We start from the raw sequence: 72,089 nt of genomic DNA on the forward strand, positions 1-72,089 counted from the left end.
ATAGTTGATTAACAGAACCCACAAACTTAATTACCTTCTATAAGATTCTCAGTTTTGCCAAATGATTTTTTTCTGTAAACTTAACACTGAGAGAGCGAATGATTTCTTCGTCTCAGCCTCAGGTGTTACGGGTAATAATACGTTACTGTGACAGTGTTTACATGTGTCATGTCAATATGTACACCAGCAGCAGTGAGATGTATATTTCAGCCTGATCGGAAAAACAGTCAGTCATACCGGGTTGATAAATCACAAGAGTTTGACATTAAACACACTCACACACACAAAGGAGCTGAGTCTCGACCCCCGCAACCACAATAAGGTGAGTACAGATAATATATATATATATATATATATATATATATATGTATATATATATATATATATATATATATATATATATATATATAAATATATATAAATATATATATAAATATATATAAATATATATATAAATATATATAAATATATATATATATAAATATATATATATATATAAATATATATAGGTAGTAGGTTGGTAGACAGCAACCACCCAGGGAAGTACTACCGTCCTGCCAGATGACTGTGAAACAGAAACCTGTAACTGTTTTGCATGATGGTAGGATTGCTGGTTTCTTTTTCTGTCTCATAAACACGCTAGATAACAGGAATATCTTGCTACTCCTACTTACACTTTGGTCACACTTCACAGACACGCACATGCATATATATAAACATAATCTAGGTTTTTCTCCTTTTTCTAAATAGCTCTTGTTCTTCTTTATTTCTTCTATTGTCCATGGGGAAGTGGAAAAGAGTCTTTCCTCCGTAAGCCATGCGTGTCGTATGAGGCGACTAAAATGCCGGGAGCAATGGGCTAGTAACCCCTTCTCCTGTAGACATTTACTAAAAAAGAGAAGAAGAAAAACTTTATAAAACTGGGATGCTTAAATGTGCGTGGATGTAGTGCGGATGACAAGAAACAGATGATTGCTGATGTTATGAATGAAAAGAAGTTGGATGTCCTGGCCCTAAGCGAAACAAAGCTGAAGGGGGTAGGCGAGTTTCGGTGGGGGGAAATAAATGGGATTAAATCTGGAGTATCTGAGAGAGTTATGGCAAAGGAAGGGGTAGCAGTAATGTTGAAGGATCAGTTATGGAAGGAGAAAAGAGAATATGAATGTGTAAATTCAAGAATTATGTGGATTAAAGTAAAGGGTGGATGCGAAAAGTGGGTCATAATAAGCGTGTATGCACCTGGAGAAGAGAGGAATGTAGAGGAGAGAGAGAGAGATTATGGGAGATGTTAAGTGAATGTATAGGAGCCTTTGAACCAAGTGAGAGAGTAATTGTGGTAGGGGACCTGAATGCTAAAGTAGGAGAAACTTTTAGAGAGGGTGTGGTAGGTAAGTTTGGGGTTCCAGGTGTAAATGATAATGGGAGCCCTTTGATTGAACTTTGTATAGAAAGGGGTTTAGTTATAGGTAATACATATTTTAAGAAAAAGAGGATAAATAAGTATACAAGATATGATGTAGGGCGAAATGACAGTAGTTTGTTGGATTATGTATTGGTAGATAAAAGACTGTTGAGTAGACTTCAGGATGTACATGTTTATAGAGGGGCCACAGATATATCAGATCACTTTCTAGTTGTAGCTACACTAAGAGTAAAAGGTAGATGGGATACAAGGAGAATAGAAGCATCAGGGAAGAGAGAGGTGAAGGTTTATAAACTAAAAGAGGAGGCAGTTAGGGTAAGATATAAACAGCTATTGGAGGACAGATGGGCTAATGAGAGCATAGGCAATGGGGTCGAAGAGGTATGGGGTAGGTTTAAAAATGTAGTGTTAGAGTGTTCAGCAGAAGTTTGTGGTTACAGGAAAGTGGGTGCGGGAGGGAAGAGGAGCGATTGATGTAATGATGATGTAAAGAGAGTAGTAAGGGAGAAAAGTTAGCATATGAGAAGTTTTTACAAAGCAGAAGTGATGCAAGGAGGGAAGAGTATATGGAGAAAAAGAGAGAGGTTAAGAGAGTGGTGAAGCAATGTAAAAAGAGAGCAAATGAGAGAGTGAGATGTTATCAACAAATTTTGTTGAAAATAAGAAAAAGTTTTGGAGTGAGATTAACAAGTTAAGGAAGCCTAGAAAACAAATGGATTTGTCAGTTAAAAATAGGAGAGGAGAGTTATTAAATGGAGAGTTAGAGGTACTGGGAAGATGGAGGGAATATTTTGAGGAATTGTTAAATGTTGATGAAGATAGGGAAGCTGTGATTTCGTGTATAGGGCAAGGAGGAATAACATCTTGTAGGAGTGAGGAAGAGCCAGTTGTGAGTGTGGGGGAAGTTCATGAGGCAGTAGGTAAAATGAAAGGGGGTAAGGCAGCCGTGATTGATGGGATAAAGATAGAAATGTTAAAAGCAGGTGGGGATATAGTTTTGGAGTGGTTGGTTCAATTATTTAATAAATGTATGGAAGAGGGTAAGGTACCTAGGGATTGGCAGAGAGCATGCATAGTTCCTTTGTATAAAGGCAAAGGGGACAAAAGAGAGTGCAAAAATTATAGGGGGATAAGTCTGCTGAGTATACCTGGTAAAGTGTATGGTAGAGTTGTTATTGAAAGAATTAAGAGTAAGACGGAGAATAGGATAGCAGATGAACAAGGAGGCTTTAGGAAAGGTAGGGGGTGTGTGGACCAGGTGTTTACAGTGAAATATATAAGTGAACAGTATTTAGATAAGGCTAAAGAGGTCTTTGTGGCATTTATGGATTTGGAAAAGGCGTATGACAGGGTGGATAGGGGACAATGTGGCAGATGTTGCAGGTGTATGGTGTAGGAGGTAGGTTACTGAAAGCAGTGAAGAGTTTTTACGAGGATAGTGAGGCTCAAGTTAGAGTATGTAGGAAAGAGGGAAATTATTTCCCAGTAAAAGTAGGCCTTAGACAAGGAAGTGTGATGTCACCGTGGTTGTTTAATATATTTATAGATGGGGTTGTAAGAGAAGTAAATGCGAGGGTCTTGGCAAGAGGCGTGGAGTTAAAAGATAAAGAATCACACATAAAGTGGGAGTTGTCACAGTTGCTCTTTGCTGATGACACTGTGCTCTTGGGAGATTCTGAAGAGAAGTTGCAGAGATTGGTGGATGAATTTGGTAGGGTGTGCAAAAGAAGAAAATTAAAAGTGAATACAGGAAAGAGTAAGGTTTTGAGGATAACAAAAAGATTAGGTGATGAAAGATTGGATATCAGATTGGAGGGAGAGAGTATGGAGGAGGTGAATGTATTCAGATATTTGGGAGTGGACGTGTCAGCGGATGGGTCTATGAAAGATGAGGTGAATCATAGAATTGATGAGGGGAAAAGGGTGAGTGGTGCACTTAGGAGTCTGTGGAGACAAAGAACTTTGTCCTTGGAGGCAAAGAGGGGAATGTATGAGAGTATAGTTTTACCAACGCTCTTATATGGGTGTGAAGCATGGGTGATGAATGTTGCAGCGAGAAGAAGGCTGGAGGCAGTGGAGATGTCATGTCTGAGGGCAATGTGTGGTGTGAATATAATGCAGAGAATTCGTAGTTTGGAAGTTAGGAGGAGGTGCGGGATTACCAAAACTGTTGTCCAGAGGGCTGAGGAAGGGTTGTTGAGGTGGTTCGGACATGTAGAGAGAATGGCGCTAAACAGATTGACTTCAAGAGTGTATCAGTCTGTAGTGGAAGGAAGGCGGGGAAGGGGTCGGCCTAGGAAAGGTTGGAGGGAGGGGGGTAAAGGAGGTTTTTTTTGTGCGAGGGGCTTGGACTTCCAGCAGGCATGCGTGAGCGTGTTTGATAGGAGTGAATGGAGACAAACGGTTTTTAATACTTGACGTGCTGTTGGAGTGTGAGCAAAGTAACATTTATGAAGGGGCTCAGGGAAACCGGCAGGCCGGACTTGAGTCCTGGAGATGAGAAGTACAGTGCCTGCACTCTGAAGGAGGGGTGTTAATGTTGCAGTTTAAAAACTGTAGTGTAAAGCACCCTTCTGGCAAGACAGTGATGGAGTGAATGATGGTGAAAGTTTTTCTTTTTCGAGCCACCCTGCCTTGGTGGGAATCGGCCAGTGTGATAATAAATATATATATATATATATATATATATATATATATATATATATATATATATATATATATATATATATATATATATATATATGTCGTGCCGAATATATAAAACTGGTCAATTAGCAAGAACTCATTTAAAATTAAGTTCTTTCTAAAATTTTCTCTTATTCGCTTAAAGATATATTTTTTCATTAATGTTAATGTAAAATTTTTTAATTTTGCTCCAAAAGCATCATAGAAAACTTACCTAACCTTATTATAACAAGAACAATTTCTTTTAGCCTAACCCAACTAAATATATTTTAGATTTGTTTTCAATAATTTAATACTAAACAAATACAGTGATATATATTTTTTCGTTAGGTTCAGAATGATTTTGGCGAAATTGTTGCATACACAAATGTTCGTTTGTCCTATATGGCAAGATGAGCGTTGCTATTTAAGCCAAGATCGCAAGTTCTGCCAAATGGTATAAACCTTGGTAATAAATACCGGCAAGTTGGTTTAGAAAGACACGTAAGCAAACACTATAACATATTTATTAGAAAACGTTTTCTAATAAATATGTTATAGTGTTTGCTTACGTGTCTTTCTATATATATATATATATATATATATATATATATATATATATATATATATATATATATATATATATATATATATATATATATATATATATATATATATAATATATATGATGCTCGGATTAGGACAAGAAGTAACAAGAACGCCTCTCTATCGACCATAATTATATAATTTTTTCAATAAGAAGGTTGCATGCACGGCACTTATTGCACTTGAGATGTTAGCAGTCGTCACTGCAACCCTGGATTGCAAGTATTTAGACCCGTATGTGACGTGTCTGAATCTTGTTATTTTTAAATGACGTTCGCATTAGCATGGTTGGTAGAGCGGTGAGCTGGTGAGATGCTGCCACTGATTACTACACTCCTATATTAATTTAGCTTGGTGGTACCGTCCTAACAGAGCTGTGGGCAGAGAAGCTTCGTTTGGTCCTCACTGGTCTCTGGATTATGCTTCCCCTTCAGTCACCTCTCAACATACTCAGGTGAGAACTTTTGTTTCAAGGAACTGGAGCTATCTTTCCCCCTTCCCTGTGTCAAACCTGATCATCTCTCATTCCTCAGGAATGATATATATATATATATATATATATATATATATATATATATATATATATATATATATATATATATATATATATATATATGTGTGTGTGTGTGTGTGTGTGTGTGTGTGTGTGTGTGTGTGTATGTATATATAGGGAGGTACCACCTCTAGAACTGTCCTAGGGACCCTCATCCTCAAAGAAAAGAATAAACTTGCTTCAGGGAAAACTCTAGGTTCTCCCTGAAGCTGTTTGAGAATTTTCTCGTACCACCCCCTATATTTAATACATATTTTATTTAAAGACAAAATACATTGACAGAACATTCACAAGGATACAATAGAAAGTAAAACAACATAGGTAACTCAGAGCTACATCTCGAATACTTCGCCCAGCTCCCCGGCGATGAGCCGCGTGTCCAGAGTGCTGCAGGCATTTCCTCTCTGGTTCGAAACACTGAGTCTCTGAAAGAGGAACCTGGTCGCCCTGTGGTCTCTGGTTTCTATGATGAGCTTTTCACCCAGCTCTTTGAGGAACTTTAGAGCACACTTGCCCCATGCTCCAAGGGTCTCTGACCCTATTGGGATGAAGTTGTAGCAAGGGGAAAGGTCTTCATATTTGCGGATCTTTTGGGTCTCCCTATGGCTGGCAGCTCCACCCCTTCCACTACAGAGTATGGCAAGTACGTGTCTGCCAATGTGGCGGCACAGGTGTAGTCCCAGGCAATCTGCTTTCCATCCTTCCAAGGTAGCATAGTGGCTCCATCAGGACGGTTTTGACTTCCGTCAGACCTCTGCACTTAGGGTTCCCGTTGAGCTGGGCAACAGGCTGTGGCGAGGCTTCTCTTTATGATATCATTGACCTCCTCATGTCTGGCATACTTCCCTTCTGCTGTGTGACACACGAGACCATGAAGTCCGAATTGATCAGCTGTCGCCCTGCTGCAAATATACCTATGTTCGGTGAGGATAGGGACGGCTAGTCGAAGAGCAACACCAATCCGAATGACCTGTGTGTCTAGTTGAGTGCGCAAGGAGGAACTGGGAACAGCTAACAGGAAATCTCCTGAGTGTGGTGCCTTCACTGCCAGGAGACGAGCTTTGTCCTTTCCTGAAGCACTGGACAGCATTGTGTTGGCGATTTTTTCCATGATCGGTTTGTCCCAGTGGGACTGTTTGTGTTCTTTGGGAGGAGCTGGTCTACTAGAGGAATCTGTAAGGGTGTCCCACCGAATCGCTGCTTCAGTAAACCTTGGGTCTTGAGCTCCTATCACGTCTCTCAAGCGTTCGGGAACTATCTTCTTGACTAATGCACAGGAAGCCAAACACGAAGACAGAAAAGCAGGCAAAGCAACATGCGTTGCTTTGCGCACCCCTATACCTCCCAGTCGCACTGGGAGGGTTGCCTGATCCCATTGCTGATTCTCTAGTGACAGGTTCAGTGCGTTCTTAAAGGTTGACCTCAGGTGTGCGTCATATTCGTCGAGTGTTCGGTTGTCAAAAGAGGGTGCACACCTCAGGAAGGAAGTATATATATATATATATATATATATATATATATATATATATATATATATATATATATATATATATATATATATATATATATATATATATATATATATATATATATATATATATATTGCAATTCAAGAAGCGATAAACCCGCTTGGGTCATCCAGCGCAAGAAGGAGGTGAAGGCTCGATACTCCGTCCTCCCTTGTCACTTCAGAATCCATAAGGTTGCTGACGTTTACCGATCGAGGTGATCTCTCACATTCTTCAAGTCTTGTTTATCTAACTTCCCAGATGGTCGTAAATGTGGACAGCTGGACTCCAAACATATTTACATTATCGCTTTGTGATGTATTCTTTCATGTTTATGTGCAAGGAATTTTTTGAAAGAAAAAAAAAAAACATTTGTCATTATTTTTTATTACACCGGCCATAAGTCGCCTGGTAGAGCGACCCATAAAAGAAACACATTCACCATCACTCATTCAATATCTATCTTGTAATTGTGTGTGTATATATATATATATATATATATATATATATATATATATATATATATATATATATATATATATATATATATAATGAAATCGCGAAAAAGTGATTATTGCTTGAATGAATTTGCTTGGACTTCCTCTTTTCTGCAACACTGCAAGGTCCTGATGATACATTTATTGCAACATGAAAGGTTTAGAGCTATCATTCAACTCCCTCCGTGGTCATTTCTCACACATCCACGTGTATGTGTGTGTGTGTGTGTGTGTGTGTGTGTGTGTGTGTGTGTGTGTGTGTGTGTGTGTGTGTGTGTGTGTGTGTGTGTGTGTGTGTGTGTATGTGTGTGTGTGTGTGTGTGTGTGTGTGTGTGTGTGTGTGTGTGTGTCTGTGTGTGTGCTCAACATGTAAACAGAAACAAATGAAAAGCATCAAAATATTTCAGGTGGTACCATCTGTGCTTCAAGTACGATCACTTGAACCAGCTGCTAACCAGCTATGTAAACGGACGGTTCCAGTACAAGGAAACAGTGGTCCTGGACGAGTCCATTCACGCTGACCACCTCTGGTTAGGTCGTGGACCATCCTCGTATTTCCTGGAGTACGCTGGAGACTTGACTCAGGTTCGTACTAAAAGCCTCATCTTGTACATGGGAAAGCAGACAGCAGACTTTAGAGCACGCGATGGCTGTCTACTGAGTACTACGTTTCGCTTATCAGGAGCTCTTATAAATCTCAAATCCTGGTGACCCAAAGGTTATCTTAATACACCTTTGCACACTTGTCTTTCTTTTACCTCTGTTTCTGTCTAAATATTTGAGGCGATGATAGTGCATTTCTATTGTAAATCTTCAATGTTCATTGGCTTCTCGACTCTACAGAAGTTACTAATGTTTAATAATGATATTCTTTTGCCTCTGTGTCCCATTCTTCAAGGTGTACATTAACTTGTATTTCTGACGATATTGAATGGTTAGGTCGCCTCTTCTTGAGAAAATCCATGAAGTCTTGCTTGCAAGTCCACTTTCCCTGGAGAGAAAAGCTTTGGCAGACTATAAAATTTCTAAATTCGTCTGGTAAAACCTTGGAAGGATCTAAATGTGAAATACTCTACGTTAATTTTGCATTTAAAAGCACCAATCTCAGTTAATTCATGATGATAATGATAAATGATCCTCGTACCTAAGCTTAAACATGCTACTAACCTGGTCAAAACATATTTTATTAATATAATTATTTACGAATAGAGACAATTTGCATTTTCAAAAACAAAACTGTATTAATGTAATTTTCCACGACACAGAAAATGATCTGTTAATAACCACTGATGACTGATAATAAAGATAGGAAAGATACAGCATGATAATACGAATGATTAATGTAAGAATCATGCTTAGTATCAGATTCAAGGGAAAACAACCTAAGACTTAGTTGCGTGCCTCCTTTTCACCTGAATTTCTCTTCAGGTAAACATCTGGAGCAGAGCCATGACTCAGCAAGAGGTGGAGGAGGTCGCTAGGTGTGCGAGGGACTCTCAAGGTGACTACCTTTCTTGGGAAAAAGACTTGCTGCTACAGGGCGTTTCCGGGTATTCTCAGACGCTCAAGCAACTCTGCCGCAACACCATTGACCCCTTTTTTTTCATGTTTCCATTAGTGTCGTTCTCGACAGCTCAGTACCTTTGTTATAGTCTGGGTGCCCACCTTCCCTTGCCCACCACTAGAGAGGAAGTGAATACTCTTCACGCTCTGGTTATGCAAAAATTTCCGAATACTACGGGAGCTCGAGATATTTGGACACCAGTCAATGACCTAGAGCAAGAAGGAGTGTGGAGGTCCACGAATGATCCATACACAGATCTCACTCCATTGTGGTCCAAAGGAGAGCCCAATGGTCTCTTTTATGAAAATTGTGTTTACCTTGGTAAAAATCTGCTAGACGACGTCAACTGTTTTGACGAAACAGCTATTGCAGCATGTAGGTTTGATGATCAAAGAGTGTTTACCTTTCGAGGGACATGCGAGAGAGAGAGTCATAAGAATTCTTTCACACCTTGGCAGGATGAAGATGGTGGTTTAGTGTTCAAGGGCTTTAGTAAAAGTCAGATACTCCTGTTGAACGAGACCTGGTCCTGGGTCGACACTGAACACTCTATAGTCTTAGCTCGGCTATTGCCTACTCAACCATACTTTCCTATGGGGCGTCGCTTGTGGTTCCTCGAAACCGAAAGATGTGGCCAGAAACCTGGAGATGTCCGACAGCTACTCTTGACTACGTGTTCGGAGAATCAGTTTACGTGCGACGACGCCACCTGTATCCCTGTGGAACACCGCTGCGACCACAAGTACGACTGCAGCGACAGCACAGACGAGAACGACTGCCATTTGATTATCTTTCCCGAAGACTATCAACAATTTATGTCCCCCAAACCCAAAGGAATACACAAGGACAGCGTCCCCATCACCGTCAATATTTTTATCGACACGGTGACTATAGACACTGAGGGTATGGCAATGAAGCTGGCCTTTGAAATTGAACTGAGTTGGTCCGACGAAAGGCTTCAGTACCAGAACCTGAAGGAGAGCAAAAGTCTCAACAAGGTGCCACTCTCAACCATCCAGCAGCTGTGGACACCACTGATCCGCTTCATGAACACTAACGGTAATGATTATACTGAAGTTGACTCCTACACTGTTGCTCTCCTCTCAAGGCTCTGCCAGTCTCATACTATGAACAAGACGGCCGCAGCTGAAGGTAAGATATTATGTGATGCTTTAACCATTCATTGTTTGATTGCTTCATACTGACGCGGGCAACTTATAACATTATTTTAAAGTACAGAGAAAATTCTAACACTGTTTTCCCGGGTGTAATAAACAAAATTCTTATATTTCTATAAACTTTTCAGTTTCCAAGTTGGTATGATTAAAATATTGCGTGGAAAATAAGACTGTATTTCAATATATCAATATGTATATCAGTTTTTACCTTATATATACCATGCATATATATATATATATATATATATATATATATATATATATATATATATATATATATATATATATATATATATACATATATATATATATATATATATATATATATATATATATATATATATATATATATATATATATATATATACATATATATATATATATATATATCTTTTTTTAACAAGTCGGCCGTCTCCCACCGAGGCTGGGTGACCCAAAAAAAAGAAAGAAAATCCCCCCCAAAAAATACTTTCATCATCATTCAACACTTTCACCACACTCGCACATTATCACTGTTTTTGCAGAGGTGCTCAGAATACAACAGTTTAGAAGCATATACGTATAAAGATACACAACATATCCCTCCAAACCGCCAATATCCCAAACCCCTCCTTTAAAGTGCAGGCATTGTACTTCCCATTTCCAGGACTCAAGTCCGACTATATGAAAATAACCGGTTTCCCTGAATCCCTTCACTAAATATTACCCTGCTCACACTCCAACAGATCGTCAGGTCCCAAGTACCATTCGTCTCCATTCACTCCTATCTAACACGCTCACGCACGCTTGCTGGAAGTCCAAGCCCCTTGCCCACAAAACCTCCTTTACCCCCTCTCTCCAACTCTTTCGAGGACGACCCCTACCCCGCCTTCCTTCCCCTATAGATTTATATGCTTTCCATGTCATTCTACTTTGATCCATTCTCTCTAAATGACCAAACCACCTCAACAACCCCTCTTCTGCCCTCTGACTAATACTTTTATTAACTCCACACCTTTTCCTAATTTCCACACTCCGAATTTTCTGCATAATATTTACACCACACATTGCCCTTAAACAGGACATCTCCACTGCCTCCAACCGTCTCCTCGCTGCTGCATTTACCACCCAAGCTTCACATCCATATAAGAGTGTTGGTACTACTATACTTTCATACATTCCCTTCTTTTCCTCCATAGATAACATTTTTTGACTCCACATACATATATATATATATATATATATATATATATATATATATATATATATATATATATATATATATATATATATATATATATATATATATATATATATATATATTCAGTTTAGTACATTTTGTTAATGTTGGAATTCCTCTCCATAATATATAATTTCATACACTCCCTTTCATATATAAAGTTTTTCTTTATTTTTCAAACAAATTACAAAAAAAATATGTACTCTAATAAACACAATATATCTTCAAAATTATCTGGGATGACGACTCACCTGTTTAAGACTTTCCAGTAATCTTTAATAATGTTGTCACTAGTGCTCATTGTCATTTAGAACTGATGAAGGCGATTCACCGATACCTTGATTTACCAATAAATGTATTTTTAGGTAAAAACATGATATCTCTCTCTCGTTCTTTACAAACATTTATTAGCATCTCTCCCGTCAAATCTTTAATCCTTTTCCTAACATTCTCTTCCCCCCTCACAGTGGAGGTGTACTCAGGGGCCTGCAACACCCTCAGCCTCCGACGTCGCTACAACCTGCACTTCCTCTGCGACTTTGGCCTCGTGTTCTACCCATTCGACGTGCAGTACTGCGACGCTCATCTCAGGATGGCCTCTGGCTCTGTCAACTACCTCACTTTCCACCCCAACCTCTCCTCCGCCCTCTACACCGGCAGCGACCTCCTCCTCGAGTATGAGGTAACTTGGGCCTCGTCGAGAACCACGAGCCGGGGTTTTTATTTTGCTTGAGAAATTTACATTTTTTTGTAACCTGAACATTTGGGTAATCCAAATATTTGAGTAATCTGGTTTACCCGGTGGCATTTGTCTATAGTGTAGTTAATTTCCATTTTCCCTCTTCTCCCTTATGCCTCCGCTTCCCATTGTGAATTCCTTACCTTTGTAACTAGTTCATCTATCATAACTTTGGGGTCCAGTCCCTGGACCCATTATGTACCTCTGTAATCTTTTGACTATCACCCACAGGATGGGTATGGGGTGCAAAATAAACCTATTAAACTAAACTCTCTTATGCCTCCGCTTCCCCTTATGTCAGTTATCTTTCTATTTATCTCCACTTTCTGTCATTTAATTATTCCACTAAGTTTTCTATGTCTGGGGTTGCTGGTGGGAGAGGTGACTCTGCTACACCAGACCTCCAATAACTTCAGCGAGGTACGGGCTAGGGTCAGGCTGAAACGCCTCTGTGGCTACGCTATACTCAACATCTTCACGCCCTCCCTCATCCTGCTTGTCATCAGCTACGTTACTCTCTTCTTCAATGTCTCCATGTTCGACGTGCGCATGATGTCCGCACTAACAGTTCTCTTGGTCATGGCCACGCTTTTCACTCAGGTATAAAGCTATTTTTTTTTTCTACTGTATGATCCATACAGTTCGGCGTTCGTTTTCGAATAAAATAATAATAATAATAATAATAATTTTTACTGCAATAGTACGTTCTAATTTTTTGTCGTAGTGGAGAATAATAGTGTATGGGTGTAGGAATGGTAGCTTGTTTGGGCGTGAAGATGGTATGATTTGTGTGGATGTAGTAAGTATATTTCGTGTGAGTTTGGGAATAGTTCTTTACATGAAAATGGTCGTTTGTGGGTGTGTTAATGGTAGTTTGTGGATGTTGTAATGGTAGTTTGTGGAAGCTGTAATGTAGTTTGTTGGTGCGGCAATATTGTCTTGTGTTCAGTAATCTATTCATCTCTTCTTTAATGTTCACATCTGCGACAGGCTTCATCGTCACTGCCCAAGACCTCATACATCAAAATGGTTGACGTGTGGCTCTTGGCCTGCATCGGGATCATCTTCTTCGTTGTGGTCTTCCACTCTATCATCGACAACTGTTACAGGACGCTGCAGCAGCAGGACGCTTCTGAGACACTAGACAAGCACTACCAGAAGCTGCAGAAGGAAAATAAAGGAAGACCAAAGGCTGCCTGGACACCCTCCAGCAAGGAGCAGACGAAAGCCAAGCTCAGACGGCTGGTTCTGGCTGCCAGGCTCACCATACCGATCATCTTCACCATTTTTACAACGTTCTATAGTTTGTCTATTATGGACGTATTTGGTTGATATGCCTAAATTTTTCCTCTTATACAGTATCTCCTTGATACGACTTATAGCATTTTTAAACTTTCCATACCACGGGCGGGGTTAGAACCCGCATACAATATCACTACTGCGATATGACACACCCCTATGCTGACTTACCAGTCATAATAACACGATTGTAAACAAGCCCAGTGGCTAACTCATCGGTCTGGAGTTTTATGACTCTCTGATCGCAGGTTCTAACCCCGCCCGTGGCATAGTTTTTTTTCCCAGTCATCTTACTCCACTCTCAGTGTGCTAGAAAATCTGATTGAGTGATGTTTATGTCTCTCAGGACATACTACTGAACCTTACTGCCTGGAGTCTGCCCTACTTACCAGCAAGTCGCGTTGAGCTTTGCCCTTGGATGGTTAATGGGGTTTAAAGCTTTATGTAGTACTACAAGAGGGTCTAGAAGGCTGCACGTAACTTGTTAACCACTAGTCACGAATACTTTAAACCCTGAAATAGCGATTATAATAAATTCTTAGTACTTATACACTAAAAGACATACACCTCATGGTATGTCTGTCTTGGTGTATAAATGCCTTTCACGTTATGTGTCAGTTAGGTATATCTGTATATCATTTATTTACCGTCTAGGATTTTTTGAAGTTGATTCATTTTCACTGTCGTAGTATTATTTTTTTCTTGATTAAATAAACTTGCAATTAATATAAGTATTGATTTTCATTTTCTTCAACTTATGTTTTATTGTCTGTCATACCCATAATTAACCTAATTATATTCATTGATTACCAGACTGGCGGGTACCTTCTGCAGTGACTGGCACCTTCTGCAGTGACTGGCACCTTCTGCAGTGACTGGCACCTTCTGCAGTGACTGGCACCTTCTGCAGTGACTGGCACCTTCTGCAGTGACTTGCACCTTCTGCAGTGACTGGCACCTTCTGCAGTGACTGGCACCTGCAGTGACTGACACCTTCTGCAGTGACTGACACCTTCTGTAGTGACTTGCACCTTCCGCAGTGACTGGCACCTTCTGCAGTGACTGACACCTGCAGTGACTGACACCTTCTGCAGTGACTGACACCTTCTGTAGTGACTTGCACCTTCCGCAGTGACTGGCACCTTCTACAGTGATTGACACCTGCTGTGATGACACCTGCTGTGACTGACACCTTCTACAGTGACTGACACTGTCAACCTTCATAATACAAAGACTATCGGTCGCAAAACTCTTGTTACTGACTGTGACTAATTGACTATAACCCGGGCCATCCTTCCACCAGGCATAAGGGGAATTACCAATAGACCCCTGGTTGCCTTCAAGACCCCTGGTTGCCTTCAAGACCTCTGGCTGCCTTCAAGACCCCTGGTTGCCTTCAAGACCTCTGGCTGCCTTCAAGACCCCTGGGTGCCGTCAAGTCCCCTGGTTGCCTTCAAGACCCCTGGTTGCGCTCAAGACCCCTGGTTGCCTTCAAGACCCCTGGTTGCCCTCAAGACCCCTGGCTGCCCTCAAGACCCCTGGTTGCGCTCAAGACCCCTGGCTGCCTTCAAGACCCCTGGTTGCCCTCAAGACCCCTGGCTGCCTTCAAGACCCCTGGTTGCCCTCAAGACCCCTGGCTGCCTTCAAGACCCCTGGCTGCCCTCAAGACCCCTGGTTGCCTTCAAGACCCCTGGTTGCCCTCAAGAACCCTGGCTGCCTTCAAGACCCCTGGTTGCGCTCAAGACCCCTGGCTGCCTTCAAGACCCCTGGTTGCGCTCAAGACCCCTGGTTGCCTTCAAGACCCCTGGTTGCATTCAAGACCCCTGGTTGCCTTCAAGACCCCTGGTTGCCCTCAAGAGGGAGCTGGACAAGTACATAAAGTTAGTACCCGATCAGCCGGGCTGTGGTTCGTACATTGGACTACGTGCGGCCAGCAGTAACAGCCTTGTTAATCAGGCCCTGATCCACCTGGAGGCCTGGTCAAGGACTGGGCCACAGGGGCGATGACCCCCCGAACACCCTACAGGTAGACCCACGGGGGATAAAATAAACTAACAGGTAAACACAGTTTATTTTAATTATAAAAAACATAGTTATGGTTTACCAGCACAAATAACTTAGTTGAAACAATGTCCTTTATGTTATAAAAAACCTCTTATAACAATGTTCCTCCTCAGGAGGAACAGACCGACATCAACACGCTACTTTTCGGCTGAGAAAACTTCAACTCAATCTGCCTGTTGTTGTTCTTGCAACATTGCATAGCTCCTGATGACGAACGGTGACGTGTGAAAGATTTTGAGTTGAAGATTTCCTTTCCCCTGTGGCTTGTCTTGCGTTAAGACTGCCTGTCTACGATTAATTGCACACACACACACACACAAACACACAAACACACACACACAAACATATATATATATATATATATATATATATATATATATATATATATATATATATATATATATATATACATATATATATATATATATATATATATATATATATATATATATATATATATATATATATATATATATATATATAAATCTTGCTATTTTGGCTTAAATAGCAACGCTCTTCTTGCCGAATAAGGTAAGCGAAAATTGGTGTATGCAATCATTTCGCATAAATCATTGTTAACCTAACGAAAAAATATATTTCACTGTGTTTGTTTATTATTAAATTATTGTAAACTTATCTAAAATATATTTAGTTGAAATAGGTAAAATTAAATTGCGCTTGTTATAATATGGTTAGGAAGTTTTCTAAGGTTCTTTTGGTACAAAATTATTATTTTTTACATTAACATACATAAAAATATATATATCTTTAAATGTACATAAGAAAATTTTAGAAAGGACTTAATTTTAGTTTTTGCTAATTGATCCCCTCACGGAAGGTTCCTTGATGTTGGTGTTGGGCTCTTGATCTAGGGAATTGAATCTGTGCTCTAGTTCTCTGAATTAAACCTGAATATCTTCCACATTCCCCACAGGTGCTATATAATCCTACGAGCTTAGCGCTTCCCCTTGATTATAATAATAATAATAATGGTAATTCATCAATTTTACCTATCCGGCAAGACATATATATATTACTACAGAGGGTATATACACCGTGTACATATACCGAGAGTTTAATTTCTAGTTTAGGCACTTAAGTGTTGGTGAACAGGCAACTTGCAGCCTTAATGACCCTCGTGTAGTGGACAGGCTTTAAACTCTAGTAACTGCCTATATTATGATGCATTAAAGAAAATATTAATTTCAAGCACAAATAAAACTATCTTTCACACAGAAAAGTACACATTCGTTATGGTTGCTCACTGGTGATTATAGTCACAGCAACAGTTCATAAAAGTAACAAACTGTGTATCGAATACCGGCGACCGAATTAGCAAATATTGTATGCCCTGTAGCTACAGTAAGTCGGTACAGCCGTCAACCTGCAGTTTCAAACCCGTCAGTTCGATCCCCAGTATTAATTCAGCAAGGAACAAAAAAGGCACAATACTGTGACTAGAACAACACACAAATAATGCGCACATGCGAGAGAGGAGCTTAATTAACGAGCTTCTAGTAAAACTTCCAGTACCTGCCTTACCTCTACTGCTACTAATACTACTACTCCTCCCACCTCTCTAGTCCCGTCCCTACTACCTGGCTTATATATACTGCCTCCTTCTCTCCTTTCTGACACATGTATCAGTATGTTGGTTATAACTATGGCCATAATTTTTAAAGGGGTGGACCGGTAAGCCAGTGGAAGGCCTCGGTCAGATGAACAAAAGCTCCAACGGCGGGTCATCATCTGCCTAAGACACGTGTCAGGAAACACTTGTCCTGTTTCCTGACGTACCTTACCTAACCTAACCTCTCCATTCTGTTAATGTGACTTTGTTAATGATCCAAGTCATACCGTAACGTCTCCGTAAGCTCCTCTCTCCTATGTGCGATTTATTTATGTATTATTCCTTCAGTATGCAGAGCGAGTTAATTTCCCAGCAAGAGATCTGTACCTCGTGTCATAATGTTTATCTGTACTTGATGTAATAATTATTTATACTTTCAGTCACTCCACAGCTACCAAAACAACTGTAATAAATCCGGATTAATATATCCAGCTTCATACATCCGCACAGTGTCGTGGGTCACTACTGTGTGGTCATCACTTGCTTTTGTTTTACATTGGTCGTGTCTTATAACTTGCGTCGGGGTCAATGTTCTAATTTCTTCTATCATAAAATAACACCAAGGGTAAACACTGCTGCAACTACTACGTTCTTCTACCATTACAGTTACTACTACTATTAGCTAACTCCTTGAGTAGCTTTAAATATAGGTTGTACGAACATGTGATTTTAAAAGTGTTGGATTGCAGAAAGATCTGTCTGGCATGCACCATTACCTACTGCAACACTCCTCCTCTATTCTTGTATATTTCTACCTTTACTATTATTACTACTGCTGCTGCTGCTGCTACTACTACTACTACTACTACTACTACTACTGCTACTACTACTACTACTACTACTACAGTCTGGAGCTCAGTTTGAAGTAGTCATGGATGTAATCCACTCCACGATGTTGGCGTAGTTTGCGTCCATCCACTTGATGTTGTTGTTGACGGTCTCGAGAGCTTGCTTCATGTCTCTAGCTAATGGCCCCAGGTTACCCTCATGTTCCTCTTTGAACGCCTCCATCTGTAAAGATCATGTGTCCCACACGGTTTTAGCGCTCCACACAAATACAAACATTTAAATATAATAATCAGTCTATCCAGTAACTTCATTGTGTACCTCAAATCCATCACATAAAGGCTGTAGAGGAGATCTACGATATTTTCCTTCATAAAATAACTAGAACCACCTTCAGGGGCAGGGGTTCTTGAGGCTGATGAAGAACTTTTAATCCAAGGAATTAGAGCTATTCTCTCCTTGGAACAAAAGATCATAATCCTCGAATAGACAGGTCAAAAAATAATAAAAAAGGTAAATATATATACATAATTAACGTTGTAAACAAACGCAAAATCAATTCTAAAGATTTCTTTCAGGTGCTTGGTGTAAATGACTGCTTGGTGTAAATGACTGCTTGGTGTAAATGACTGCTTGGTGTAAATGACTGCTTGGTGTAAATGACTGCTTGGTGTAAATGACTGCTTGGTGTAAATGACTGCCTGGTGTAAATGACTGCTTGGTGTAAATGACTGCCTGGTGTAAATGACTGTCTGGTGTAAATGACTGCCTGGTGTAAGTGACTGCTTGGTGTAAATGACTGCTTGGTGTAAATGACTGCTTGGTGTAAATGACTGCTTGGTGTAAATGACTGCTTGGTGTAAATGACTGCTTGGTGTAAATGAATGCTTGGTGTAAATGACTGCTTGGTGTAAATGACTGCTTGGTGTAAATGACTGCTTGGTGTAAATGACTGCTTGGTGTAAATGACTGCTTGGTGTAAATGACTGCTTGGTGTAAATGACTGCTTGGTGTAAATGACTGCTTGGTGTAAATGACTGCTTGGTGTAAATGACTGTCTGGTGTAAATGACTGCTTGGTGTAAATGACTGCTTGGTGTAAATGACTGTCTGGTGTAAATGACTGCTTGGTGTAAATAACTGCTTGGTGTAAATGACTGCTTGGTGTAAATGACTGCTTGGTGTAAATGACTGTCTGGTGTAAATGACTGCTTGGTGTAAATGAATGCTTGGTGTAAATGACTGCTTGGTGTAAATGACTGCTTGGTGTAAATGACTGCTTGGTGTAAATGACTGCTTGGTGTAAATGACTGCTTGGTGTAAATGACTGCCTGGTGTAAATAACTGCCTGATGTAAATGACTGCCTGGTGTAAATGACTGCCTGGTGTAAATGACTGCCTGGTGTAAATGACTGATGTAATTGACTGCTTGGTGTAAATGACTGTCTCGTGTAAATGACTGCTTGGTGTAAATGACTGCCTGGTGTAAATGACTGCTTGGTGTAAATGACTGCCTGGTGTAAATGACTGCTTGGTGTAAATGACTGTCTGGTGTAAATGACTGCCTGGTGTAAATGACTCGTGTAAATGACTGCCTGATGTAAATGACTGCCTGGTGTAAATGACTGCCTGGTGTAAATGACTGCTTGGTGTAAATGACTGCCTGGTGTAAATGACTGCCTGATGTAAATGACTGCCTGGTGTAAATGACTGCCTGGTGTAAATGACTGCTTGGTGTAAATGACTGCTTGGTGTAAATGACTGCTTGGTGTAAATGACTGCTTGGTGTAAATGACTGCTTGGTGTAAATGACTGGTGTAAATGACTGCCTGGTGTAAATGACTGCCTGGTGTAAATGACTGCTTGGTGTAAATGACTGCTTGGTGTAAATGACTGCTTGGTGTAAATGACTGCTTGGTGTAAATGACTGCTTGGTGTAAATAACTGTCTGGTGTAAATGACTGCTTGGTGTAAATGACTGCTTGGTGTAAATTACTGTCTGGTGTAAATGACTGCTTGGTGTAAATGACTGCCTGGTGTAAATGACTGCTTGGTGTAAATGACTGCTTGGTGTAAATGACTGCTTGGTGTAAATGACTGCTTGGTGTAAATGACTGCCTGGTGTAAATGACTGCCTGGTGTAAATGACTGCTTGGTGTAAATGACTGGTGTAAATGACTGCTTGGTGTAAATGACTGCCTGGTGTAAATGACTGGTGTAAATGACTGCCTGGTGTAAATGACTGCTTGGTGTAAATGATGACTGCTTGGTGTAAATGACTGCCTGGTGTAAATGACTGCTTGGTGTAAATGACTGCTTGGTGTAAATGACTTGGTGTAAATCTGGTGTAAATGACTGACTTGGTGTAAATGACTGCTTGGTGTAAATGACTGCTTGGTGTAAATGACTGCTTGGTGTAAATGACTGCCTGGTGTAAATGACTGCCTGGTGTAAATGACTGCTTGGTGTAAATGACTGCTGCTTGGTGTAAATGACTGACTGCTTGGTGTAAATGACTGCTTGGTGTAAATGACTGCTTGGTGTAAATGACTGCTTGGTGTAAATGACTGCTTGGTGTAAATGACTGCTTGGTGTAAATGACTGCTGACTGCTTGGTGTAAATGACTGCCTGGTGTAAATGACTGCCTTGGTGTAAATGACTGCTTGTAAATGTGTAAATGACTCCTTTGTGTAAATGACTGCCTGGTGTAAATGACTGCTTGGTGTAAATGACTGCTTGGTGTAAATGACTGCTTGGTGTAAATGACTGCTTGGTGTAAATGATTGCTTGGTGTAAATGACTGCCTGGTGTAAATGACTGCTTTGTGTAAATGACTGCTTGGTGTAAATGACTGCTTGGTGTAAATGACTGCTTGGTGTAAATGACTGCCTGGTGTAAATGACTGCTTGGTGTAAATGACTGCTTGGTGTAAATGACTGCATGGTGTAAATGACTGCCTGGTGTAAATGACTGCTTGGTGTAAATGACTGATTGGTGTAAATGACTGCTTGGTGTAAATGACTGCTTGGTGTAAATGACTGCTTGGTGTAAATGACTGCTTGGTGTAATGACTGCTGACTGCTTGGTGTAAATGACTGCTTGGTGTAAATGACTTGGTGTAAATGCCTAGTGTAAATGACTGCTTGGTGTAAATGACTGCTTGGTGTAAATGACTGCTTGGTGTAAATGACTGCTTGGTGTAAATGACTGCTTGGTGTAAATGACTGCTTGGTGTAAATGACTGCTTGGTGTAAATGACTGCTTGGTGTAAATGACTGCTTGGTGTAAATGACTGCTTGGTGTAAATGACTGCTTGGTGTAAATGACTGCTTGGTGTAAATGACTGCTTGGTGTAAATGACTGCTTGGTGTAAATGACTGCTTGGTGTAAATGACTGCTTGGTGTAAATGACTGCTTGGTGTAAATGACTGCTTGGTGTAAATGACTGCTTGGTGTAAATGACTGCCTGGTGTAAATGACTGCTTGGTGTAAATGACTGCCTGGTGTAAATGACTGCTTGGTGTAAATGACTGCTTGGTGTAAATGACTGCTTGGTGTAAACTGCCTGTGGTGTAAATGACTGCTTGGTGTAAATGACTGCTTGGTGTAAATGACTGCTTGGTGTAAATGACTGCTTGGTGTAAATGACTGCTTGGTGTAAATGACTGCTTGGTGTAAATGACTGCTTGGTGTAAATGACTGCTTGGTGTAAATGACTGCTTGGTGTAAATGACTGCTGTGTAAATGACTGCTTGGTGTAAATGACTGCTTGGTGTAAATGACTGCTTGGTGTAAATGACTGCGTGGTGTAAATGACTGCTGGTGTAAATGACTGCTTGGTGTAAATGACTGCTGGTGTAAATGATGCTTGGTGCAAATGACTGCTTGGTGTAAATGACTGCTTGGTGTAAATGACTGCTTGGTGTAAATGACTGCTTGGTGTAAATGACTGCTTGGTGTAAATGACTGCTGGTGTAAATGACTGCTTGGTGTAAATGACTGCTTGGTGTAAATGACTGCTTGGTGTAAATGACTGCTGGTGTAAATGACTGCCTGGTGTAAATGACTGCTGGTGTAAATGACTGCTTGGTGTAAATGACTGCTTGGTGTAAATGACTGCTTGGTGTAAATGACTGCTTGGTGTAAATGACTGCTTGGTGTAAATGACTGCTTGGTGTAAATGACTGCTGGTGTAAATGACTGCTGGTGTAAATGACTGCTTGGTGTAAATGACTGCTTGGTGTAAATGACTGCTTGTGTAAATGACTGCTTGGTGTAAATGACTGCTTGGTGTAAATGACTGCTTGGTGTAAATGACTGCTTGGTGTAAATGACTGCGTGGTGTAAAGGACTGCGTGGTGTAAATGACTGCTGTGTAAATGACTGCCTGGTGTAAATGACTGCTTGGTGTAAATGACTGCTTTGGTGTAAATGACTGCTTGGTGTAAATGACTGCTTGGTGTAAATGACTGCTTGGTGTAAATGACTGCTTGGTGTAAATGACTGCTTGGTGTAAATGACTGCTTGGTGTAAATGACTGCTTGGTGTAAATGACTGTCTGGTGTAAATGACTGCTTGGTGTAAATGACTGCTTGGTGTAAATGACTGTCTGGTGTAAATGACTGCTTGGTGTAAGTGACTGCTTGGTGTAAATGACTGCTTGGTGTAAATGACTGCTTGGTGTAAATGACTGTCTGGTGTAAATGACTGCTTGGTGTAAATGAATGCTTGGTGTAAATGAATGCTTGGTGTAAATGACTGCTTGGTGTAAATGACTGCTTGGTGTAAATGACTGCTTGGTGTAAATGACTGCTTGGTGTAAATGACTGCCTGGTGTAAATGACTGCTTGGTGTAAATGACTGCTTGGTGTAAATGACTGCTTGGTGTAAATGACTGCTTGGTGTAAATGACTGCTTGGTGTAAATGACTGCCTGGTGTAAATGACTGCTTGGTGTAAATGACTGCTTGGTGTAAATGACTGCTTGGTGTAAATGTAAATGACTGCCTGGTGTAAATGACTGCTTGGTGTAAATGACTGCTTGGTGTAAATGACTGCTTGGTGTAAATGACTGCTTGGTGTAAATGACTGCTTGGTGTAAATGACTGCTTGGTGTAAATGACTGCCTGGTGTAAATGACTGCCTGGTGTAAATGACTGCTTGGTGTAAATGACTGCTTGGTGTAAATGACTGCTTGGTGTAAATGACTGCCTGGTGTAAATGACTGCTTGGTGTAAATGACTGCTTGGTGTAAATGACTGCCTGGTGTAAATGACTGCATGGTGTAAATGACTGCCTGGTGTAAATGACTGTCTGGTGTAAATGACTGCCTGGTGTAAATGACTGCTTGGTGTAAATGACTGTCTGGTGTAAATGACTTCCTGGTGTAAATGACTGCTTGGTGCAAATGACTGGTGTAAATGACTGCCTGGTGTAAATGACTGCCTGGTGTAAATGACTGCCTAGTGTAAATGATTGCCTAGTGTAAATGATTGCCTGGTGTAAATGACTGCCTGGTGCAAATGACTGCTTGGTGTAAATGATTGCCTCGTGTAAATGACTGCTTGGTGTAAATGACTGTCTGGTGTAAATGACTGCTTGGTGTAAATGACTGTCTGGTGTAAATGACTGCCTGGTGTAAATGACTGGTGTAAATGACTGCCTGAAGTAAATGACTGCCTGGTGTAAATGACTGCCTGGTGTAAATGACTGCTTGGTGTAAATGACTGCCTGGTGTAAATGACTGCCTGATGTAAATGACTGCCTGGTGTAAATGACTGCCTGGTGTAAATGACTGCTTGGTGTAAATGACTGGTGTGAATGACTGCCTGGTGTAAATGACTGCTTGGTGTAAATGACTGCTTGGTGTAAATGACTGCTTGGTGTAAATGACTGCTTGGTGTAAATGACTGCTTGGTGTAAATGACTGCCTGGTGTAAATGACTGCCTGGTGTAAATGACTGCTTGGTGTAAATGACTGCTTGGTGTAAATGACTGCCTGGTGTAAATGACTGCTTGGTGTAAATGACTGCCTGGTGTAAATGACTGCTTGGTGTAAATGACTGCTTGGTGTAAATGACTGGTGTAAATGACTGCCTGGTGTAAATGACTGCTTGGTGTAAATGACTGGTGTGAATGACTGCCTGGTGTAAATGACTGCTTGGTGTAAATGACTGGTGTAAATGACTGCCTGGTGTAAATGACTGCCTAATGTAAATGATTGCCTGTTTTAAATGACTGTCCGGTGTAAATGACAATGAGAAAACATTAATGAGCCTTTTATCACAACAATATAAAATAATAATAATAATAATAATAATAATAATAATAATAATAATAATAATAATAATAATAATAATAATAATAACAGTAGTGTGTGTGCTGACCTCCCGCAGGGTGGTAGTGGTCTTGAAGGTGCCGGTGGTTCGCGTCATCACACTACTGCTCATTCCATATAGTTTCCTGCAAGTACAGACAAAATAGGTGGCTATAGTAGGCAAGTGGATATATTAAACAAGTGGATATATTAAACAAGTGGATATATTAAACAAGTGGATATATTAAACAAGTGGATATATTAAACAAGTGGATGTATTAAACAAGTGGATATATTAAGAAATAAGATACATCATTTAAGCAGAATCCACTTTCTTCCATATATGTACTCTCAAAAGCCTTTCAATATTTGTTTTTTTTTAATTTCGATTCATTTTATGAAGTAAACTGTATGACTCTTTCGGGTTTAGTGCTTCGTGCTCGAAACCCAAAAATACATATATGCAATACAAAATTTTATTCAAGAAATGTCTGTTTCTTTTATTTTTTTAAGTATTCTATCTTCAGTAGTCTTCGTCTCAAGGTATATACACCTGAAAGTGTATCCTTATTTTAGGTTCGGTAGGCCGGTAGGCCTACTGGACATCCCAAGTGTGGTTCAGGAGGCCTAGTAGACCTGCCTAGTACGGATCAGTAGTTTACTACAGCCATCCCTTGTATTGTAATTTTTATACTCTTTATTGGAATGGTTGCCTTGATATCGGTGAAGGGCTCTTGATCCAATGTACCTTGATGCCGGTGAAGGGCTCTTGATCCAATGTACCTTGATGCCGATGAAGGGCTCTTGATCCAAGGTACCTTGATGTCTGTGAAGGGCTCTTGATCCAAGGTACCTTGATGCCGATGAAGGTCTCTTGATCCAATGTACCTTGATGCCGATGAAGGGCTCTTAGTCCAAGGTACCTTGTTACCGATGAAGGGCTCTTAATCCAAGGTACCTTGATGCCGATGAAGGGCTCTTAGTCCAAGGTACCTTGTGACCGGTGAAGGGCTCTTGATCCAAGGTATCTGATAGTGGTGAAGGGCTCTTAATCCAAGGTACCTTGATGCTGGTGAAGGGCTCTTGATCCAAGGTACCTTGATGCTAGTGAAGGTCTCTTGCACCAAGGTACCTTGATGCCGGCGAAGGGCTCTTAGTCCAAGGTACCCTGATACCGATGAAGGGCTCTTGATCCAAGGTACCTTGATGCCAGTGAAGGACTTTTGATCCAAGATACCTTGATGCCGGTGAAGAGCTCTTGATTCCCCTGAACTGCATTATTCCCACCGTTCTCTGATCAACCATGATTTCTTCCCATTCTCCAGACGCTGTGTGGCCCTACGGGTTTAGATATTCTACATGAAAATTACGTTCTCACCTATCCCGGATTTGTTGCCAATTGTTTCTGAGGTAGTTCCAGGCCAGGTGACGACCCATGTCATTGTTGGCGACTGCTGTGAAGGCCCTATAAATCTCACTCTCTCTGACACCTCCTGCCCCGCTGAACGCCGTCTCCAGATACCTGAAAGAGGAAGGGGGTTAAAAACAACTCGTAACCTCTTGTAGCTGAGCTTGAGGAAGTTCCTCTGTGCTCAACACAGTGTTGTGTAGGTCTAACCTCTCTGACAATGTTGTGTAGGTCTGACCTCTCTGACAGTGTTGTTTAGGTCTGACCTCTCTGTCTGACAGTGTTGTGTACGCCTGACCTCTCTATATGACAATGTTGGGTAGGTCTGACCTCTCTGACAGTGTTGTTTAGGTCTGACCTCTCTGTCTGACAGTGTTGTGTACGTCTGACCTCTCTATATGACAATGTTGGGTAGGTCTGACCTCTCTGACAGTGTTGTTTAGGTCTGACCTCTCTGTCTGACAGTGTTGTGTACGTCTGACCTCTCTATATGACAATGTTGGGTAGGTCTGACCTCTCTGACAGTGTTGTTTAGGTCTGACCTCTCTGTATGACAGTGTTATATAGATCTGACCTCTCTGTATGGCATGTTGTGTAGGTCTGACCTCCCTGTCTGACAGTGTTGTGAAGGTCAACAGCAACTCTAGTCCAAGTGACATGATACTTGTCACTCTTGTTATGCATGCTATAATATTTATCATTTATCTCATACAATCTATTTCTTACTCATTTTCGTAGGTCAAAAACAACTCTGTAAATCAGTCCGGTGCTTACCTATTCTTCTGCCCACTCGCTCTAATAAACAGTTACCCTACTTATTTTGCTTGTTTTCCTGATCACCATGCATCAACATTCGCCCTGTTCACTCCTTTTGCTTCAACTACCATTAACCCCTTATGTCATTCATCTTCTTCCCACGTTTCACAACTTTTATCCACTTTGTACATGTCTCCTTCCCGTGACTTGCAAACTCTCACGTCTTGCCCTTTTCCTTTCCACGACTTACACCTTTCCTTTCCACGACTTACACCTTTCCTTCCATTATCCTACTCCTCTCTTGCACTCTCCTTCCCAAGATCTGAGCCTTCCCTAACACAGTCACTCAGTAGATAACGAGCAGAGGTCAGACTCACCGAGTGAGGAGCCAGATCTTCTTGGTACATCCCAGTGCTCCAAGGAGCTTCTGCTTCTCTGATCCGACGCTGGAGGCCAAGTACTGAGCCCAGGTGAAGTTCCACTCACTCTGGCCTCCTGCAGCCACGGCGGTGCAGTACACTGTGCTCCTCAGGTTGGGAGAGATGATACTGTAAGGGAAACACATCTCCGTCAGGAAGGTCACTAATGAAACTGAAGGTTGTGTTGCCAACACTTGTGAAGAAAAGACACACTTGGCAGAGAAAGCTTTTGTTGGGACAATGTTTCGCTTGATGTAGAGCTTTTTTCAAGTAGAGATCTCAACAGAGCAAAATGCTGGCCCAATAAAAGCTTGTTCTGGAAAGCGCGTCTTTTCTTCAAGGTCCTCATTAGTCTTGTTAAACTTACGGGAAACCTTTCAAGGGGCTCTTGATACGAATAATTAAAGCTACCCTCTGTTTACCTGGATCGACTCAACTTACTTCTTATTACGCAGGCGCTGTTTGACACATATCTACTCCATAATTATAATAATATCTCTTGAAAACAAGATAATTCCTTAAAGATCATTCAGCGCCTGGAAAAATGAAAAATAATCAGATTGGATTTAGTTGAAGCTTAGCTCCAGTTTCCTGGAACACCTTCACCAAGGTATCTACTTGAAGGATAGCAACGTGTGATGACTCTGGGGGTTTAATACATGACAGAAAATTAGTCACCTCTGGTTGGCGGGGTTGAACATCCAGTTATGGAAGAGTGTGACTGAGTTCTCCACGCAATGACTATACTCCAGCCTGCACGCCCACTGCACCGCCAACACACGCTTGTACTGTTCCAGGTGTGGGTCTTGTAAGTCGTCCCAGAAGCCCACTGACTGGTACAGAGGCACTACCAAGTCAAGTAGATATTTCTGTAGTCCAGGAGGAAATAATTACACAAATACAGATTGCGGCATAAGTTTCAAATGCAGTTAAATATCATCGTTCATAACTTGAAGTTGCTCCAAGGAGGCAGGCACAAGTTATCATATGGAAATTGATATCCCATTTTCTTCAATGAAAATGGGTAACTGACAGCTACACACTCCAAAAGGAATCAAAATTTTCCACTAAAATACACCAGTTGTAAAAATGTAAGCACACTCAGACGAGTCCTCTAGGTATCACGCGGAAATCAAGATTCCTTATTCAGTACAGTTGGCAAAGTAGAACAAGGATGGTAGTGAAAGATGTAAATTATGCTTACCCTCAGAGCTCCGTAATCAGCAGTGTGTGTGAACATGTCGTGGAGGTACTGCAAGTTGTCAAGAGCAGAGGCCCAGGGCACGTAGTCTGTTTCCTGGCTCAAGTATTTCAACACTCGGAGAGCTGTAGCGTAGGATAACTCACCTGAGGTGGAGTAATAATCATAGTGAGGACAGATTATTTTATACAAGCTTTCTAGTCTCTAAAGAAAATATAGAAGTATGTTAGCTATGATTCCCTCTACACCTGTTGATCTTAGTCACTTAGCAATAAACAAGTACTTGGGTCGCATCCTGGGGAAGAGGACCAGAGACCCCCAGTGGTAATTAGTTACACTGAATAGTTTTCTTGGGTTATCCCGGGTTAGTAACCTATGGTTAATAATCCGAATAGTCTTCACAGGGTGTCTGATTCTTACTCTTTGCTTTGTGTCACCCATACTTATCATTGACTTAACGTTTTCTTTGGTGTGTGACCATTCTCTGTTGTGAGCACTGACTCCTGTAATACACGTTACTACAAGATGTATGGACGGAGATGAGAAGAAAAGGTTTTTAGATTATTAACCCCTAAAGTTAGCCACCCAGGATAACCCAGTATAGTCAGTGCGTCATCACGCACTGTCTTATTTCCACTATGGTCCTTTAATCTTCGCCCCCAGGATGAGACCCACAACATTCGGCTATCACAACTGGGTATATACATGTATATTATATTTCACAGACTTATTAATGCAGGGAACTCACCAGCTCGAGCAAGGTCCATGGCATCGTCGATAATCTGGGCACGATTCCGAACGTGAATGACGTGATGGTTGGTCAGGAGCTGCTCAGCTATGAGGTTCCAGTTGGCATGGTCGTAGTTAACTCTGTAGTAGCCAGTCTGCTGCAGGTTGAAGACGACCCAGTGGCTGGCCTCGGGCAGGTAGGAGAGCACGACCGGCGCTCCAGAGTCGTTCATCCAGGTGAGTGGTTGAGTAAGTTCAAAGTCTGGGTTATCTCCACTGGTGTAAGTGATGGGGATCCACCAGTTGTCACCAGAGCTTTCGTTCTCTCTCCTTCCCAGCAGGAAACGCTTCTGCGGGTATTAGATCCCCTCAAGGAAGGTTCCGTGATGTTGGTGAGGGGCTCTTGATTTAGGGAATTGGATCTGTGCTCCAGTTCCCCGAATTAAGCCTGAATGCCTTCCACATCCCTCCCCCAGGCGCTGTATAATCCTCCGGGTTTAGCGCTTCCCCCTTGATTATAATAATAATAATAATATAATAATAATTAGATCCAGTCTGGGATTAATCCGAGGGCTTTCTAATTTTTTGTGGTTAAATATATGTGTTCATTTATGTAACCTGATTTAACCTGTAACAAAAATAATCCAACCAAATATATCCTGACCTAACTTAGCTTATCCTAAGTTAAAATAGAATTTGTATGTTTACAGGAACTTTTAGGAAACTAACATGGGGAACCTAGTAAGGAAATCAACGCAATAAACTGAGGTCTGAGTCAGTTGTTGCTTTTATTCTGTGGTTAATTAGTTTAATAACTTCTCTATGCACCCCTATACCCATTCAGTGGACGGTAGTCACCCCATACCCATCCTGAGGACGGTAATAACCCCATTACCCATCCTGTGGACGGTAATAACCCCATTACCCATCCTGTGGACGGTAGTAACCCCATAACCATTCTGTGAACGGCAGTCACCCCATTACCCATCTTGTGGATAGTATTCACCCCATACTCATCCTGTGGACGGTAGTCGCCCCATTACCCATCCTATGGTCAGTAGTTACCCTATACCCATCCTATGGACGGTAGTCACCTAATACCCATCCTGAGGACGGTAGTCACCCCATACCCACCCTGTTATTCTTACATAACTACATCGTTTTTGCTTTGTAATCTTGATTCAGTGAGACTCTTATTTTCTCACTTATGTTACTTCATGTTAAACAGTTTTAAGGTAAAAAAATAAATTATATCTGTTGATTTAAAAAATGAGAATGTGAGGTATGGAAGATGCCGCGCTCCTCCCTTCAATGAATGTGGCTGACCTGACTAGGTTAAGGCATTGGCTTAACCCGATGGGAAAATTGGACCTGCCTCGCATGGGCCAGTAGGCCTGTTGTAGTGTTCCTTCTTTCTTATGTTCTTATGTTAAGTCCCAGAACAGGATAAGTTATTAATGCGTCTGAGAAATGAGAGGTAATCGTGTACCTGTGTGATGGTGGCCGAGGTGCCGTCTCCGCTCCTCACTACATGTAACACAGGGTAGCCCATCTTCAGCGTCCATGTATCCATTATCATCTTCACCGTCATCCACTCCGGCAGCGTCCTGTCGCGGTGGGCGGCGGCCGTCAAGAAATCCCAGAGGTCGTCTTGGTCAGCGTTGCCGAACTGGCTGCAATGAACCATCGAGGAGCTGGTCATTGGTCGTCCTCCAGAGCCTATGATCCACCTCTAAATTTCAGTCTACTTGTTGTCTCGACCCAAATCGCGTACTAGCAACAATAGTAAAGAATGAGACACGCTACAGAACAAGCTTTTATTGCGACAGGTTTGCTGTATTGTCCCTATAAAAGCTTGTTGTATAACGCGTATCTTATCTTCACCTGTTGTCTGTTGTTACTGTTGTCTTTTATACAGTATACACAAAGACCACCCAAGCGTCTCAGAAAAATGGAAATATACTGTAAACCAAACCAAAACCAAGCAAAGGAAGAAAAAAAAGAATACATTTGAATAAATTCATGAAAAGAAGAGGGAGAATGAACAGAAGACAAATAAAAGGGGAAACTAGGAGGAGAAGGAGGAACAGAAGGAAGGAAAATAGGGTCAAAAGAAGGAACCGAAAGAAGACAAAGATTGGAAGATAATAATAATGTTATTGCATCCACAGAAGGATCTAAACCACTATAGGTGACAGAGGTGCTAAAGACTTACAGAGCACTGAGGTAGTTCTTGAGGCCGCTCCTGAAGGTGGCCTCCGTCAGGAAGTGGCTCATCATGCGAATAATGGAGGAACCTGTTAGTGTGACACAGGGGATCAAGCACAATGTAGTCACCAGTCAGCAGGCAACCATGGATCACTGTCAAATGCTTTACATAGGTTACTGTGAGACAAGAGAAACCAGCTTTCCTGAGCTCACTACCAAAATATGTTAATGAGTTCAGTGTTATTGAAACATAGTCATAAATTATGATGAATTCAGTTAATGAAGAGTTAGTCTATCTCTTGGACATGTGTATAGATAATAAATCAAGAAGTTCTATGTTGTCTTAAGCTGATATTATTTAGAAATAAAATCTCATATTTTTCATGCCTTCATTGTTCTCTATTCAAAAATGCAGTTATACAAAACTTCGTGACAATTTACAATAAAATTGTTCTTTGCATAATTTTCGTTGTAAGAACTCCAAAATATCAAGTATTAATTTAAAGGCGTCTTAAAATACTCAACAGAGTTGAGTAGCAGTCATTACAACTAACAAAATATTTCTCAGACAACAGTTTCTTTTTCACAATTTATATATATATATATATATATATATATATATATATATATATATATATATATATATATATATATATATATATATATATATATATATATATGTCGTGCCGAATAGGCAGAACTTGCGATCTTGGCTTAAATAGCAACGCTCATAATGTCATATAGGACAAGTGAAAATTTATGTATGCAATAATTTCGCCAAAATCATTCTGAACCTAACGAAAAAAATATATTTGATTATGTTTCTTTAGTATTAAATTATTGTAAACGTATTTAAAATATATTTAGTTGGGTTAGACTAAAATAAATTGCGCTTGTTATAATAAGGTTAGGTAAGTTTTCTAAGATTCTTTTGGTGCAAAATTAAAAATTTTTACATTAACATTAATGAAAAAAATACATCTCTAAAAGTATAAGAGAAAATTTCAGAAAGGACTTAATTTTAAACGAGTTCTTGCTAATTGACCAGTTTTACATATTCGGCACGACATATATATATATATATATATATATATATATATATATATATATATATATATATATATATATATATATATATATATATATATATATATATATATATATAGATATATATATATATATCTTTCTTCTTTCAACACACCGGCCGTATCCCACCGAGGCGGGGTGGCCCAAAAGGAAAAACGAAAGTTTCTCCTTTTATATTTAGTAATATATACAGGAGAAGAGGTTACTAGCCCCTTGCCCCCGGCATTTTAGTCGCCTCTTACAACACGCATGGCTTACGGAGGAAGAATTCTGTTCCACTTCCCCATGGAGATAAGAGGAAATAAACAAGAATAAGAACTAGAAAGAAAATAGAAGAAAACCCACAGGGGTGTGTATATATATGCTTGTACATATAGTGTACATGCTTGTACATGTATGTGTAGTGTTTACCTGGAGTTTACCTGGAGAGAGTTCCGGGGGTCAACGCCCCCGCGGCCCGATCTGTGACCAGGCCTCCTGGTGGATCAGAGCCTGATCAACCAGGCTGTTGCTGCTGGCTGCACGCAAACCAACGTACGAGCCACAGCCCGGCTGGTCAGGAACCGACTTTAGGTGCTTGTCCAGTGCCAGCTTGAAGACTGCCAGGGGTCTGTTGGTAATCCCCCTTATGTATGCTGGGAGGCAGTTGAACAGTCTCGGGTCCCTGACACTTATTGTATGGTCTCTTAAGTGACCTAAGTGTACGCAGAAGTAAAGAAGTAACAAGACGTACCTGAAATCTTGCATGTTAATGAGACAGAAAAAAGGACACCAGCAATCCTACCATCATGTAAAACAATTACAGGCTTCTGTTTTACACTCACTTGGCAGGACGGTAGTACCTACCTGGGCGATTGCTGTCTACCAACCTACTACCTAGGATATATATATATATATATATATATATATATATATATATATATATATATATATATATATATATATGTCGTGCCGAATATGTAAAACTGGTCAATTAGCAAGAACTCATTTAAAATTAAGTCCTTTCTAAAATTTTCTCTTATACGTTTAAAGATATATTTTCTTCATTAATGTTCATGTAAAAAATTATAATTTTGCACCAAAAAGAACTTAGAAAACTTACCTAACCTTATTATAACAAGAACAATTTATTTTAGCCTAACCCAACTAAATATATTTTAGATTTGTTTACAATAATTTAATACTAAACAAACACAGTGAAATATATTTTTTTCGTTAGGTTCAGAATGATTTTGGCGAAATTATTGCATACACAAATTTTCACTTGCCCTATATGGCAAGATGAACGTTGCTATTTAAGCCAAGATCGCAAGTTCTGCCTATTCGGCACGATATATATATATATATATATATATATATATATATATATATATATATATATATATATATATATATATATATATATATATATATATATATATACATATATATATATATATAGATATATATATATATATATATATATATATATATATATATATATATATATATATATATATATATATATATATATAAAGAATAAGAAGAAGAAAATTGTCAAAGTGGGAAGTCTGAATGTGCGTGGATGTTGTGCAAATGATAAGAAAGAGATGATTGTGGATGTTATGAATGAGAAGAAACTGGATGTCCTGGCTTTAAGTGAAACAAAGCTGAAGGGGGTGGGAGAGTTTCAATGGAGAGGAATAAATGGGATTAGGTCAGGGGTTTCAAATAGAGTTAGAGCTAAAGAAGGAGTAGCAATAATGTTGAAGGATAAGCTATGGCAGGAAAAGAGGGACTATAAATGTATTAATTCAAGGATTATGTGGAGTAAAATAAAGATTGGATGTGAAAAGTGGGTTATAATAAGCGTGTATGCACCTGGAGAAGAGAGAAGTGTAGAGGAGAGAGAGAGATTCTGGGAAATGTTGAGTGAATGCGTGGGGAGTTTTGAATCAAGTGTGAGAGTAATGGTGGTTGGGGATTTCAATACTAAAGTGGGTAAAAATGTTATGGAGGGAGTAGTAGGTAATTTTGGGGTGCCAGGGGTAAATGTAAATGGGGAGCCTTTAATTGAGCTATGTGTAGAAAGAAATTTGGTAATAAGTAATACATATTTTATGAAAAAGAGGATAAATAAATATACAAGGTATGATGTAGCACGTAATGAAAGTAGTTTGTTAGATTATGTATTGGTGGATAAAAGGTTGATGGGTAGGCTCCAGGATGTACATGTTTATAGAGGGGCAACTGATATATCGGATCATTATTTAGTTGTAGCTACAGTTAGAGTAAGAGGTAGATGGGAAAAGAGGAAGGTGGCAACAACAAGTAAGAGGGAGGTGAAAGTGTATAAACTAAGGGAGGAGGAAGTTAGGGCGAGATATAAGCGACTATTGGCAGAAAGGTGGGCTAGTGCAAAGATGAGTAGTGGGGGGGTTGAAGAGGGTTGGAATAGTTTTAAAAATGCAGTATTAGAATGTGGGGCAGAAGTTTGTGGTTATAGGAGGGTGGGGGCAGGAGGAAAGAGGAGTGATTGGTGGAATGATGAAGTAAAGGGTGTGATAAAAGAGAAAAAGGTAGCTTACGAGAGGTTTTTACAAAGCAGAAGTGTTATAAGAAGAGCAGAGTATATGGAGAGTAAAAGAAAGGTGAAGAGAGTGGTGAGAGAGTGCAAAAAGAGAGCAGATGAAAGAGTGGGAGAGGCACTGTCAAGAAATGTTAATGAAAATAAGAAAAAATTTTGGAGTGAGTTAAACAAGTTAAGAAAGCCTAGGGAAAGTATGGATTTGTCCGTTAAAAACAGAGTAGGGGAGTTAGTAGATGGGGAGAGGGAGGTATTAGGTAGATGGCGAGAATATTTTGAGGAACTTTTAAATGTTAAGGAAGAAAGGGAGGCGGTAATTTCATGCACTGGCCAGGGAGGTATACCATCTTTTAGGAGTGAAGAAGAGCAGACTGTAAGTGTGGTGAAGGTACGTGAGGCATTACGTAGAATGAAAGGGGGTAAAGCAGCTGGAACTGATGGGATCATGACAGAAATGTTAAAAGCAGGGGGGGATATAGTGTTGGAGTGGTTGGTACTTTTGTTTAATAAATGTATGAAAGAGGGGAAGGTACCTAGGGATTGGCGGAGAGCATGTATAGTCCCTTTATATAAAGGGAAAGGGGACAAAAGAGATTGTAAAAATTATAGAGGAATAAGTTTACTGAGTATACCAGGAAAAGTATACGGTAGGGTTATAATTGAAAGAAATAGAGGTAAGACAGAATGTAGAATTGCGGACGAACAAGGAGGTTTCAGAGTGGGTAGGGGATGTGTAGATCAAGTGTTTACATTGAAGCATATATGTGAACAGTATTTAGATAAAGGTAGGGAAGTTTTTATTGCATTTATGGATTTAGAAAAGGCATATGATAGAGTGGATAGAGGAGCAATGTGGCAGATGTTGCAAGTATATGGAATAGGTGGTAAGTTACTAAATGCTGTAAAGAGCTTTTATGAGGATAGTGAGGCTCAGGTTAGGGTGTGTAGAAAAGAGGGAGAATACTTCCCGGTAAAAGTAGGTCTTAGACAGGGATGTGTAATGTCACCATGGTTGTTTAATATATTTATAGATGGGGTTGTAAAAGAAGTAAATGCTAGGGTGTTCGGGAGAGGGGTGGGATTAAATTATGGGGAATCAAATTCAAAATTGGAATTGACACAGTTACTTTTTGCTGATGATACTGTGCTTATGGGAGATTCTAAAGAAAAATTGCAAAGGTTAGTGGATGAGTTTGAGAATGTGTGTAAAGGTAGAAAGTTGAAAGTGAACATAGAAAAGAGTAAGGTGATGAGGGTATCAAATGATTTAGATAAAGAAAAATTGGATATCAAATTGGGGAGGAGGAGTATGGAAGAAGTGAATGTTTTCAGATACTTGGGATTTGACGTGTCGGCGGATGGATTTATGAAGGATGAGGTTAATCATAGAATTGATGAGGGAAAAAAGGTGAGTGGTGCGTTGAGGTATATGTGGAGTCAAAAAACGTTATCTATGGAGGCAAAGAAGGGAATGTATGAAAGTATAGTAGTACCAACACTCTTATATGGATGTGAAGCTTGGGTGGTAAATGCAGCAGCGAGGAGACGGTTGGAGGCAGTGGAGATGTCCTGTCTAAGGGCAATGTGTGGTGTAAATATTATGCAGAAAATTCGGAGTGTGGAAATTAGGAGAAGGTGTGGAGTTAATAAAAGCATTAGTCAGAGGGCAGAAGAGGGGTTGTTGAGGTGGTTTGGTCATTTAGAGAGAATGGATCAAAGTAGAATGACATGGAAAGCATATAAATCTATAGGGGAAGGAAAGAGGGGTAGGGGTCGTCCTCGAAAGGGTTGGAAAGAGGGGGTAAAGGAGGTTTTGTGGGTGAGGGGCTTGGACTTCCAGCAAGCGTGCATGAGCGTGTTAGATAGGAGTGAATGGAGACGAATGATACTTGGGACCTGACGATCTGTTGGAGTGTGAGCAGGGTAATATTTAGTGAAGGGATTCAGGGAAACCGGTTATTTTCATATAGTCGGACTTGAGTCCTGGAAATGGGAAGTACAATGCCTGCACTTTAAAGGAGGGGTTTGGGATATTGGCAGTTTGGAGGGATATGTTGTGTATCTCTATACGTATATGCTTCTAAACTGTTATATTCTGAGCACCTCTGCAAAAGCAGTGATAATGTGTGAGTGTGGTGAAAGTGTTGAATGATGATGAAAGTATTTTCTTTTTGGGGATTTTCTTTCTTTTTTGGGTCACCCTGCCTCGGTGGGAGACGACCGACTTGTTGAAAAAAAAATACATATATATATAAATATATATATATATAAAATATATATATATATATATATATATATATATATATATATATATATATATATATATATATATATATATATATATATATATATATATATATATATATATATATATATATATGTCCTGCCGAAAATGTAAAACTGGTCATTTAGCAAGAACTCATTTAAAATTAAGTCCTTTCTAAAATTTTCTCTTATATGATTAAAGATATATTTTTTTCATTAATGCTAATGTAAAAATTTTTAATTTTGCTCCAAAAGAATCTTAGAAAACTTACCTAACCTTATTATAACAAGAACAATTTATTTTAGCCTAACCCAACCAAATATATTTTAGATTTGTTTACAATAATTTAATACTAAACAAACACAGTGAAATATATTTTTTTTCGTTAGGTTCAGAATGATTTGGCGAAATTATTGCATACAAAAATTTTCGCTTGTCCTATATGGCAAGATGAGCGTTGCTATTTAAGCCAAGATCGCAAGTTCTGCCTATTCGGCACGACACACACACACACACACACACACACACACACATATATATATAGTATATATATATATATATATATATATATATATATATATATATATATATATATATATATATATATATATATATATATATATATATATATATATATATATATATATATATATGTCGTGCCGAATAGGCAGAACTTGCGATCTTGGCTTAAATAGCAACGCTCGTCTTGCCATATAGGACAAGTGAAAATTTGTGTATGCAATAATTTCGCCAAAATCATTCTGAACCTAACGAAAAAAATATATTTCATTGTGTTTGTTTAGTATTAAATTATTGTAAACAAATCTAAAATATATTTAGTTGGGTTAGGCTAAAATAAATTGCGCTTGTTATAATAAGGTTAGGTAAGTTTTCTAAGTTACTTTTGGCGCAAAATTATAAATTTTTACATCAACATTAATGAAAAAAATATATCTTTAAACGCATAAGAGAAAATTTTATAAAGAACTTAATTTTAAATGAGTTCTTGCTAATTGACCAGTTTTACATATTCGGCACGACATATATATATATATATATATATATATATATATATATATATATATATATATATATATATATATATATATATATATATATATATGTGTGTGTGTGTGTGTGTGTGTGTGTGTGTGTCGTGCCGAATATGTAAAACTGGTCAATTAGCAAGAACTCATTTAAAATTAAGTTCTTTATAAAATTTTCTCTTATGCGTTTAAAGATATATTTTTTTCATTAATGTTGATGTAAAAATTTATAATTTTGCGCCAAAAGTAACTTAGAAAACTTACCTAACCTTATTATAACAAGCGCAATTTATTTTAGCCTAACGCAACTAAATATATTTTAGATTTGTTTACAGTAATTTAATACTAAACAAACACAGTGAAATATATTTTTTTGGTTAGGTTCAAAATGATTTTGGCGAAATTATTGCATACACAAATTTTCACTTGTCCTATATGGCAAGATGAGCGTTGCTATTTAAGCCAAGATCGCAAGTTCTGCCTATTCGGCACGACATATATATATATATATATATATATATATATATATATATATATATATATATATATATATATATATATATATATATATATATATATATATATATATATACATGTCGTGCCGAATATGTAAAACTGGTCAATTAGCAAGAACTCATTTAAAATTAAGTCCTTTCTGAAATTTTCTCTTATACGTTTAAAGATATATTTTTTTCATTAATGTTAATGTAAAAATTTATAATTTTGCACCAAAAGGAACTTAGAAAACTTACCTAACCTTATTATAACAAGAGCAATTTATTTTAGCCTAACCCAACTAAATATATTTTAGATTTGTTTACAGTAATTTAATACTAAACAAGCACAGTGAAATATATTTTTTTCGATAGGTTCAGAATGAGTTTGGCGAAATTATTGCATACGCAAATTTTCACTTGTGCTATATGGCAAGATGAGCGTTGCTATTTAAGCCAAGATGGCAAGTTCTGCTTATTCGGCACGACATATATATATAGATGTATATATATATATATATATATATATATATATATATATATATATATATATATATATGTGTGTGTGTGTGTGTGTGTGTGTGTGTGTGTGTGTGTGTGTGTGTGTGTGTGTGTGTGTGTGTGTGTGTGTGTGTGTGTGTGTGTGTGTGTGTGTGTGTGTGTGTGTGTGTGTGTGTGTGTGTGTATATTACCCACCCTTGCCATAAGTGACGCGGTCAAAGATCTGGTTTATGTCGTCAGGATGCTCGACGGGGAGGTGGATAGGGTGAGAGTTCTCCAAACAGTCTATATTGAAGGAGCTCTGTACTTCCTCGAAGATAAACTGGTCCTTCGCCCTCCAAGCTGGCTCAGCCTGCAAGTAAACAAGGAGCCTGAAGCCTACCGCTGCCACAGTGATTGGCTCTCAAATAATAATAATAATATTAATATATTAATTAATATGACCACTCAACCAACCTGATCGACAGCAATATACATCGCAAATGAAGCGAAACCTTCGTTGAGCCACAGTTGAGTCCACCACTTAGGGGTGACGAGGTTGCCAAACCACTGGTGAGCCAACTCATGGGCCACTATGAACCCGGTATTCTGCAGGTTGCGCGCAGACGATATTCCTTCTTTGAACAGCAATGAAGGCTCCCTTGAAAGACACCAGAGAACAAAATTACCAGAAGAGAAGGAGCGACATACAAATTAGGACAGCAACAGAGATTTTGAGAGTACGAACCCGTAGAGAACGAGGCCCCAGTTCTCCATCCCACCGACGGGCTCAGGCACAGCGATGGAGTCCAGCTTGGGCAGAGGGAAGGCGACATCGAAGTAACGCTCGAAGAAGGTCAGTATCGTTTCTCCTATCTTCAGGGCGTAGTGGGCGTGGTCGAGAACTTCTTCGCGAGTCCATACTGATGTTAATGATAGTTGTAATAGTATCCCTGAGATGTGTATAAACACAGACAACCTAACACCCAAATGCTTTCAGTCTGAAGACTGAACAATCATCTAGGCTCAAAACTTCGACCCACTGAACATGGAGCGAATTCGTTACCACTGCATCAGAGGCATTTCAAGAATTTGCAGTCTATCGGACTGTGATAGCTCCACACCGTTGCCACAGATCACGCTTTACACACTCTTTAATGGCCCCTTGAACAGTCGTGACTAAGTAGTAACGTGTTGGTTGTTTGTCTAGTGGGTTAAAGGATCGAGCCAAGAAGATTCAGTCACTTTGCAAACAACATATAAACAGTTATCTCGAAGATAAATTAGAAAAAAAAATGTAATGCTTTAAAGTCCCTCACTGCTAAGAGACACTAATAATGCAGATCATAAACTTCAGCCATCACACAACACAGTCCTCGAACACCTAGACAACTTACCCCTAAAGATGATGTTATTGTGGTTGGAAGATTCGATGTATTTGAAGTCGGAGACGGAGAAGGCGACCAGATATGTTGACATGGGTACGCTGGGAGGGTAGTGGTCCCATACCCACCCTGGCTGTCCCTCCCTGTCAGGCAAAACGAACAAGGTGAGATGAAGGTATTTTTTGTCTTCGGGGTACTTTTTATGTTGAAGATTGAGACACTTATGCAACATATGGGGATCTTTATTCAGGAATAAAGATTCCCATATGTTGCATAAGTGTCTCAGTCTTCAACTTGTCGGTTTTTCAAACCATTCATCACTACTTTTTATGTGATTTCAAAGTGGGACGAAGGTTTTCTCATTGTCTTCAAAGTGACGCAGATAACTTTTAGTGTCTTTACAAGTGTAGCTGCTGGCATGGCCGACGCGGCAGGTTGTGTAGCGGGCTAGCTGCGGGATTTTCAAGGATAGCTCCTGGTCAAAGAGGATGACCAGGTCCCTACTTAACAGAACTCAGTGTGAATGCTTTGAGAAGATACCAGAGCAGCGAACGGACATCCCAGTGCATCGTTTCAGCGTAAATAGTTGAAGTGTTGTGCAGTTTTAGAGGGTTTGGTGTTGTTGAGTCGGGACCAGTCAGCGCCTCTCCCCCTCTCCGCTGGGGGGGAGGGGGAGGGCGTGTGTAGTAAACAGTGACCCTCTCATAACGCCTCACCCCCCTGCGCGTCTCCCCCGCCTCACCCACCCAACCCCAGCGCCACCCCATCTGTAGAGGGTACTTCTTCCCTAACCCACGATGTCAGCGATGGCACTGCAGGGAGTGCCGGGCTCACAGGAACTTCCACTATAGGGACAGCATCGTGGAGTTCGACCGCGAGGCAGCTGCCAGGTGTGCCACAGGCAGTGTGTACTCAGTTCCTCAAGCTTCAACATCCGTGCACACGAGGGCCTGGGATCTTCAATCAACTTGGCGTCCACCAGGACGCTGACATGTCCCTAGGACAGCTCTCCATCGGGCTGCTAACGGAGTCACTGGCTTCTTGGACCTCTTGGGGAGGGTCGATGGTGCTCGTGCAAGCAGCAGATCCCTGGACAACTTGCTGCTGTTTGCAATGGCTGTCTACCGAGGAGAGACAGGCACCTAGCAACATCTGTTGTTGGGGCAATGGATGAATTCCCTGCTATGTTTGTTAACTGCTCATTACTCTGTAATTTGTCTATGATTGTAATCATGTCATAACGTGTTTATCATTCATTACCTTTGAAACTTGTCATGATTGTGACCAGCTCTACCTGGAGCTCATTACCTTTGTAAATTCTCATGATTAATATGTTTATGATTCATTACCCTTGCAATTATTCATGAGTGTGACCAGCTCAACCTGGAGCTCATTACCTTTGTAATTTGGTCATGATTATGACCTTGATGATAATTACCTTATTACCTTGATGATAATTACCTTATTACCTTTGTAACTTGCTCAGCTATCAAAACTTTGGAGTCCAGTCCCTGGACCAATTATGTACCTCTGTAATCTTTTAACTACCGCCCACAGGATGGGTATGGGGTGCATAATAAACATATTAAACTAAACTAACAAGTATTTTCAGAGCGTTCACAATGAGATGAGGATATAGGCTAAGAGTACAAGCTTACTTAAATAAGGTAAAGGGCTCCTACATGGAGTATTGCGCTACTTACATGGAGTATTATACTAATAACATGGGTTATTGGGCTACTTACATGGAGTATTAGACTAATAACATGGGTTATTGGGCTACTTACATGCAGTATTGGGTTACATGGAGTTTTGGACAACTTGCATGGGATGTAGACTTTACGTGAGTACGTAAGTTTCAGAGTGACTTGCATTGGAGTACAGAATTACTTACATAGATTATATAATTACTTACATGGGGTAGGTTTCCAGTAGAGGCATGTTGGAGAGAGAGGTCATGTGTTCCTCCCTGGCAAGGAAGACCTCGAAGCTCGTCCTCAGACCTGGCTCGTCGAAGCAGGGAAAGGCTCGGCGGGCCGCCGTAGGTTGGAACATTGTTGTTGCTACCCATCTATAGGGAGATATTTTTTTTATTCATCAGAATTAGGTACATTAATAGTGTGCTGTTAGTCTAAGACAGTTGCGTAGTGGAAACACCAGCTGTGTGCCACTACCCTACCTTGCTTAACTTAGCGTACAACAGTGAAACGTACAGAGAGAAACGTCTTAATACAAGCTTATCCCGAAACCTGTACCTTCTCACTTGCCCTACTTACCTATCCGTACCATCAACATGCTGGTAGCGTGACTTGTAGAATCCATTAAGCTGAGTGTTGAGGTGGGCTAGGTAAGCCATGGATAAGACGTACTTCTTGCCCACCTCCAGAGGTTCTGCCAAGGTAGCTATGTAGAACTGACGCTCCTGGTCATAGGTGTGATGGGTGATGATGGGTTCTCGTCTCAGCGGGTCGTCACTTGACATTACCTGAAAGGACAGGTGAAAGTGAGTTTGTGTATGTGTGTGTGTGTTTACATTCTCTTCAGGACAAATGCTACTGAACAATAAGACAGAGAGAGACAGAGGTAGATAGATGAATAGATAGACATATAGATAGATAAACAGGGAGAGAGAAAAAAAATAGTGAGAGAAAAATAGAGACATACGGAAAATTTTCACAAGCTGATGTTAGTTAATTTGTGTAAATGGAAAGACAACTATATATAATAATATGTACCTTTGGATTCTTGAAATTTTCTCATTAATTTATTTAAAACTGTAAATTCATTTACAAACAGATTCTTACATACGCAGTGTATATACAGCGAAAGGAGTATATCTGTACATATACACCGAGAGGTTTTTTTTTTTATGTCAGTGTATATACGCCGAGAACTGAGAATATTTCATTAATGTACACTGAAAGTTTATTTTAATCCCTAGTGCAGAGGTCTAAGTATTCTTGATGTTAGTGTACAGATGAATTGTGGCTACAACATCCCTTTGTTAACATCTAAACTACCCTGAAGCTACCTTGAAACTCACCCTTACAGTATCATTCTTGGTGATGATGTTGTTGATGTGGAGGGTGATGTTAGAGGTAGCCTCGAGCACCACCATCTCCACCTCCACGTAGCCCCTGATGCTGAAATCACCATTCACGAACGGCTGAAGCTTCAATAAGTACCTCAACGGTTTCAGGGCCTTGGGAAGTCGTACGTCTGGCCTCCTCTTGGCTGTTGGGTCTGTTTCTGACCCTTCTCTGGCGAGAGTGACTTCTTGTGGGATCTTGGCTCCATCCGTACGTAAATTTTTGTCCGCGTGCGTGTCTGTTCTTATCGGAGAGTCTCCGTCTGAATGTTGGTACGTTGTGGCTGCACCTGCCGTGCCTGTTGGCGCTCGGGATGCAGTTATAGCAGGAGACTCAGGCTGAGGCACAGAGGCGCTGGGTAGAACTTTCTCCACGGACGAAGTATCAGGCTTAGCACCGGTTATAGGCATAGGCAAATTATGGGTGGGCTGTGAGCAGGAAATAATGTCAAGTTAAATCGTTGAACTAAATGCCAATATGAATATTATTATTATTATTATTATTATTATTATTATTATTATTATTATTATTATTATTATTATTATTATTTATTATTATTATTATTATTATTATTATTATTATTATTATTATTATTATTATTATTATTATTATTATTATAGTCAAGGGGGAATGAAATGTAATCAGATTATTCATGAGGAAGGAAAGAGCACCTAAAGTGTACTTACAGTAAGAGAGAGACCAGTTCGAGCGGAGTGCATAGCGCTGCTCCTGACAGCAGGAACGAAGTAGTAAACGAGGAGAGCTGTAGCCACCGTGGCGCTGACGAAGAGGATCACCAGCAGCACTCCCACAGCCTTAGTGACGTAACAGCCTCCCTTCCTGCCGAAGGTGAGGCTGGTGGCGGCCTGCTCCCGGGGATCAGGAGTGACGTCTCTGTTGGTGTTGTTGGTGCCCATCCTGCTGACGGAGGATCTCTGCTAGCCTACTACTTGGGGAGAATTCGATCCTCAGTCGAACGAAATCTTTCTGTGAATGGGGATTCTAATTATTTCCCCCTCTATATCTCATGTATAAATATATATATATATATATATATATATATATATATATATATATATATATATATATATATATATATATATATATATATATATATATATATATATAAGATTGGATGTGAAAAGTGGGTTATAGTAAGCGTGTATGCACCTGGAGAAGAGAGAAGTGTAGAGGAGAGAGAGAGATTCTGGGAAATGTTGAGTGAATGCGTGGGGAGTTTTGAATCAAGTGTGAGAGTAATGGTGGTTGGGGATTTCAATGCTAAAGTGGGTAAAAATGTTATGGAGGGAGTAGTAGGTAAATTTGGGGTGCCAGGGGTAAATGTAAATGGGGAGCCTTTAATTGAGCTATGTGTAGAAAGAAATTTGGTAATAAGTAATACATATTTTATGAAAAAGAGGATAAATAAATATACAAGGTATGATGTAGCACGTAATGAAAGTAGTTTGTTAGATTATGTATTGGTGGATAAAAGGTTGATGGGTAGGCTCCAGGATGTACATGTTTATAGAGGGGCAACTGATATATCAGATCATTATTTAGTTGTAGCTACAGTTAGAGTAAGAGGTAGATGGGAAAAGAGGAAGGTGGCAACAACAAGTAAGAGGGAGGTGAAAGTGTATAAACTAAGGGAGGAGGAAGTTCGGGTGAGATATAAGCGACTATTGGCAGAAAGGTGGGCTAGTGCAAAGATGAGTAGTGGGGGGGTTGAAGAGGGTTGGAATAGTTTTAAAAATGCAGTATTAGAATGTGGGGCAGAAGTTTGTGGTTATAGGAGGGTGGGGGCAGGAGGAAAGAGGAGTGATTGGTGGAATGATGAAGTAAAGGGTGTGATAAAAGAGAAAAAGGTAGCTTATGAGAGGTTTTTACAAAGCAGAAGTGTTATAAGAAGAGCAGAGTATATGGAGAGTAAAAGAAAGGTGAAGAGAGTGGTGAGAGAGTGCAAAAGGAGAGCAGATGAAAGAGTGGGAGAGGCACTGTCAAGAAATTTTAATGAAAATAAGAAAAAATTTTGGAGTGAGTTAAACAAGTTAAGAAAGCCTAGGGAAAGTATGGATTTGTCCGTTAAAACAGAGTAGGGGAGTTAGTAGATGGGGAGAGGGAGGTATTAGGTAGATGGCGAGAATATTTTGAGGAACTTTTAAATGTTGAGGAAGAAACAGAGGCAGTAATTTTCATGCACTGGTCAGGGAGGTATACCATCTTTTAGGAGTGAAGAAGAGCAGAATGTAAGTGTGGGGGAGGTACGTGAGGCATTACGTAAAATGAAAGGGGGTAAAGCAACTGGAACTGATGGGATCATGACAGAAATGTTAAAAGCAGGGGGGGATATAGTGTTGGAGTGGTTGGTACTTTTGTTTAATAAATGTATGAAAGAAGGGAAGGTACCTAGGGATTGGCGGAGAGCATGTATAGTCCCTTTATATAAAGGGAAAGGGGACAAAAGAGACTGTAAAAATTATAGAGGAATAAGCTTACTGAGTATACCAGGAAAAGTGTACGGTAGGGTTATAATTGAAAGAATTAGAGGTAAGACAGAATGTAGGATTGCGGATGAGCAAGGAGGTTTCAGAGTGGGTAGGGGATGTGTAGATCAGGTGTTTACATTGAAGCATATATGTGAACAGTATTTAGATAAAGATAGGGAAGTTTTTATTGCATTTATGGATTTAGAAAAGGCATATGATAGAGTGGATAGAGGAGCAATGTGGCAGATGTTGCAAGTATATGGAATAGGTGGTAAGTTATTAAATGCTGTGAAGAGTTTATGAGGATAGTGAGGCTCAGGTTAGGGTGTGTAGAAGAGAGGGAGACTACTTCCCGGTAAAAGTAGGTCTTAGACAGGGATGTGTAATGTCACCATGGTTGTTTAATATATTTATAGATGGGGTTGTAAAGGAAGTAAATGCTAGGGTGTTCGGGAGAGGGGTGGGATTAAATTATGGGGAATCAAATTCAAAATGGGAATTGACACAGTTACTTTTTGCTGATGATACTGTGCTTATGGGAGATTCTAAAGAAAAATTGCAAAGGTTAGTGGATGAGTTTGGGAATGTGTGTAAAGGTAGAAAGTTGAAAGTGAACATAGAAAAGAGTAAGGTGATGAGGGTGTCAAATGATTTAGATAAAGAAAAATTGGATATCAAATTGGGGAGGAGGAGTATGGAAGAAGTGAATGTTTTCAGATACTTGGGATTTGACGTGTCGGCGGATGGATTTATGAAGGATGAGGTTAATCATAGAACTGATGAGGGGAAAAAGGTGAGTGGTGCATTGAGTTATATGTGGAGTCAAAAAACGTTATCTATGGAGGCAAAGAAGGGAATGTATGAAAGTATAGTAGTACCAACACTCTTATATGGGTGTGAAGTTTGGGTGGTAAATGCAGCAGCGAGGAGACGGTTGGAGGCAGTGGAGATGTCCTGTTTAAGGGCAATGTGTGGTGTAAATATTATGCAGAAAATTCGGAGTGTGGAAATTAGGAGAAGGTGTGGAGTTAATAAAAGTATTAGTCAGAGGGCAGAAGAGGGGTTGTTGAGGTGGTTTGGTCATTTAGAGAGAATGGATCAAAGTAGAATGACATGGAAAGCATATAAATCTATAGGGGAAGGAAGGCGGGGTAGGGGTCGTCCTCGAAAGGGTTGGAGAGAGGGGGTAAAGGAGGTTTTGTGGGCAAGGGGCTTGGACTTCCAGCAAGCGTGCGTGAGCGTGTTAGATAGGAGTGAATGGAGACGAATGGTACTTGGGACCTGACGATCTGTTGGAGTGTGAGCAGGGTAATATTTAGTGAAGGGATTCAGGGAAACCGGTTATTTTCATATAGTCGGACTTGAGTCCTGGAAATGGGAAGTACAATGCCTGCACTTTAAAGGAGGGGTTTGGGATATTGGCAGTTTGGAGGGATATGTTGTGTATCTTTATATGTGTATGCTTCTAAACTGTTGTATTTTGAGCACCTCTGCAAAAACAGTGATAATGTGCGAGTGTGGTGAAAGTGTTGAATGATGATGAAAGTATTTTCTTTTTGGGGATTTTCTTTCTTTTTTGGGTCACCCTGCCTCGGTGGGAGACGGCCGACTTGTTGAAAAAAAAAAAAAAAAAAAAAAAAAATATATATATATATAAATACATATATATATATATATATATATATATATATATATATATATATATATATATATATATATATATATATATATATATATATATATATATATATATATATATATATATATATATATATATATATATGTCGTGCCGAATAGGCAGAACTTGCGATCTTGGCTTAAATAGCAACGCTCATCTTGCCAAATAGGACAAGCGAAAATTTGTGTATGGAATAATTTCGCCAGAATCATTCCAAACCTAACGAAAAAAAATATATTTCACTGTGTTTGTTTAGTATTAAATTATTGTAAACAAATCTAAAATATATTTAGCTGGGTTAGGCTAAAATAAATTGCTCTTGTTATAATAGGGTTAGGTAAGTTTTCTAAGATTCTTTTGGAGCAAAATTAAATTTTTTTACATTAACATTAATGAAAAAAATATATCTTTAAACGTTTAAGAGAAATTTTTAGAAAGGACTTAATTATAAATGAGTTCTTGCTAATTGACCAGTTTTACATATTCGGCACGACATATATATATATATATATATATATATATATATATATATATATATATATATATATATATATATATATATATATATATATATATATATATATATATATATATATATATATTACAGGAGAAGGTAACTGATTATAAAATACACGAGGAAATAAGAAGGTAAGTTATAAGTTGCCAGACTTGTTAAACAGGTTTCCCTTCACCTTCCCTTCACCTTCTCTTCACCTTCCCTTCACCTTCCCTTCACCTTCCCTTCTATCCTCACTTTTTCACCACCAGTCTAAGGTGCTCTCTCCCTTCTTCCTTTCACTCTTACCTTTCTCCCCCCCCTCCTCTTCTTCAAAGCGTTTCGAACCTTCACAACATTTCCTTCCCTCACAATGTTCCGTTCTCTCAAGAACGCTTCGTTCTCACACAATGTTTCGTCCACTCGCAACGTTTCGCTCAGTGGTAACAGCAGTAGGGTGCTCGCTGGGTGGAGATAGTGAGTGACGGCAGGTGACTCTCTCCTCTAAGCACAGCGGCCACAAGGTCTATTATCCTCAGAGTTCACAGAGCCAAGCGTATCATAATTTACCCAGAGAGAGAGAGAGAGAGAGAGAGAGAGAGAGAGAGAGAGAGAGAGAGAGAGAGAGAGGGTCCCACCCACACTTGAAGCCAGGAGAAAGTGAACCAAGAAGTGACCAGCGAAGAGGCGAGGTCAGGAGCTGAGACTCGACCCCTGCAACCACAAACAATGAGAGAATATAAACACACACAAAAACCAGACATAAAAAGCAGTGATAACAGATGTAAACAAAAATAAATATAAACAAAAACAGATGTAAACCAAAATAAATGTAAACAAAGACAGATGTAAACAAAAACAAGACAGGCGAAAACAAAAACAGAACAGATACTAAGAAAATATGACAGTTATGAACGCAAACAGAATATTTTTAAGCCAAAGAAAATATTTATAAATGCAAAAAGAATATTTTTTAGGTGTAAACATAATAAATACAAAGGAAAACAGACTCGATATAAACGTAAACAAAAGAAATATAGAAAAGACAGCCATGAAATAGCGCCAACATGTAAACATGGCCACAGGGATGTCAGGAAACATTTCCTGGGGCCCAGGAGCTGAGACTCGACCTCCAGCAAAACTACCAAGGTAGGTAAATACGCCCATTCACCCCAAAGACTCACATTTGCCCTCAGGGAGGAGCACTTGTGCCTGTACTCACCTATTTGTGGTTTCAGAGGTCGAGTCATAGCTCATGGCCCCGCCTCTTCGCTGGTCGTTACTAAATCCACTCTCTGCTTCAAGAACTTAATCGTACCTTTTCTTAAAGCTATGTATGGATCCTGCCTCCACTGCAACACTCTCCAGAATCAAGATTGTCCCACTTCCTGACAACTCTATGACTGAAGAAGAGCTCTTGATGTAAGGAGTTAGAGCTACCTCTCCCCTTCCTTGGATCAGAGTCGATTGCCTCCTATTTCCAAGGTGCTATTATACCTCTATGGATTTAACGCTTCCCCATTAATGCAATAATAACGATGATAATATAAATAAGTTAATAACGATATAAATAATGAATTATTATTATTATTATTATTATTATTATTATTATTATTATAAAATTATTAATATTATTATAAAATTATTATTATTATTATTATTATTATTATTATTATTATTTTTATTATTATTTGAAAATTATTATTATTATCAATAATAATAATTAATAATAATAATAATAATAATTGCCCTGATCAACATTCCTTCCCTCCCGCCGTCTCAACCTTCACATTTTCACAGGTACCAGAGCGGCTACAGTCGTACCTTGCTGCTGCGCTGTCGTCAGGAAACCAGTTACAGTAGAAAGTACAAGTTAAGTACAGTTTATAGCTACAGTTAGCATGGAAAAACAGTTACAAGGTGAGAGCCGTTTTTTTTTTAAGCAACAGTTAACAAGGAAATTAAAAAAGATTCGGAGGGGCCAGTGACCTTTTTGGAAGGGAAACTAAAATGGTTAATGTGTGTGTGTGTGTGTGTGTGTGTGTGTGTGTGTGTGTGTGTGTGTGTGTGTGTGTGTGTGTGTGTGTGTGTGTGTGTGTCTGTGTGTGTGTACGTTATTCATGTGTTCCTCTTTAAATATGTGATTTAAGTGTTCTTGTTTACGTGCTTGATTTCTTTTCTTCTTGTTTAGATAATAGATATGTGTATTTCTGTTTAGGTCTTTGATATGTGGGCTTGTTTAGGTACGTAATCCATGTGTTCTTGCTTAGACACTTGATTTGTATATTTTTTAAGTTACGTGACGCATGTGTTCTTGTTTCGGCACATGATTTATATCTTCTTCAGGTACTTGATGTATATGTGCTCTTGTTTAGGTATGTGATTTGTTGTTTACAATGGTATAAAACATCAACAAGTTGATGATTAAGACACATGTGCAACAGTTGGGTATCTTTATTTGATGAAACGTTTCGCCTGCACAGTAGGCGTCTTCAATAATGAAAAAAGGATGATGTAATCACTCCATCAACCTCGGTATGGAACGAGATCGTTCCAGACGACGGAGCTGAACTCTTCTCCAGGGCTGAGGGACTGACCACCTCAAATACTTTTTCTCCAAGGTTGATGGACTGATTACATCATCTTTATTTCACTACTGCATCTGCTGCCTCTGTATTTGACTGACGAAGCCTTCTGTATAGGCGAAACGTTTCATCAATAAGGATACCCAACTGTTGCTCATGTATCTTAATCTTCAACGTGATTTCTACAATTTTTTTCATGTACGTGATTTCTGCATTCTTGTTCAGGCAAGTGATTTATGTGTTCTCGTTTAGGTACGTTACTTATGTTCTTTTGTGTAGGTACCTGACTTGTGTGTGTTTAATCAGGTACTTAATTCGTGACTTTTTGGCTAAGGTACGTGATCTCTGTGCTTGTTTTACGTTCTTGGGGGAAGAAAAAGCCGCTAGATGTCTTTCCTGTACACTACTTATTTGAGGTTCATAACACTTGTGTTAGGATGTCATGGGAATTATGGAGCAACGCAGAAATGATGGGTGAGGAAACAGGCCAATTTTAAGCAACACTAACGTAACACTAGCCAAAAGCAACACACACACACCCACACACACAGAGGAACCACGACTCGACATGTAACCACAACTAGATGAATACACACACACACACACACCACCTAAACAGCTTATATAAATCCAAATATGTGGCACAAATTTCCAAGCACCGACTACACCTTCACTACACACAGCTGCCTGAAGGGGGATCCAAATCACACCCAAACACACGTAAACCTTAAAAAAAAAAGCACCCAAAAATACTAGAAAATACAGACACACTAAAAAGCACGCTAAAGCATTAATAGCACACGAGCACAAGCAAATACACACAACACTGCAAAAAATACAAATGATTCCCCCAAAAAAGTATACACACTCATAACAGAGGAATATATAATGCGTGCGAATTATATACAATTTGAAAAGATTCAAAACTAATAAAATAATGACATACGCAGAACGACTTAAAATATTAATTTTTACACTTTAGGGAGCACTTGAGACCCACAATGACATGGCAAGCACTTAAGACTCATAGAGACGCTTATGAAAGCACTTGAGACTCATACAAGACACTCAGGGAAGCACTAACACTTAGAGAGTCACTCTCAAGATGATGCCTTCAGCATCGGAGAAAGAGAAAGTGAGTCTTGCAGGTGTTACCGGGACCAGGTCAGGTACTCAACTGATCAACCCAGTGCCATTCTGCTTACATGTTTTGCGGTGTACACACACACACACACACACACACACACACACACACACACACACACACCACCTAAACAGCTTATATAAATCCAAATATGTGGCACAAATTTCCAAGCACGGAATACACTACACCTTCACAACACACAGCTGCCTGAAGGGGGATCCAAATCACACCCAAACACACGTAAACCTTAAAAAAAAAAACACCCAAAAATACTAGAAAATACAGACACACTAAAAAGCACGCTAAAGCATTAATAGCACACGAGCACAAGCAAATACACACAACACTGCAAAAAATACAAATGATTCCCCCAAAAAAAGTATACACACTCCTAACAGAGGAATATATAATGCGTGCGAATTATATACAATTTGAAAAGATTCAAAACTAATAAAATAATGACATACTTACGCGGAACGACTTAAAATATTAATTTTTACACTTTAGAGACACTTTAGGGAGCACTTGAGACCCACAATGACATGGCAAGCACTTAAGACTCATAGAGACGCTTATGAAAGCACTTGAGACACTCAGGGAAGCACTAACACTTAGAGAGTCACTCTCAAGATGATGCCTCCAGCATCGGAGAAAGAGAAAGTGAGTCTTGCAGAAGGTGTTACCGGGACCAGGTCAGGTACTCAACTGGTCAACCCAATGCCATTCTGCTTACATGTTTTGCGGTGTACACACACACACACACACACACACACACACACACACACACACACACACACACACACACACACACACACACACACACACACACATACACACGCCTAGGACAAAATGGACAAAATGGTAACTAACATACACACACACAGGTATGATACGGCCTATGAGGCTAGGAGAGAGTGAGTCTAGTAAGCTGCAAACAGTGGGGCAGGGCCAGGAGCTAGAATTCGACCCCTGCATCTACATATAGGTAAACACACACTTACGCAGTCTTATGTGAATTAAAGAACATATTTCCGACTATCTGCCTGTTCATCACATCTTCTGTTATGTTTCTATTTACATATCCCTGAGATGTTCCAATATGTGGTTCCCTGATTATTTTCGTTCCGGGAAACGTTCGTTCATTACAAGAGAACGAACGCCTCTTCCAATCTGCTTTTTTTTTTTTAACGCTGGATTACTACACGGGAGTACCTACTAGTGTGTGTTTAGGCACCCTCTGTTCAATGTTATGAACATTTCAAGTTTCTTGGGATGTTTTCGATAATTTTTAAAAGCCTCTCCTGGTTGTCTTAAACACCCAGAAGCGTCGTGTCTCACTGAGTTGACAGCTGATAACGTTCCCATCTTACCAAAGCTCTGGTCATACCTCCATTCAAGGGAGGTTCCTTGATCCTGGTGAAGGGCTCTTGATCTAGGGAATTGGATCTGTGTTCCAGTTCCCTGAATTAAGTCTGAATACCTTCCATTCCCCCCACAGGCGCTGTATAATCCTACGGGTTTAGCACTTCCTCTTAATTATAGTAATAATAATAATAGTATAATAATAATAATAATCTGGTCATATCTCGTACCTCGTAACGTTATTGAAGCGTCCAAGTGTTTAAGCCGGGGGGGGGTGACATGGACCTGCTTCGCATGGGTCGGTAGGCCTGCTGCAGTGTTCCTTTTTCTTATGTTCTTAAATACAACCATATTTGTCCATCTGAGTAGAAATTTTTCCTCGAAGTCTCATTCAATATACTTGAGTATATTTTATAAGCAGGTTCGACCTATTATGACCGGTGCATCTTAGCCAGACGATGGTATCCACTAAGTTAGGTCTGACTGCATCAAAATTTGACATTTAAGTTGAAGAATTCAAAATCTTGGGATGGTTGGATTCCGAGCAATAGCTGGAGAATGCCTTTTATAATAGGCTTCAAACTTTCAGCTATGATGGAGGGATTATTCAAAGAAAATTGGGCATTTACTTTGAAATATATAAAATTTAATGATAATTTTATTATATAAATTGTTTTGTATTTAATAACTGGAGAATGTGTCTTCTGATCGGCTTCAAACCCTAATATTTGTGCATATTAAGTATATATTTCATATTGAATTCAGGCTGTGTATCAATTTATCAGATTTATTAAAGAAATTTAAAATTTAAATCTCGGCTGTCAAGAGTTAATATATTTTTTTGTTATTTTCACTAGTCCATAAATACAACAACACTGAGAAAAAAACTCAGATTTGACCTATTATATTTAATACACCACAAAACCCTATTCAAATGAAGATAAATTTAAATGTATATTACACATATTCAGCCAACGTGTAAACAAATTTACATAGTAAGTAATTTGTGCAGGAAATATAACTGCTTGAGAATGTAATTATGTGACTCTGAGTATTATTATTATTATTATTATTATTATAATCAAGGGGAAGCGCTAAACCCGGAGGATTATACAGCGCCTGGGGGGGGGGAGATGTGGAAGGCATTCAGGCTTAATTCGGGGAACTGGAGCACAGATCCAATTCCCTAAATCAAGAGCCCCTCACCAATATCAAGGAACCTTCATTGAGGGGTGTGACTCTGAGTAACACTTATTGCTAACACCTTCACTACAGGTGTCTGCTGCTACAGTCTTGGCTACAAATTCATTTTCAGTTGCATACAGGAGAAATATAAATAAAGCTACCTGTGACTGGCTTCGAGAGTTTCCCTACTCCCGTAGCCTGGCCTTAGACCAGCCTTCTCTGGTGCTTCCCCTTTAAGCTAGGCTGTTGCTTGTGGCGGCCCGCTGGCCCACATATCCACAATAGCCTGGTTGATCTGGTACTTTGCTCTTAGGCAGTTTCTTTGAGTGCTTTATGGATATGGTTCCTTGATGGTGGCCAGGGACTCTTGATGCTATCATGAACATTACGACCTTCACAATACAAGCAACTACAAGTATATATAAAAATGGAAAATGTAGGATTTTCTTGGTCAGTAATCCAGAGGTTAGAGTTACAGCTGCGTCACCAGACACATCCTCTTAATAACAGATATTTCACTGTTGCTTAGACAGTCACATACGTGACTGTTTAACGAGTTTGAAGCTGATAATCTGAGATGTTCCTGCTGCTCTCTCTGGCTCCAGAACGTTGTTATAACTCCTTGAATTTTATTGACAGAACATCCTAATCTAATCTAAACCGAACCTAACCTAACCTAACCTAACCTAACCTAACTTAACCTAACCTAACCTAACCTACCCAAACCTAACCTAACCTAACCTAACCTAACCGAACCAACCCAACCTAACCTAACCTAACCTAACCGAGCCTAACCGAGCCTAACCGAACCTAACCTAACCTAACCTAATCTAATCTAATCTAAACCTAACTTAACCTAACCTAACCTAATCTAATCTAAACCTAACCTAACCTACCCAAACCTAACCTAACCTAACCGAACCAACCCAACCAACCCAACCTAACCTAACCTAACCGAGCCTAACCTAACCTAACCTAACCTAACCTAACCTAATCTAATCTAATCTAAACCTAACCTAACCTAACCTAATCTAATCTAAACCTAACCTAACCTAACCTAACCTAATCTAATCTAAACCTAACCTAACCTAACCTAATCTAATCTAAACCTAACCTAACCTAACCTAATCTAATCTAAACCTAACCTAACCTAACCTACCCAAACCTAACCTAACCTAACCTAACCTAACCTACCCTAACCTAACCTAACCTAACCTAACCTACCTTAACCTAACCTAACCTACCTTAACCTAACCTAACCTAACCTAATCTAAACCTAACCTAACATAACCTAATTTAACCTAACCTACCCTAACCTAACCTAACCTAACCTAACCTAAACCTAACCTAACCTAACCTAACCTAAACTAACCTAACATAACCCAACCCAACCCAACCCAACCCAACCCAACCTAACCTAACCTAATCTAAACCTAACCTAACCTAACCTAACCTAACCTACCTTAACCTAACCTACCCTAACCTAACCTAACTTAACCTACCGTAACCTAACCTAACCTAACCTAACCTACCCTAACCTAACCTAACCTAACCTAACCTAATCTAACCTAATCTAAACCTAACCTAACCTAACCTAACCTAACCTAACCTAACCTACCCTAACCTAACCTAACCTAACCTACCTTAACCTAACCTAACCTACCTTAACCTAACCTAACCTAACCTAATCTAAACCTAACCTAACATAACCTAATCTAACCTAACCTACCCTAACCTAACCTAACCTAACCTAACCTAAACCTAACCTAACCTAACCTAACCTAACCTAACATAACCCAACCCAACCCAACCCAACCCAACCTAACCTAACCTAACCTAACCTAACCTAACCTACCTTAACCTAACCTAACCTAACTTAACCAACCGTAACCTACCCTAACCTAACCTAACCTAACTTAACCTACCGTAACCTAACCTAACCTAACCTAACTTAACCTACCGTAACCTAATCTAACCTAACCTAACCTAACCTAACTTAACCTACCGTAACCTAACCTAACCTAATCTAACTTAACCTACCGTAACCTAACCTAACCTAACCTAACTTAACCTACCGTAACCTAACCTAACCTAACCTAACCTAACTTAACCTACCGTAACCTAACCTAACCTTACCTAACCTAACCTAACTTAACCTACCGTAACCTAACCTAACCTAACCTAACCTAACCTAACTTAACCTACCGTAACCTAACCTAACCTAACATAACCTAATCTAACCTAACCTAACCTAACCTACCCTAACCTAACCTAACCTAACCTAACCTAACCTAACCTAATCTAATCTAACCTAACCTAATTAAAGTAAATCGAAAAATTTGCTGCAAATCATATGCAACAATTACATGCCCATCTTTTATGACATTTATTATTATTATTGTTACCATTACCATTATTATTTTCATACAGTGCATGGGGAATGGGAAGTAATCAAATGTCATCCGAGGAAGGGGTGAGCAGTTCCAGTTCCTTGGATCAAGACCCTTCCCCAGGAGGAGTATACATGTCACTACTCTGGCTTCAGCCAGTGAAAAGTCATCTTATTCTTCTGGCGCGAAGAAACAGCCAATTAAATCCTATATTTTATTTAATGACGTCACGGAGTAGGACTCCAAGGTCATTCACCCAATCAGCAGTGATTACGTCATTGATTATCCAATCAGAATGCGTATGACAGTGTACGTCATAATCTGGTGGTGATGAAGGAGTCGCAGAAACTGGCGTCCCAGTGCTGCGCAGGACAACTTGGCGAGGGGAAGTGCACCACCTTGGTAAGCATTTTTTCCAAATTCTTATAAATTACTGGTCCTTTACCGTTAATAATGCTCGTATAGGATAATATACACACTGCTTTTTTATCTGAAAGAATAACTATGCAAAAATACATCTCAAATTAGTGATATGGATTTTTTGCCATCGAATGTCGGCCATGACACCCATTTCTTTTATTTCCAGTAAATGTCTTCGTCCCAGACGACAGCTCCTCCTCCAGCAGCTCCATCATCAACTGTTAAGGTGTGTAGCAACAAATGTGTTATAAGTAAGCATGTATGTTCTTTTATTAGGATTTTTTTGAAAATTTATGCCACCATTTTAACCCTACTCAATGCTCCCCCCCCCACAGTTCCCAGGCGGCATATGTCCCCGACGGGTTTAACGCTTCCCCTGATTGAGAATTCCGTATTTTCTATGCTTTCATGGTCGTGGGGGGAAGGTCACCTTGATGTAGGTGAAGGGCTCTTGATGCAGACAATGAGGGGAATCCTTCCCTATCCTTGAGTCAAACCTAACTGCCTGTCATTTCCCATAGTATATGACTACGGGTTTAGCGCTTACAGCGAAGTCGCGAAAATAGTGAGTGGACACTGTATATATCTTTAATAATATATGTCCAGGTGTGCTCACTGAGTAGCAGTGTGTATAAAGATATATATGATATACACTGAATTTTTCTTAAATGTTTCCAGTGGTGCTATTTTGCTTGATTCATGGTGGTTACATACGGTCTTAATGATTATTATTATTATAATCAAGGGGAAGCGCTAAACCCGGAGGATTATACAGCGCCTGGGGGGGGGATGTGGAAGGCATTCAGGCTTAATTCGGGGAACTGGAGCACAGATCCAATTCCCTAAATCAAGAGCCCCTCGCCAATATCAAGGAACCTTCCTTGAGGGGACGGTCTTAATGAACGTTGTGCGGTTCTCAAACTAGACTGATCCTCAAAATTCAAGATAAGTCGTCTGGTCAAACTTTTTCTAATTACATAGTTGACTTCATCTGTTTGCTTTTTTTAAGTGGATGGTCTTAATTGACTTTAATTGGGCTATTTAAGTAAAGAAATCCTTTATAAAAAATGTTATACCTCGTTCATGTAGTATAATTATTTTGTAGTTAAAAATAACCTGCTAGGATTTTTAATATGAGATTTTAATATAGCGTCGGTAAAATTCATAGGCTGTTTTATTATATTTGATGAAAGTCACCCTCTCCTTTTTTGTGAAGTATTTTTGATCCAAGGAATTAGAGCTTATTCCCCCTCCTTAGATCAAATCAGATTCCTTTTAATTCCCCCAGGCGTTGTATGTCCCTTGTGGGTAAAAGGATTTTCTCATAAAATAATGATCAATTCCTATGTCGTCACTGCCAGCCACATCTACGGTATTTGCTTATTTCAAGTTTTTTGTAACTTTGCGGTCTTCAAATTACAAGCGATTACAATAAATAATTAATTTTAACTTTTTTTTTTTTTTTTACAGAAATCTTGGAAGTGTCCGGCCCCAGTAAGATATCAGCAGGAACTTCATGAGACCTTTGAGCCAGTTAGTAAACAACTGCAGTTACCTATTATTAAGAAATTTGGGCAAGTAGATAAATATCTGCAGTAACCTACAATGGTCTGGGATGTAGGTAAACATCTGCAGTACCCTACTGTGGACTGGGTAAGTAAGGCCCCTTGTGGTTTAGCGCTTCGTTTTGATTATAATAATACTGGGTAAGTAGGTAAAACAGTAAGCAACTGTGGACTGGGTAAGTAGGTAAACATTTTCAGTAGTAACCTACTGTGATGCAAGTTAAAAATATTTAAAGTTAAAAATCTTATACATTATTCCTTGCTTTGTAGTGAACCTTTTGTTATATTCATTATCTGCTCCTGTATTTAATTCGTGTTTATCCATTTTTATGTAACTGAAAAAATGTATTTTGATAATAGGATGTGGACTTAGTTACTTCATCTACAAAATTGCCCTGGGCTGCCATCACCCATGACACTCTAGGGCTCCTCGTAGGGGTCCTAGGGTTATGAGGGCACTTTGGGGCTCCTCATACCCAGGGGCCCAAGCGTTACTTCCTCCTTTGTTACTCAACCCCACTGATTTAGACCAGTGCGGGGGGGGGGGGCTGTCTGGGGCCTGTCACGCTGAGTAGTCCTAGGGCTGCTATTAGCCTCGAGTTGCTATCAACCTCGGGTGACCACCTCAGGGCTACCATCAGCCCGGGGCTACCATCAGCCTAGGGCTACTATCAGTCCTGGGGTACCATCGACCTGGGGCTACCCTCAGCCCTGGGCTACCATCGGCCTTGGCCTATCAACCCTGGGCTACCATCAGCCTGGGGCTACAATCAACCCTGGACTACCATCAGCCTGGAGCTATCAGCCCTGGGCTACCATCAGCCTTGGGCTACCATCAACCTGGGGCTACTATCAGCCTAGGGCTACCACCAGCTTGTGTCTATTAACCCTGGGCTGCCATCAGCCTGAGGCTATCAACCCTGGGTTACCATCAGCCTGGGGCTACTATCAACCCTGGACTACCATCACCCTGGGGCTATTAACCCTGGGTTGCCATCACCCTGGGGCTATTCTCAGCCCTGGGCTACCATCACCCTGGGGCTATCATCCCAGGGCTATAAGCTTTGCTTTACTATCAACCCTGGGCTACCATCATATTGGGGCTACTATCAGCCCTGGGCTACCATCAACCTGGGGCTATCAGCCCTGGGCTACCATCAACCTGGAGCTATCAGCCCTGGGCTACCATCAGCCTGGGGCTACCATTATCCTGGGGCTACTATCAGCCCTGGGCTACCGTCAGCTTGGGCTACTATCAACCCTGAGCTACCATCAACCTGGGGCTATCAGCCCTGGGTTACCGTCAGCCTGAGGCTAACAGCCCTGGGTTACCATCAGCCTGGGGCTACTATCAGCCCTGAGCTACCACCGGCTCTGGGCTATTACACAGGAGCTACAATCACTCTGAGTGCTCCTGGGACACTACCGTCTACCATCACAGCTGTCATCCAAAATAAATGTCTTTTCGGTCTAATTTCTTCCTTTTCAGCTTCGTTAAGGCTGTCACTTTCAGTGTGTTGTTTTCCCTAAGCCTAATCATTCTTTTCAGCCTACTTGTTTTATATCCTAAAAATATTGCCCCAAAATAATTTCAAATGTTTACTGACTAATTTATTGTTTAATATTAGTGACTATTTTGTCCATGCTGACCATGCCCGCCCACCCTTCAGCCAAGTGAGATTTTGGTGATCACTTTGTCCAAGCCAAGTAAGTTTTTAAGTTAATCTGCTATATTTTTACTACGCTTTAAAGTTAGTCTCTGCTATATTTTTACTACACTTTATTTTACTCAGGATGTTAAATTACACTTCAGTTTTCTACAGATACAGAAGATACACATTATATAGTAATTCCTCAGATATACTGTACATACCAGCACTAACAAATGGTACACTTAATTGTGGGTCGATTCACCTACAGCTGTCAAGCTGTGGTACAGATGTGTGTGAAACAACTGTCTTCTGTTTCTAGATTCAAAATGTATTTGCTGGTAGAAAAGCTAGAAATGCAGTTAGTTTGATCTGAAAGCAGGAACACACTTCGACTGTAAGTTAAAAAACTAGGAACTCGCCTAGTCAGTAAGCTGTGAAACCAGTCCTTGTGGTTCAGCTCTTCATTTTGAGTATAATCCCCTCAAGGAAGGTTCCTTGATGTTGGTGAGGGGCTCTTGATTTAGGGAATTGGATCTGCTCCAATTCCCCGAATTAAGTCTGAATGCCTTCCACCCCCCCCCAGGCGCTGTATAATCCTCCGGGTTTAGCGCTTCCCCCTTGATTATAATAATAATAATAATAATTTTTTATTATAATAATAATGTGAAACCAGTATTGCTCCTCGCTTGTGAATTGCGGAATGGGTAATGCACGCCATCTAACAATTTTGAAATCCTCAATGTGCCTGGTATGTTAAGTTGTGAAACCAGGAATGCACTGACTCTGCAATCAGCTTTCATCATGATATTTTATAATTACTGGAGTGCTTGTAGGGACCTCTGGAAACTTTTAAACCATTTGACACTAGTAATACAATAGGATTTTTTTTAAATGAAGCAGGTTATTTTTAACTTAGGTTAATATTTGTTTTATTCATGGTAGTTTTATTTTGCTTAATGATCCACATGGTCAAATCATTCGTTCAAATATCAGATCTACCTACCTAATGGCATTGTCATGGTAAAACTAGGAACGTACCATATCGGTAAATTATAAACCCAGGAATTTATTTAATCTAAATTTTGAATGCAGGAACAGGCCTAATCTGTTAATGGGAAAATAAGGAACGCACCAAATCTAAGGTATGAAACCGGGAACGTGCGTAATCTGCAAATCTTGAAACCAGGAACGTTCCTAATCTAAATCATGAAATCAGGATTGTTACTAACTGATAAAAAGGAATGACTAATCTTTAAATGGTGAAACCAAGAATGTACCTGTGAAGGAAGGTGGACCTTGGTACACTGTTGCAGGGAAATGGACCTTAGTCCACGGCGTTAGAGGTGGACCTTAATCTACGGCGTTGGAGGTGGACCTTAGTCCACGGCGTTGATTGGAGGTGGACCTAGTCCACGGCATTGAAGGGAGGTGGACCTTAGTCCATGGCGTTGATTGGAGGTGGACCTTAGTCCACGGCGTTGAAGGGAGGTGGGTCTTAGCCCATGGCGTTGAAGGGAGGTGGACCTTAGTCCACGGCGTTGGAGGTGGACCTTAGTCTATGGCGTTGAAGGGAGGTGGGCCATAGTCCACGGCGTTAAAGGGAAGTGGACCTTAGTCCACAGCATTGAAGGGAGGTGGACCTTAGTCCACGACGTTGGAGGTGGACCTTAGTCCACGGCATTGATTGGAGGTGGACCTTAGTCCACGGCGTTGAAGGGAGGTGGGCCTTAGTCCACGGCGTTGAAGAGAAGTGAACCTTAGTTCACGGCGTTTGAAGTGGCCCGTGCCTACGGCGTTGAAGGGAGGTGGGCCTTAGTCCACGGCGTTGAATGAAGGTGGACCTTAGTCCACGGTGTTGAAGGGAGATAAACCTTAGTCCACGGCGTTGAATGGAGGTGGATCTTAGTCCACGGCGTTGAATGGAGGTGGATCTTAGTCCACGGTGTTGGAGAGGTGGACCTTAGTCCACGGCGTTGAAGGGAGGTGGACCTTAGTTCACGGCGTTGAATGGAGGCGGACCTTAGTCCACAGCGTTGAATGAAAGTGGACCTTATTCCACAGCGTTAAAGGCGGTGTATAAGAGACCGTCTCCCCGACCGCCTCAAGAGTGGACCTCTCCCAGACCGCCTCATGAGTGGACCTCTCCCAGACCGCCTTCAAGAATGGACCTCTCCCAGACCACCTTCATGAATGGACTTCTCCCAGACTGCCTTCAGGAGTGGACCTCTCCCAGACCGCCTTCAAGAGTGGACCTCTCCCAGACCACCTTCAAGAATGGACTTCTCCCAGACTGCCTTCAAGAGTGGACATCTCCCAGACCGCCTTAAAGAGTGGACCTCTCCCAGACTGCCTTCAAGAGTGGACCTCTCCCAGGCAATCTTCAGAAGTGAACCCCTCCTGTAGCATCTACTCGAATGACTAGATGCTATGGACTTCGTCCATAAACTCAATATATTGGACTGTCTGCATTATTATTGGACCCAGTCCAAAGTTTTGCATTGTATCCCTTATATATTTATATATTTCACATCCTTCCCATCATACACGCTTCGTAGTTTTTCGTTGTATAGATATTGTTTAAACATCAAAATTAGTAACTCCCACATTTTGATGTTGACACAACATTGGTAGAGCGTAAGTTACGTAGTGTTTGCTGGGGTTCCCACATCCTTGCCTCCCTCTCCCTTCTCACTCGCGCCACTCCATGCAGCGAGCTGGCCGGCAGCATATCATCAGCAGCCTCTTTTTTCCTGGCTGTTGGTGAGCGATTATTGGTGGTAACCTAGCTACCACTGGTAATCAACCGAAGTACCCCTTGGTGAATGATTTAGGGTTCCATGTAACAAAGGTTCTCTATGAGAAACTGGGCGAGTAACCCTGGCCCGGCTCGATGATCGCAGACCTCACCGTGGTGAGCCGGTGAAACTCGGTGCAGCGTTTACCCTTTTTGATCGGTAGGCATAAGTTCCACAAATTTGTAGTTATCTTGAATATGCTTATGTTTGACTGTGAGATAAATGCTGCTTCAAGGCTAGCTTGCCATCTCTACTCTGAAATTTTCAGTGAAATTACATAGTTGTTTTAATGACCTAAATCTGATGGCTTTAAATACAATTAAACGAAGGTGAAAGGAAAACCTGAATATTGCTTGTTCTCCTAGCACACTGAAACTTGCTCCTGTACCTAGCACACTGAAACTTGCTCCTGTACCTAGCACACTGAAACTTGCTCCTGTACCTAGCACACTGAAACTTGCTCCTGTACCTAGCACACTGAAACTTGCTCCTGTACCTAGCACACTGAAACTTGCTCCTGTACCTAGCACACTGAAACTTGCTCCTGTACCTAGCACACTGAAACTTGCTCCTGTACCTAGCACACTGAAACTTGCTCCTGTACCTAGCTACACTGAAACTTGCTCTTGTACCTAGCACACTGAAACTTGCTCCTGTACCTAGCTACACTGAAACTTGCTCCTGTACCTAGCACACTGAAACTTGCTCCAGTACCTAGCACACTGAAACTTGCTCCTGTACCTAGCACACTGAAACTTGCTCCTGTACCTAGCACTGAAACTTGCTCCTGTACCTAGCACACTGAAACTTGCTCCAGTACCTAGCACACTGAAACTTGCTCCTGTACCTAGCACACTGAAACTTGCTCCTGTACCTAGCACTGAAACTTGCTCCTGTACCTAGCACACTGAAACTTGCTCCAGTACCTAGCACACTGAAACTTGCTCCTGTACCTAGCACACTGAAACTTGCTCCTGTACCTAGCACTGAAACTTGCTCCTGTACCTAGCACACTGAAACTTGCTTCTGTACCTAGCACACTAAAACTTGCTCCAGTACCTAGCACACTGAAACTTGCTCCAGTACCTAGCACACTGAAACTTGCTTCTGTACCTAGCACACTGAAACTTGCTCCAGTACCTAGCACACTGAAACTTGCTCCAGTACCTAGCACACTGAAACTTGCTTCTGTACCTAGCACATTGGAACTTGCTCCTGTACCTAGCACACTGAAACTTGCTCCAGTACCTAGCACACTGAAACTTGCTTCTGTACCTAGCACACTGAAACTTGCTTCTGTACCTAGCACACTGAAACTTGCTCCAGTACCTAGCACACTGAAACTTGCTCCAGTACCTAGCACACTGAAACTTGCTTCTGTACCTAGCACATTGGAACTTGCTCTTACACTTAGCACACCGAAACTTGCAGCAAAATTACAACACTGATCAACTGGGGGAGTACTTAAAGAGCTGTCAGTTTTTGCTGAGGGTCTTACGAGTGTTGTATCCGTAAGAGCATATACTGGAGCTGTATGGCCTCTGTAGGCTTAGCGCTTCCCTTGATTAAAATAGACACGCTTACCTTTTACACCATTGACATGCTCATAGCCTGTGATGCTCACCTCAACACTGCTGATATGGTTACTGTGATGTGACACATTTCCGTTCCTTCAATTGTATTTTTTTTAGCCGATTCCCATCAAGGGAAGGGCTCATGATTCCAAGTAATTGGACTTCCTCCCCTTCCTTGGATCTAATCTGATTGCTTCCCATTTCTAAGGCGCTGCATGACCCCTCTGGGTTTCACGCTTACCTGGAGGGTATTCCGGGGATCAACGTCCCCGCGGCCCGGTCCACGACCAGGCCTCCCGATGGATCAGGGCCTGATCAACAAGGCTGTTGCTGCTGGCCGCACGTAGTCCAACGTACGAACCACAGCCCCGCTGATCCGACACCGACTTTAAGTATCTGTCCAGCTCCCTCTTGAAGGCAGCCAGGGGTCTATTGGTAATTCCCCTTATGCTTGATGGGAGGCTGTTGAACAGTCCTGGGTCCCGGACACTTGTGGTGTTTTCTTTCTCTTAGTGTACCAGTGGCGCCCCTACCTTTCACTGGGGGTATTTTGCACCGCCTGCCCAGTCTTTTAGCTTCTTAGGGAGTGATTTGTGTGTGCAGATTCGGGACCATTCCTTCTAGGATTTTCCAAATGTAGATTATGATATCTCTCTCTCGCCTGCGTTCTAGCGAGTACAGGTCAAGTGCTTCCAAGCGTTCCCAGTAGTTGATGTGTTTGATGGGATTTATATGTGCAGTAAATAATGAATAGTGATAATTAGCTCAGACTGACTCCTTTAAGGAGGTTCCTTGACGCTGGTGAGGGGCTCTTGATCTAGGAAATTGGATCTATGCTCCAGTTCCCTGAATTGAGCATGAATACCTTCCATACCTTCCATCCCCCCACAGGAACTGTATAATCCCTACGGGTTTAGCTCTCCCTCATGATTATAATAAGCTCGGTTCGTAATGTGTACACAACTTCAGCTCTGGGACTGCAGTGTTTTCACAGCTCCAGCTCGGGGATTGCAAATGTATTCACAGCTCCAGCTCCAGGACTGCAATGTATTCACAGCTCCAGCTCTGGGACTGCAATGTAGTCACAGCTCCAGGACACCTCTTCATTATATCTTCATAGCTGGTGCTTCTTAGTGGAAAGTTTGAATTACATTTGGAATGTATGTGTCGTAATTTACCATTTGGCTGGGGTTATATAATGCGGGGATACCTTTCACGGATCGCTCAGTGACTGAATTCAATATATCTTTTTCAAGCAGATGTCATACCATAGAGTAGACAATATTGTATAGTGTAACGATTGTTTTGCACGATGCATAATACATTTTTCGAAAGGACAGCGTCATAAGCTTGCAAGAATAAATTAAACATTTTTATTTTATATACTAGCCATGTTTTTCATCCACATTGTACATAATAATATTAAGAGTTTTAAGTTTTAGAGGAGATATGAGCGAAAAATTTTTTGGGGGCAAATAGTGAGTTTAATCAGTTTAGATGCCTGTTGGTCATCCTGCATAAATCTCGCTGCCTAGGAGTTACTGAGTACTTCTGGTGGCTGAGTCCCCTGCCTGGGGGCACACTCTGAGGACCAATAAGTAATTCCGAAACTCGTTGTTTTGAATAAGCCTCCGAGGACCCGCTGCTAGTGATTCCAGAATCCATTCCCTGGGGATTGTGTTTTCTCCACTCTTTCCAGCAATACCACCTCTCCATGAACTCTAAGATGTCACACACTATAGGCACGGGGCCATAAGGAAGCGTGAGGGGGTATATTGTCCTTTCGTGTTGCACCATCCGTACGAGGGATTTAACTTCAACACCTTTCTCTTCTAGCTTAACAACGAAGCATTTCGCCCCAAGATACGTGACGTTGCTGACGGTGATAGTGTTGTAATTATGACTTAGTTCACTCATTAGAGAGGCTGTGTCTTCTGCATTCGAATCGGTCATATATGGAAGTTCAAGGTTAATGCGGATTTCAGGAAGAACTTGCACTGGTAAATAGTCTGAAACCCACGAGCATTCTTTCGGAGCAAATATGAGAGTTAATTCTTTAGCAGCCTGAAGGTTTGGCACAGTATTACACAAATATTTTAGAGACTTCACTGATTTAACTTTCAGGTTCAGGATTTCGCAGTATTCTGTGATATTTTTAAGATTCAGCAAATCATATCCTTGTTCACTGAGGTTCCCCTCAAACCCCAGTATACCACAAGTCGAGTCATCGCCACAGAGAACTTTTAGGTACTTGTCTGAAGTGTTATTTTTGTTCACTCTCATGTGATAAGATATGTATAGTTCTACCCATACTAGACACTCGAAGTCGGCTATTTTCTGAAGAAACGGCAGGAGGTCGGGTGAGTGGCTTGGATTTTCCTTTAGGCGAATTACTATGGTGTTTGGCATTTTGTATTTCATCAGGTATCTAGCAGCTTTAATAAAGGAATCGCAAACGGACCAGTCTTCAGGGATTACTTCTCCGACTCTCTTTGTGAGCCGCTCTGCATATGATCCCTTCTGAACCACCTCAAACCACTGTGAGCTTCCATTATCATGACAGATTGAAAGGCAGAGAATCTTAACCAATATGTCCAGACCGTCATCTGAAATGGAGTTCTTTAGAAAAGAAATTATGTGTAGAAAGACATTGTAAAAATGCACCAAGCTTTCTCGAGGGCAGTTTAACGAGACGCCGAACATCTCCTCCACTAGTGACAAAATATTAGAACTTGATGTAAATACCGGTCTTGCGTGAAGTGCTGCTAGGAAGTACTGCTGTGTATTGTGTAAGAAGGTGTGTCTGCTGCTTCCCAAGGGCTGGTTTCTATTCTGGTAAGCAAGAAATGCCGATAAACATTCCGTCGAGGATAACTGGAGATCATCACATTCGTTTTCCAGTTCTCTCAACACCGATTCACTGATTGTAGTGATCTGCTGTTTACGAGTCATGTCAAAAGCAACTTTACACAGCATCTCGAAAAATTTATCAACTTTTCTAGTTGCCTCTCTCTCAGTTACATTTCTGTTCATAAATTTCTTCACTAATGATGTTCTTTGAGCATTAGTAATTCTCTCATAGAGCCGACAAAGGTCAAACACATTTTTGAAGTCTTGGCAGGTGTTGTCCCAGTCCTGTAAGGCCAGCTTAAGTTTAAGTGGATTACGGAGTTCCTGTTGTACTTCGATGTTCAGCTTCTTGAAAGGTGATATCAGACACTTAGCTCGTTGCGTAAAATTCGTTTCACTGTCAGCCGGTCTCCATTTCTGCAGTGCTTTCACGGGATCAACTCCACATACAGTCAAATTTAGTATCTTTTTCTTGACGAAATGCGTGGTAAATGTCAGACTGTGCTCTGGTCTGGAAGTTACTAAGACAATGTGGGACTTTGGTTGCCTCTCAAGCATTGTTGTCAAAAGTTTGATAGCTTCATTCGTGGCTTCTTCGAAGCCATCGACAACCCAGACCACCTTCAACTGATTGACTCTCATGTAGAGTGTGTGAGGGTCGTAGAAGGCCGTCGTCTCCGGTAGCAGGTCCTCCTTAAGGAGTCGTATCAAGTCAGGAGAAGTGACGTCCCGACAACGGATAAAAAGTAGAAGATCGTAGCCTTCTAGATCCTTGATGTTGTTACTTTTCGTGATCCAGGACTCCTCCAGATACCTAACAAGAAAAAATAAAAATATAGACTACTACTGCTACTACTACTAATACTAATACTACCACTAATATTATTATTATTATTATTATTATTATTATTACAATCATGGGGAGTGGTAAACTTGTAGGGGTTAAATTTATAAAGCCTATCGAACGATGCCTAATCATGTTATAAACGAAATGAAAACGAAACACTGATGGAAGAAAAAAAGAAACAGGCAACAAACACTTCAAGGAAACCATTCGGAGATACGTAATATTTATATTTGTAGTGCCAAAACATGTTCTACTTAAAATTATCTATATTTATTAGAGTATTTCACATATAGTAATTAATTTGTTGCCCCAAAAAACTAAAACGAGAGAATTTTGACATTAAAGAGTGGTGCCACCTGGTAGTACACTCCGTAATTGCATCAACAACACGATCTGGGCTAGGAAGCAGCCTGGGTTGTTTTATCAGATTGTTGGTGTTATAGGAGTGCAGCATGGTTTTCCATTGTGCTTTTACTTCAGCGAACGCCCAAGCAGATCAGCTAGAAAGAGGTTAGTGAAAAGAATTGAGATTATCGCTGTGAGGAAAAAATAGCGGTGTTGGTAGAGGAAATTTTTTGAGACCCCTCCCTCCCATCCCCATCTCCAAGAAATATATTGAATGTGGGATGTTATCTCTTCAAGGGATGTGCTTTATTATGGTGAAGGACTCTTGATCTTTGAAATTAAGTAATTTCTTCCATTTTTTTTTTTAGGGTTAAAACTGATTACATCCCATTCCCCAGGCGCCGTATGATCCCCCCCCCCTCCTCCTGCTGGTTCAGTGCTTCAAAGTTAATATAATATAATGTGGCTGTTACATCTGGGAATGTGTCAGTCTTCCATGACGACACAATGGAGGCTGAGCCTCATCTGAAACTCGCCTAAGTCTTTCACTACCACGTGAGTAGGTTCATTTATTGAGTTTAAAACCTATCGGCTACACGAGGATTATTAAGGCTTCATGTCACCTGATCACCACCACTCCAAGGTACTTTAATACTTAATATAAGGATTAAAGTAAACTTAAGGAGTATATACACTGAAATATACACTCCTCCACGTTTATATACACTGCCGCTCTCAGTGCATGCATATCAGGAGTGGCTGGTCGCTTTACTGGACGTGAAGCCTCGCGACACAGGGTCATTGAGGCCGTATATCGCTTTTCACATACTTGACATTAAAATTTCATTGAGGCTTAAAGTAAACTGTCAGGTATATATATATATATATATATATATATATATATATATATATATATATATATATATATATATATATATATATATGCAAAACAGCCACTGTGAAAGAACAGAGAAACTCCAAGCGCTTTCGTGACTACTCACATTATCAAGGAACAATGATAATGTGAGTGGTTACGAAAGCGCTTGGAATTTCTCTATTCTTTCACAGTGGTTGTTTTGCATATGCATATATATATATATATATATATATATATATATATATATATATATATATATATATATATATATATATATATATATATATTCCTTGGAAGGATATACTGAGATATATATATCCTTCCAAGGAGATATGCACTGTTCCTCTGTACAGACACGTCAAGATTATTATTATTATTATCAAAAAGAAGCGCTAAGCCACAAGGGCTATACAGCAGACACGTCAAGAGAGATATATAAGATCCCAATGGAAATAAAGTCACTGACTTTTTTTTGGGTTATTCTAGGTTCTCTACACATATGCTGCTGTGTATGATAATCTATGTAACTGTATTTGTGTATACCTGAATAAACTTACTTAATCACAAGGATATACTTCTCAGAAGATATACAAAATGGAACTTCAAGGAAAAAAAATTCTCCCTGATGTATAACTGTTATTGTTTTCACTTTTTTGTTATTAAATATTAGCTTATCAGAAAACTTTAATTCAGCATATTTTACCATAAAATAATAGGAGTGTCGTTCTTTTATTTAATGAGCATTTTTGTTTTGAACTGAATGGCCTTGGTCAGCATGCCCACTACATTTGAATCAATGCCTTTATTTCTTATGAGAATTCCTTAAGGACAATGTAATGTATACAGAATTAACATACGGCTCAACAAATGAAGGCACAAGCAATAGCTGCCTTTCAGGAGAGGGGGGCTTAATCCAAGGAAGCCGAGCTACCCTTCCCTTCCATGGATCAAGGCTGATCACTTCCCATTTCCTAGGCGCTGTATGACAAGTACTGGTTCCCCATGAACATATAGTATTATACTAAATAATACTAACGTGACTAGTATTGTGGAAAATTGTATTTACTGAATGTATCATTATTTACATAACAGTAAATGAACAAAGATAATTATTATTTATCAGTTAGACAAGTAGGAATTTGGGACACCTAGGTCACAAAAAATGTCCCCCTTGGATACCTACCACTGTCATATCCACAAGTTGCTCTGGACCTGTTAATTAAATGAAATATACATACACCAGGAATACTGGTAAATATATAAATTTGTGGACTGTATATTAAAAAATGATTATATATAAACACATTTACATAACAGAAGGAAAATATATCTTAATATCACTCACCAATTTGACTGGATATTAAGTTGTATCATACTCAGAAAAACCTCACTAACTAAATTTATGAAAACACTGGCCAGAATTATACACAAATCTAGAGAGCTTATCTGAGGTTCCTGGAGCTGTCTTGTCCAGTCTGATATCTCAAGTTATGCAGGAATGCATGTCCAACAATTTCGCCTATTTGAGAGGTGTCAGCCCAATTTCAACCTCTAGAGCACGAAAATTCCTTCCATTCACACCAATGTTGTACACAATTCAAAACCAAGATGGCGAGTCCCGTCTGCGCAGACGCAGGCTTTCCGTTTTCTATGACAAATATTATTAAATACAGTATGGCCATCTATATACATATAAATTCTGTATTTCTGGAAAATATATACAGTATTTTCCACACTGCGGCCGGGCGGAGTTCGTTGCTAAACGACTCAAATTGCTCATTTGGCAATGGTAGAGGACCTGGGTACATATAGGATCTGGCATCCACACGGCGACATATTACACAAGATTTAATCACCCTTTTTACACTTTGCCATCCTTGGGGAATCCAGAAAGTTTCCCTAATACAATTTAAGGTATCTTGCATCCCACCATGCATTACACTTTTATGGGCATTTAGCACAATTAAATTTGTTAGATGATGAGTTTTGGGCAGTAAGACAGGGTGTTTAGCATAATCACTCAATTCAGCATTTTGTAACCTACCTCTGCACCTACTTACATTGTTCTCTAAATACAGCCCCAGTTTCTCTATTATGGAACCTTTCACAATTTTTCTTCCCATCATCAGTTTAATCTCATTTCCATAGATTTCCTCCTGTACCCTCTTTATCCAAAATTCAAGGGGATGTGAAAACTTATATGAAATATTCATCTTGTTTAGAAATTTAAACACCAACTTAGTTACATTGATTAGTTTGGGTAAAGAAGAATACCTATTTATATCAATGGCTAATGAAGGACAAACTATTGGAGCAGTGGTCACAATAATTTCAACAGGAGCAATATACGCCTTTTGTACAGGCCAAATAGCTTTATTTACCAACCAGCTCAGTCCTTTAAACCATGATACAGCATTTACAAATTTAGCATAAGGTAAACCTCGAGACAAGAAATCAGCTAGATTCTCCTCACCTGGTATGTGATTAAATGTTAACATATGCTGACCCAAACTATTATACTTCTCTTGCATCTGATTAATTTCAGCGACTCTGTTTTGTACGTACACAATTTTACTGTTTCCATTACGAATCCATTGTAAGGATACCTCATTATCAGACCAAATTACAGTGTCGCTAATATTTACCTCCTGCAACTT

General features: G+C 40.1%; 2 protein-coding genes across 4 annotated transcripts in view; both read right to left on the reverse strand.

The window, feature by feature from the left end:
* Positions 1–17,659: 17,659 nt before the first annotated feature.
* On the reverse strand, positions 17,660–52,267 carry LOC128695534 (aminopeptidase N-like). Of its 3 annotated transcripts, none has more exons than XM_070093252.1 (18): positions 52,180–52,267; positions 43,865–44,165; positions 43,133–43,606; positions 42,366–42,574; positions 42,005–42,160; positions 40,102–40,232; positions 39,453–39,627; positions 39,182–39,365; positions 38,921–39,077; positions 30,774–30,855; positions 30,048–30,231; positions 28,578–28,908; positions 27,833–27,975; positions 27,307–27,497; positions 26,587–26,757; positions 25,424–25,567; positions 24,116–24,191; positions 17,660–17,955 (listed from the first exon to the last, which is right to left on the reverse strand). In XM_070093252.1, the coding sequence occupies exons 2-18, from the start codon at positions 44,093–44,095 to the stop codon at positions 17,800–17,802; spliced, it is 3,195 nt and encodes a 1,064-aa protein (XP_069949353.1). In that variant the 5' UTR covers positions 44,096–44,165; positions 52,180–52,267; the 3' UTR covers positions 17,660–17,799. The 3 variants fall into 3 exon arrangements, with proteins under 3 accessions (XP_069949353.1, XP_069949352.1, XP_069949351.1); XM_070093251.1 differs by having other exon boundaries at positions 52,042–52,182; XM_070093250.1 differs by lacking the exon at positions 52,180–52,267 and adding an exon at positions 51,511–51,605.
* Positions 52,268–65,870: 13,603 nt separating this feature from the next.
* LOC128695702 (uncharacterized) overlaps positions 65,871–72,089 on the reverse strand; it is a 13,769-nt gene continuing 7,550 nt past the window's right edge. The window contains exon 2 of the mRNA XM_070093253.1: positions 65,871–68,177. Within this exon, the coding sequence (XP_069949354.1) occupies positions 66,002–68,177 (2,176 nt within the window). The 3' untranslated portion in view covers positions 65,871–66,001. The remainder of the gene's footprint in view (positions 68,178–72,089) is intronic.

The sequence above is a fragment of the Cherax quadricarinatus genome, chromosome 42 (assembly GCF_038502225.1).
Source record: "Cherax quadricarinatus isolate ZL_2023a chromosome 42, ASM3850222v1, whole genome shotgun sequence".
In the NCBI taxonomy this organism is placed as follows: Eukaryota; Metazoa; Arthropoda; class Malacostraca; order Decapoda; family Parastacidae; genus Cherax; species Cherax quadricarinatus.

Excerpts from the sequence above, each read along its gene's own strand:
- LOC128695534 (XM_070093252.1), bottom strand. The coding sequence starts at position 44,095 with ATGGGCACCAACAACACCAACAGAGACGTCACTCCTGATCCCCGGGAG. Across the intron at positions 39,366-39,452 it reads TGGGGCCTCGTTCTCTACGG|GGAGCCTTCATTGCTGTTCA; the intron begins GTTCGTACTCTC and ends GTGTCTTTCAAG. Across the intron at positions 26,758-27,306 it reads TTCAACCCCGCCAACCAGAG|TATCATCTCTCCCAACCTGA; the intron begins GTGACTAATTTT and ends TTTCCCTTACAG.